Below are 69,749 nucleotides of genomic sequence, written 5' to 3'. Positions count from 1 at the left end.
CATACTTTGCCTCGAGCTTTTGGTGCTCCTAAGTTCTACTTGAATGGATTGGAGCATACAAGACATTGTTGATATATTATAGCAACAAAAGGGGTGATGCTACAGGAAAGTCTGTAGTCAGACATGAGTCACATAACCACACATGTATAGATGATGAACAGGTGATCTCTACGTACGAGTGCTGATGGCGAACGACGTGCGATGGCGAGTCTCCTACGCCACCGACCTCGTGACCGGCAAGCTCGCCTTCTCCGACGGGATTCTTCTCCTCAAACGAGAGGCTCTCTGTCTGGTGCTGGTGGATGCACGCGGCGTCACGATCGATGCGCGCTTCTTACGGGTCGGTGAGTCCGTTGACATCGGAGACATCGTATCCTTCCCTTGCTATTTTGCGAGAATTAGAGATCGATTACCGCCGGCGCCGACGAGTACACCGATCGACAAGGATCCGGTACACGGGCGGTACACGGGACGACATGCGGGCGGACCGACGCGGCCGAGTGCGGGCCCAAGCTTCCCCACCTACCCATCCATGGCGGATGTGCGCCACGTGGGGGTGCATCCTATCCTCCATTCCCATCCACGGGTTCGCAATGAGGGTATAAAACCCAAGCCGAGCCCAGTCCTTGACCTAGAAACTGCCTTCTCCCACTTTTGGACGGCGGAGAGAAACCCTAGATCGAGTTTTCCGGTCTCCTACGGGTGGTGGAAGGGCAAGGTGAGAGGAGATCCGCGCTCATTCGCTGCGGTTGCGGCTTCCCCCCTCCCCCCACCCCCTACCATGGATGCGGGGCGTGGATTCGATGGGGGTCGGCACGGAGGCGCGGGAGCGGGCCGAGGCAATGGCTGGGGAGGAGAGCGGAGCAAGTACTCCTGGAAGCGTGGTGACGGCGGCGACCGCACCATCTCGTCGTCGTCCAACGCGTCTTCGGGTTCGGGCGACACTTCAAGGTGGGAGGTGGCAGCGGCGACGGCTCCAACTCGCCGCGATTCCAAGGAGGGAGGCGTTTGGTTGGAGAAGCACCAGAGATCCTCGAGCTCAGGGGGCAATGGAGGAGGACAAAATCCTTCCCCACCACCTCGTCGTCCTCAGGGGAAAAATCCCCGCCAGGTGCCTCCTACCAAAAATTCTGACCCCTGCCCTATTTGCAAATCTCATGAACATCTGCCTGTCTGATGCCCACAAGCTTTCTGTGAGCGTTGCAATACCCTAGGCCACCTTGCTTCCGTGTGTACTACTTTTCTTCCCTGGGAATGCATTGCCCCGATGTGCGCATTTCAACCCAAAGGGCAGGGGTTCTATTACATTCATGATTCCTGCATTGCCAATTAGCTTAGGGAGAGATCTAATAGTGTGGTAGTCACCATTATTGAGGGAGAAACCTCCACTCGCCAAATGGAGATTGATCTCTTTGATTACCTGGCCATTGGATGGCGTTGCTCTGCCCATGCCATTGGCCCTAGGGTCTTTGTGGTTCGCTTTCCTAACCCTCACTCGCTTGCTCAAATCTGTTATGTGGGGCGGGTAACTCTCAAAACCATCGGGATTGTGATTCATTCTTCCCCTTGGTCGTCTGATGTTGGGTCAAAAGGGATTTGGAAGTCGCCTGGGTCAAAATTAGTAACATCCCTTTAGATAAGAGAAGTGAGAGGAATCTTGCATATGTGGCATCGCTGGTTGGGGTACCACTTGAAATTGATTCTGCTACTCTTCGTCGTCCTGCCTCTGCTCGGGTTAAGTTGGGATGCCGTAAGGTTGATGAAATTCCTGTGATTGCAGAAGCTGTCCTGGGTGGACACTTCTATGACTTTCTTTATGAAGTGGAGCAAGTTGTTGTGAGAGATCCAGAAAGAGAGAAAAATATAGTTCAGGTGTCTCCTAAGCCTGGAAATGAAAATCCTAAAGATAAGAGGGTGCATACGACTCCTGGAGCTCAGATGGGCAGCTCCTCCTCCGGGCTTGGAAAGAAATCTCTCTCCATTCCCCACGGGGAGGTGTCTGACCCCATTCAGGAGTCGCAAGAGAGTATAGAATCTGATGGTTCACTGCATAATACGCTCCTGATTGAGACCATGGCGTTCGATCAGATGACCCGTGATGGCAAAGTGCTGGGGGCAGGTGACTCACAAGATGCCGGGATCAAAGAGACCAACGATTACATTGTGGAGTCCCCGGAGATGACTGTTGGTGTTGAGGTGATTCCTACTCCTCCCCTAGTCACTGAGGAAAATCTATGCTTCAGCTCACGCTATGTGCAGAGCAAGATGGAGCGTATGGACGACAAAGCTATTGCGATGGCCAAAAAAAGGAATATGGAAGGTACAACAAAGAACCCCCAACTCTTTTGACGCGTTGTCTGATAATACTCTTATCCTTAAGGCTATCAAAATGGGGGTAAACATACCTGATGCTGATTTCACTTGCGTTGACATTATTAGAGAACTTGAGAAAACCCATAATTCTGACCCTGTCGATGAGAAGGTAGAACAACCTCAGGAAAGGGGGCCCCTTATGTTAACTAATGGAAAAGGGGACCAAATACCATTAGATATGAGATGGGAGGAAGAGAATATTAGTGAGGAGGAGCAGTTCACTGTGGTGAGCTCTAGGGAAAAAAGAGAGAGAAAAACTAATGTTGTGATCTCTAGACCTGTGACTAGGAGTCAAAAAGATAAGGCTTCCTCGGAGAGAAAAAAGGGGAATGGTAAACCTACTCTGCTTCCTAGTAGGAATACCAGGCAAGGGGGAGGAAACACTATTATTAAATGAATGGGGTTTTCTGGAATTGTCGAGGAGCGGGTAAAAAAGGAATGACTACCTGCTTCTCCGACATTATAAAAGATCATTCCCTTGATTTCATAGGATTGCAGGAAACTAGGAAGAAAGAGATTCTTCCGAAGTTCTTATGCAAAGTGGATCCCTCGGATAGATTTGCTTGGAACTGGGTACCTTCTATTGGCAAATCTGGTGGCATCCTTTGTGGCATCAAAAAAGAAACTCTGGAAGTTGTCTCCTAGACAGTGGGTAAATTTTGCTTGCAAGCTACCCTTTTTGATATTAATCTCAAATGTGTGTGGGCCCTTATAACGGTATATGGAGCGGCACAGGATGACAAGAAAGAGGAATTTTTATGCGAGCTTGCATCCATGTGTTCTCTCCTCCAAGTTCCTTACATTGTGGGAGGGGATTTTAATATCCTTAGAGAGAGTTGTGAGAAAAATAAGAATTTGAGTCGGTCCCCTTACATGGATAAGTTTAATTCCATCATTCAATCCCTGAACCTACATGAGATACATATGGGAGGGGGCAAGTACACCTGATCCAATCACCAGAGACACCCTACGTTAGAAAAGCTTGACAGAGTTCTTATGAGTTTTGAGTGGGAGGACCTTTTTCCCTTGGTCACAGTCCAGAAACTAGTGCGGGACGTATCTGACCACAATCCTCTTCTGCTGTCATCGAATTCGATAGCAGAAAAGACGTCGTGACAGCGTGAGTTCAGATTTGAACTCAGCTGGCTAAAGAATGAGGACTTCTACCCTACTGCTAAGAAGATATGGGAGCAGCCAGTTGCGTCTGACGACCCCATTGACATCCTTAATATCAATCTCAAAAGGCTAAAAAAATATTTGAAGGGTTGGGGCTCCCATATGTTTGGGCATGCTAGGAAGAGAAAAAAAGATATTCAAAAGGAACTTGAAGAGATTGAGGCCTTAGAAGAAGAGGGACCCCTTGAACCGAAGACTTATGAAAAAAGAACCACCTTGCGGATGGAACTCGATGAAATCCTAGCTAATGAGGAACTCTTCTGGCTCCAACAATCCAATGAGAGGTGGTTGTTGAAGGGAGACTAGAATACAGCCTTTTTCCATCGCGCGGCCAATGGCAAAAAACGAAAAAACATGATCCACTCCTTCACGGATGGAGAGACGGTGATTGAGGGCACAGACAACCTATTGGCACATGCCACGGCTTACTATAAGAATCTCTTTGGCCCGGCCAGGGGAAATATTTTTCATTTATCTGCGGATACCTGGTCGGAAGAAGAGAAGCTCATAGTAGAGGATAATATTCTCCTGACTAGTGAATTCACGGAGGAAGAAGTCAGGAAAGCATTATTTGGCATGGATAGTAATAGGGCCCCGGGCCCAGATAACATCCTAGCTGAGTTCTACAAACACTGCTGGGACTTTGCTAAATCAGATATCATGCGCTTGTTTCATGCTTTTCACAATAACACCTTGGATGTGGAGCACTTAAACTATGGGGTGATCACTTTGATTCCTAAGATCAATGGTGCAAAAAAGATCCAACAATATCATCCCATTTGCCTACTTAGATGCCCATACAAGTTGATCACTAAAGTGATGGATAATAGAGTGGACATTTTTGCTGATAAGCTTATTAGCAAACATCAGATTGCCTTCATTAAGCATAGAAATATCATGGATGGGATTCTCACCCTCCATGAGATCTTACATCATACGCATCATAAGAAAAAAGTTAGGGTGGTTCTGAAGTTGGACTTCGAAAAAGCTTACGACAAAATAAATTCGGACTTTCTCCTTGAATGTCATAGCAACAGAGGATTTTGTGCAACCTGGTGTGGTTGGGTGAAGAAAATTCTCAGTAATGGTACGGTCAGTATTAAACTGAACAATGTGACAGGGCCTTACTTCCAAAGCCACAAAGGGGTACATCAGGGCGACCCTCATTCCCCTTTTTATTTAACCTTGCGGTGGAGACTCTTTCTAAGATGATTCGCAATGCCCAAAAGGAAAAAAATGTTAACTAGGCTAGCTCCGGACCTCATTGAGAATGGCATTGCCGTATTACAGTACGCTGATGATACGGTTATATGTTTTGAGCATGATGAAGAAGTTGTTGTCAACCTAAAACTCCTCTTATACATTTTTGAACTCATGTCTGGTTTAAAGATTAATTTCCTTAAGAGTGAAATCATGTGTGTGGGTGGAGGTGACAACACCCTGGCAACCTATGCTGATATCTTTAATTGTCAAATTGGTCACTTTCCAATGAAATATTTGGGGGTACCTGTGAGCTATACTACTCTACGTAACCTGGATTGGAGCTTTGTCGATGACAAATTCCTCAAGTGCTGTGAAACTTGGATCGGGTATGCTGCTTCATCGGGGGGGAGACTCATTCTTCTGAACTCTTCCCTCTCCAGTATTGTTTACTACTATATGGCCATGTTTTTGCTTCCTAAGATGGTGATCTATAAACTTGACAAACATCGGAAAAAGTTCTTTTGGCAAGAAACCAACGACAGGAAATGATACCACCTTGTTAAATGGACTAGGGCTTGTAGATCGAAGAATAAAGGGGGTTTGGGGGTGAAAGACCTCCATAAACATAATATTAGTTTGCTGGCCAAATGATGGTGGAAACTCGAGACACAGCAAGGGCTTTGGCAGGATGTTATCCGGGCCAAGTACTTGAAAAGAGATTTTGTCGCCTCTGTTCGAAGTAAATTTGGTGATTCGCCGAGTTGGAAGGCCATTATGAAAGTAAAAGAACATTAACTTGCTGGGAGGGGGTGACCTTGTGTGATGGCCTGGCTTATTAGGGATGATAGACTACTCATATCAATAAGGAATTCCTTCTTTTCCGGGAGCCCATTCGGACAGAACTCCAAAGTTAAGCGTGCTCAGCTTGGAGTAGTGTCAGTATGGGTGACCGATCGGGAAGTTGCTCCCGGGTGCGCACGAGTGAGGACAAAGTGCGCAGAAAAGACTAGTATTGATCTGTGCGGCCAGTCTAGATCCCGCCAGGAGTAACGACCACCGGCGGGTGTGTCCGGGGCATTACAAGTTGGTATCAGAGCCGACCCTCGCGGTTACACGGATGTTTGCGAACAGGTGCGCGGTCATGTTGTGCTTGTGCATGACGTTTGTGACCCGTCGTGGCACACGGCATGGCACATGTGCCGGACTGGAAGCACAGACGTTTGTGCCAAGAGGGAACGTTCCTGTGGCCCGACGAGGACGTCGGTTCCTATGAGTGGGGGTGTATGTGATGGCCTGGCTTATTAGGGATGATAGACTACTCATATCAATAAGGAATTCCTTCTTTTCCGGGAGCCCATTCGGATAGAACTCCAAAGTTAAGCGTGCTCAGCTTGGAGTAGTGTCAGGATGGGTGACCGACCGGGAAGTTGCTCCCGGTGCGCACGAGTAAGGACAAAGTGCGCAGAAAAGACTAGTATTGATCTGTGGGGCCAGTCTAGATCCCGTCAGGAGTAACGACCACCGGCGGATGTGTCCGGGGCGTTACACCTTGAAAGCTGGCAACCTGGCAAGGCTGTGGATCGATCCTATTGAGGGAAATCCTCCTCTGCGGGACAAGTTTCTAGAGTTATATGGCATATGTAACGACCAAGAGGTCACAGTGGCCAGAGTTAGGGGCGAGGTGAGCCCAGATTTCTTTAGAAGACGATTACATCCTCAGCTGGTTAAGCAATGGGAAGAGGTTAAGCAGATGGTGGACTCCTGGGCGACATCTGATGAACCAGACCAGGGGGTTTGGAACCTTGGAAAGAACAAGCGCTTCACAACCAAATCTATGTATACTCACCTGGAAAGTCGCCTCGCTGGAGGTAGTTATAGCTGGGTTTGGAAAGCTAAACTTCCACTCAAAATTCAAATCTTCCTCTAGCAATTATTCCAAGATGCAGTGCTGACACGTGATGTCATGAAAAGACGTAACTGGGCTGGTAACCTGAAGTGCTACTTCTGTCCGGGTAGGGAAACCTCTCAACACCTCTTCTTCACCTGCCCAGTTGCGAGGGTAGTTTGGAGGACGGTGGGATGTGTCTTCGGCACAGATTTATGCCCTGATAACCTGAGGCAATATTTTTCCTGGTGCTATATTTTCTTACCCGATGGTGCTAAATTCTATACCTTTGGCCTTGTTGCGATTTGTTGGGCTATGTGGAATTGTCGTAATCGGGCCACTTTCGAATTCAAATAACTGGGAACCCCCTTTGATGTGATATTCTCTTCATGTGGCTATATGAACTATTGGGCAGGTCTGGTGGAGGGAGCTGATCGCGAGGCTATGGAGCGCGGCGCCAAGATGCTCAAGACCAATGCAGCTGCAATGATGAGGATCTGTGCGGCCCCAGCTGGAACGACGATGGACTGAGGATACTGCCATTGATCTGCCTTCATCTACCTTTCATGCAGCCACTGCCTGTTAGTTCTGTTTAAGTTGATCTATTCGCTCCTGCGTGGGCTATGCTTTCTGCTCAAACTGTGAGCCTTTCCTCATGGGTTGGAGATTATCCTCGGACACCTTTGTTTGCTCTGGTTAGGATAGGTGGTTTTAGATGGCACTGGGTTTTCGCCCCATGGCGAGCTGCTCGATGACGAGTGCTCACAGTGGGTTTTCCAGTGGTGTCTTGAGCTCGCTTTCCCCTTTCCAGTTTCCTTAAGACTTGGATATTGTATTTCCGTTATGTCAAAGTAATGAAAAGGGGTAATACCCGGCTAAAAAAAAGCAACAAAAGGGGTATCCATGTGCATCATACGAATAATAAAGCGGATTAGACATGTCAAACTGTCAATACAAATAATGTTATATCCAAGAATAGGTGTTGGGATATCCCTAAAAGCTCTATACTTCTTAGGAATAGATGTTGGTCAGCCTCTATGTCCACATGTCGGTTTGTTGCGTCTTCTTGTCGCCCCTACAGCCTAAGCTATGGAGAGAGGGGAGGGCATTTGGGGATGCGGTGAGGCTCTAAACTATCACCGGGGTAGGCAATCTGAGGGAGTGGTGAGCGCATCGGCTTTCACAAGGAGGCGATTTGGGGAGGTCAGCTAGTCCATGAGCTATGACTGACTGTTGTGGCTGTGTTTCGAGGAAGTGCGCCGCCGCCATGTCCGCGTCTTTGGTGTCCCATTTTTTGCCCCTTGTCGGTGGCCACTCTGCCTGGTGAGCCCGCCTTCTGCTTTGCCCTCTATGCGGGTGCGATTGTCGTGGTTTTGTTGACATTGGATGTGTGGGTGGCAATTTTGGGGGCGCTTTGTGAGGCGTCGTTTTTACATTCGGTATCTATTTTGTGGTAGATTGTTTGGGTAGCCGTTGTTGCGACGTTGCGTGGGTCGGCTTCTTGTCGATTTGTGCAGGCAGAGTTCGTTTGTAGTTCTAAACACACTAGACCTAATGGAGCCTCACTTTCACAAGACCTCAATGAAGAGATCAAGACTGCAGACCCATGTGAGGGTTGCTGTCGAGCACGCCGAAGAGAACATGGATATCGACCTCTTACGCGAAGACGGGGATGTGACGGCAGTGGCGATGACAAGGGGATGACAGCTGCTGTAGGGGTAGGTCGTGGGCAGGCAGTGTATGGAAGTGGCCGACGACAATGAGGGAATGTCAAATCTTTTTTTTAATAAAGGAATGTCAAATCCTAGTAAGATATGGATATGTGAATTATATGAACTATGGAAATTGGACAAGTGTATGCTAGTAGCAAGGCCAAATCAAAGCTGACTTAAGATGCAAGTATGAAATGTAACGAGTCTATCCATCGGTAATGAATAGGACCCCAGCCACATTCCGGCTTATTTAAGTCCCAGTTTAACTCCCGACGTTGGCGGTAAATATGAGAGACGATTGCTAACAGCAGCAGTAAAATGAACGCATCCGACGGTCACGGGGCCTTCCTTTCAGCTATTAAGGAGCGAGCTGGGCCGTTGGATCTGCTCCGATGGCGGTTTCACAGTAATTTTGCCGAGTCGCTGGGCATGCTCCGTGCTTTCACTGAAGAATTTAAAAATGTTCAATTGTACGAAATCTCTACTTCTAATGGAGCAGTTGGTAGTCTTCGCCGGTCAATTTTCGTTTCACCTTTGCTGGTTTTTTTTCGTTCTAAAAAAATCTACGAAATTTCGTAGGTTAACCAGGGACAACTATGACTAGCGAACAAAAAATCGGACGACGCCCTAGCCTCCCTCGCACGAAAAAAAAACCCTCCTCTCGATCCACCCCTGGCGCTGCCCCCATCTCTCGCTCCGCCGCTGCTGCCGCCCCTGCTTCCCTCCCGCTCAGCCACCTCCACCGCTCCCACCCTTCTCCCCATTGTCGGATCCGCTTGCTCGTCAAGGTTAGGTAGCGAAGCTCCAGGTCCGCGAAGTGCACGTGCTCGTCAAGGAAGTGGCTCCCGGATCTGAGATCGCGCGGCCATGATGGAAGGGGCTCGAGGTGGCCGCTGAAGACCAAGCCGTTCACGCAAGCCCTGGATCGATGGATTGTGCAAGGTACTTTGGGTGTCGTCATTGACGGCAATTGTCACGCCATGCTACCATCGGAGGAGTCCCTCATCGATGATTAGGGTCTCCCGAACTGCACGAGCTCCATTGAGACGGATGTTTTTAATTCTGGTTTTGCCTACATGCTACTTAGCTAATGTCTTCTTATAGATAGTAGCTGCTGAAGTGGTGATCAAAGTTGTTCACTATAAGGAAACAACCATGATAACAAAAGTGTATATTCCCCGACCTTTGACCTGAAGTACTTTTTCATTAGAAACTTGCAACAGCTAGGCATTGAAATTAGCAACAGCTTCGTACATACTGAACTAATTTGCAGCAACACGTACTAAACTACCCCACTATGGACTACATATATTTAGGAACGGAGGGATTAAAACTCTAGCAAACAGCAAACATGATCTCCTCTTCCAGTAAGCCAGTGGTAACCATCTTTGTCCCTGAATTACTGGACTGCTTAGTGCTTACAGAAGTAAGCTTGTTACTTTTTTTGTGATCTCTTGCAGATATGTACAATATGTTATGGGGAGATTGCAGGAACTTCTGAACCGGTCGTCCAACAGTAGGTTCGTACTTCATACCAGCATGATGGTGTGTTATGTTTGCTTCACTTACTACTTGTTCGATTAGAATCATATTGGTGCCGTTGTGTCCAGGATATGAGTGAATTTTTGTGCATTTGGGCTGTTAGGCATGAAATGCGGGAAGTTTAGGCACTACGGCCTGAAGATTCCTTAAGGTTAACCGGAAATGACTACAAACTTGTTTAATTCTGTAGGTGCAGGTATTGCCGGTTGATGGCGGCCTAACCATGAGTGTAACTGAAAGTGAACCAGGGCGATGTGCAGAAAAAAAAATCTTAGCACATAGGCTGAATTTGTATACTACTTCAAATTTATTAGGTAGTACTCCCTCCGTATGTATATCACTTCCGAAAACAAGTTCGGGTTATTAGGTAGTACTATTGAATTTCAGGATTGATACTTGAAGATTTTAAAAGGTTACTAAATTTTGTACCAACTCTACTGTTATGTATAGGAAGAACATGCTCTAAAATATTTATAATTCATATGAAAGTGATCATTTGATTATTAAATCATGCCTCTAATAAGATAAGTTTTTGTCACTTATTTCTTGACAAATTTCCATTGTTCAGGTTCTGATTTCATTTGTTGAGCTATTTTAATTTTTGTATGAGAGAAATGAAAAACTTTATGACTGGTATGTCGAAACTTTGATCAGTTCATTGTGGAACAATGGCGGTGATTTGGATTCTTAACTAAATTATGATAGGCTTCCATTTTGGCGGCTCTGATTTGGTTTTGTGTGTTTTTTTGTTACCAGGTAGAAAATACTTAATGCTGGTATCCCAGAGTTTTACTTACTAGATATAAATAGAAACGAGGCATATTTATTGAGAATTTTAGCTGTAGTGTGTGTCAGTGCCCTCGTACTTTTCAAGTGAAACCTTGAAGAAAAGCATAATGAAGGTTATGTTGATAGCGGTGGCGCGGAAATAATATAAAATTGAGGGTACAAAAGTAAGGATCTCCATGCCGGCAAATGTAGTGTGTTGCACTGATTGCAATTACTTCTTTGCTGTTATTTGTTGTTACTGCCATAGTTTATTTTTTGTGCTTATCATAGCTCATGAATACACGTGAGTGAAATTGGGTATAGTATATATATGCATTCTTTCGGAGTTTTAAGAAGGATAGCATAGAAACATTTCTTAGGGCTGTGGCATAGTTGTGTGGTACTTCTGCATTTGCAGCATTTACAGATCATGTAATTACAGCTTAATGCAAGCATTGGAATTGGTTATAGATTTCCTTTGATTTAAATTTCTGAATGTTAACAATAATGACAACTTGTGACATGCCTAAATTTAATTTTCATTGAGATAGAGTGGGCTCTGGATTATGAGATGGAATGCAATTAAAAGCCATCTGATCTGGCCATGGTTGGTTGTCACAGAATCTTTGATATATGTTCTACTTTGACTTGGAGTGTGCAGCTATGATATTGTAAGTGATGAGTTTTTTTCCCGAATTTGCTGCAGGAGGTCAGACAGAGATAGAAATTTTAGTGGCAAATGAAATAGGTGGTAATTATTACGCTCTTTATTTGCAAAAAATGAGACTGAAACAATGCTAATTGAGTATGTTCTGTACTTGTAGGAAGGCTATGAAGGAAGTGTTCTTCCCTTATTTTTATGAAGGTAAGGTCTTGTTATTAGATTCCTGCTACTCTACATTGCTTGACTGCTCTCTTTTATCAGTTCATGGCCTTAGGGTCCATCATTTTCTTTCAACACTTGATGCTTATTTACTTTTCTTGGGCGGCTTCTTTTTGATAGTCATCTGATTTAAAAATTTGAGCATGTGTCACTTTAGTATCTTTCAGTTTCAGCAAACATATAGAATTATCTTGACATATGTTGGCATTGAGAAGATAATATAGATTGTCACTACTAAGTTCAATGTTCAGGCTCCATCCTATTTAAATTCATGTTCGGATTAAAGTCAACACACTAAGAACTTTATGCTTGATGAATGATGTTCAGTGCATTTACTTGGTTTCCCCGGTATAGTTATGCAGGTTAAGTTATGTTGGCTCTTGCATTTACTTGTCTAGACTGATGGCTAATTGTGAACTATGTATATTTTGTAGTTTCTGCTCACCAAGATGAAACTAAGCACAATCGTATTTTCTCAAATTGTACACATGCTACTGCTATGGGTGTCATGCTCTGTGTAATAATTATGTTGAATTCCCGTAATTCTTTTTGCATGATTCCACCAAAACAACTTGTATGTTCAAAACATACTCAAACTTCATTTACTAAAACTTGAGTTATGTTGGCTCTTGCATTCACTTGTCCAGACTGATGGTTAATTGTGAACTATGTATATTTTGTAGTTTCTGCTCACCAAGATCAAACTAAGCAAAATCGTATTTTCTCAAATTGTACACATGCTACTGCTATGGGTGTCATGCTCTGTGTAGTAATTATGTTGAATTCCCGTAATTCCTTTTGCATGATTCCACCAAACAATTTGTATGTTCAAAACATACTCAAACTTCATTTACTAAAAAAATCAAATATTTCAAATAATATATTAAATATGTCACAATATTTCAGTGGCAATGTAGGTGTCATTGAATTCACTAATTCATCCACCGAAGCTGATAGGCACAATTGTTATTGGTGGACTTAGTCTGATGAATGCCTTTCTGAAGTGGTTACATGGCTACAGCCTGCAAGTTCTCCCCTCACTATCTATATTCAGGGTGGAACTTAATTCTTCACAATAGGTTGCTGGGTGGGCAAGCTAGAAGGGAATGTGGGAAGCAAAATGAGGCCCCATATACTTTAATGTTTGGGAGAAACAAAGCCTATCAAGTGCATGGTGGTTATCAGAGAGGTGAAGGCGGGAAAGGAAGAGATGGACAGTGTTGTGAAGCTATGCTAGGGACACTGTACATTTTTACTACATAATTAGGGAATAAGTTCAAAATCATGTTGATGGTTTCTTTTATTGCTATTAAGCATATTTTTCACAAAGATATACTGATATCATACTTGAGCCATATGTAGTGGGACTACCTCGATCTGGACGACGTGTCCTTTGAGCACATCATGTTCATGACCCTTATAGTCGACAAGAAAGGCACCCCCTGCTCGATTTTTAGCAATTCTTACTTGTAGTTTACTTGCTTATGATATTTCTAGGGTTTTTGACATGGTATAGGATTTTGTGCATTTTTATAAAACATTAATGTGGTGGCATAGAGATGTTTCTGTGGCCGAAAGGACATGTTTAATGGCTTCCTATGGCGTGTTCTCATGCTAAAAGAAGAGGTGTGTGTTCAATTTGATGCACTTCCATTTGCTCGCGGGGTTCTTAGCCTACTGTATGAATGTATTTTTGTAAAACCGAGCTCCCCATGCAATGTCCTCAAGATCGAAACTACAACCAAGGGCCTCACTATTTTTAGTGTAATTTTACCACAAATTCTCCTTTGTAGACTAATCTAAATTCCAAATTTTCATCAATATGTATTGCTAATGGAAACTTATATTTTTTTAATTAAATATACATATTAGATCTCTTGAACAAGATGCACACATTCAAAATCCTTTATGAAGCTCACAGGTATAGAAAGTATGTAGCCATACTTATTCCTGAATGTGCATGTCTCAGATCTTGAAAAAAAGGAGGTACTAAAGTTAGGTTATGCTCATCGTTCCAACATGCTTAGTGATAACCACCTAGCAAGCTGATCAAACATGAAAAAACTGAAGTGCTACTGCTAATCGTACTATTCTGAATGTAAAAATCTATTTAATTGGCTCTTCTCTAATTGTACACTTGCATAAATCTCAGATCTTGCAAATTACAGTAGAACCATAAAAGTCATGCTTTGACTCCTATAGAGCCTTTTGCACTTTAATATGACTAATAATTTGCCTTAATATCACAGATTGTATTTCTACCTTTCTAAGTGAATGACATTCAAGAAGGTCATTAAATAAAACCAAGAAATCCTTCCGGTATTGGAGTGTAGGAAAGTTGAGACTATAAAACCAAAAGGTTATATTTACGTTTATTAGAGAAGGTTCTTTACTTTTTATAGGAAAACACAAAATGTTGCGATGTAGAGTCTAGGTGGTGGGCCTCCTTGATCCACTTGGTGGATGAGGGCGACTCCGGTCCTGGCACCCATAGTGTCGGTGATCCAAAAATCGTAGGGCCTGGATATAGCTCTAGCAGACGTATGCGGCTTGCGCATCGAGCTTGGTTGTCTCGAGCATGGAGATAGGCGAGTTGTAGACCAAGAGCTGGTACAGAGATAGGCGAGTTGTAGACAAGAGCTGGTGGGCAGCAAGAAACACATGCACACCAAAGAACAAATCTGAGTCACATGCCTACTTCTACTGGTTTCTACAAAGAGCGGCTAGCTTAGATCTTAGACCAGTCGGTCACTGTCGAGGTCGCCAAGGTGATCTTACAGCACCACCGTGGGGATTTCTCGTGATTTTATGTAGGCAAGCCGCAAGCGGTGGTGGTGATTGGCTGGGTGGTGTCGCTGCCTTGGGAAGAGATGAAGTGATGGTAAAAGTAAGCAGGATCCGACGATTCTTCCGTGGGGATAGCCAAAGTCAATATGTCGACTATAGACTCGTCGCAGACTTGCAGTGAACCTGGATGCGGCGAGCCTGATTTGTGGATCGATGGCGAGTCTTGACTTTGTTAGGCTGGGATTGGATGGTTGCGGAGGGTGGTGTGCTTGGTTGGGTTCCCATGGAAGAATGTGGCCTCCTCGTGGATCTGGTCATGCCCATCCTAGAGAACATTGTGTCCCTATCTCCCTCGAGGAGCAAGGACAGTGCAAGCGGCAACAGGGGGTAGGGGTAGATGTGGGGAGGGATGCCGGCGGTTGTTCGAGGTCATCATGATGAAACTCTTGACGTCCCATCTTTATCAATGGAAGTGGAAGAGCACGAAGTCGAGATTGGATAGGAGTTTGAGTTCTTTTTGGCACCGATTGGTTCCCCACTTTAGAGATGTATTTTTTTTGCGTGCGAGCAAACAGTGTGTTGATTCTAAAAGGGATAGGCACTTTTCTACAGAAGTGCATGACTGACCAAAAATATGACCTCATTTTATTCGTTTGATAGATATCGTATTATTTGTTATTGTTCGTTCGGTGAAATTTCCTAATATTTGATTGTTGTGTTTCTAATTAGAGCATCCCATAATCACCCAATATGAGGGGATGATAAATGAAAGATACTGATTATAAATTTTGAAGAACCCGTAACAACGCACGAGCGTTATACTAGTAAAATGTCTAGGTCCCGGGATTTCTTACCAACAAGTTGGTCAAAAGCCTCGATTTATTGGCACGTCCCGACTCCCGAGGTGGCGGCGGCCTGTACGTAACACGTGAGGCAACTTTGGACTGTGGCTTGGCCAGCCAACCAAACAGACCTGCCACCCCCGTGATCGACCGACCGACTGAGCTGCCTCCCACTCCCCCCCGTGCCCTCTTCCCGGGCCGCCGCCCGGTTCCACCGCTCTCCCCCGCCCGCCGTGGTCGCCCGGGTCTCAGCGACGATGTCTCCCGCCTCCGCGCGCGCCCTCACCGTCGACTCTCTGAACCCAAAGGTAGCAGCAGGTCTCTGCCGCCGCCCGATCCGCACGCGTTTCTAATTAAGTCCAGTGCTGGTGGCCGGTTGGTTTTGCAGGTGCTGGCGCTCGCGGATCACCTCGGGGGCGCCGTCGCCCGCCGCGCGGAGGTACCTTCCTCAATTAGTTTCCAAGAGATTTAAGAAACGGAAGCTGGCGTTCCACGGTTTTTGTGTCTGAGGCTCTGAGAGGCCGTACATGAGACAGAACCAGTACTCAGTCCAGATGTTTGCACTTTGGACATGAATTTTTGAATTTATCCAAAAATGTTTTTTATTCCAAACGACCCCAATCTCATTTTGGGACATGAAGAAACAACAACATTGCCCCCAAGTTTACCGATTGATTGGTTTGGTAAAAGTAAAACCCTTATTGGAAGAGGAGAAGCTTGACAGACAGGTTGACATGCTGTGGTGTTACGAGAGGGTATAACAAGCCTCATTAGCTACAGCTCCATGTCTCTTTCCTTTCACTGTGTTGATTCGCTTTATCACTAGCCATGGACTTGGTGAGATCCACCAGAATGTAATCACACATTCACACTATGATTATTCATAGAGTACTTCCCTTGGTACATTTTTGCCACTTTACTATTTTGCACCTATTATTGCAAACTTGTCTACGTACTTGAAATTGCATGTGACTTGAGCTTGGCACATCATGCAAATTAAGTGATCTTCTCTTCTTTTTCTTGGTGTCCAGCGCATGCAAAAAGAGCTAGAAACAAATCCAGGTTTATACCCTTTCAATGAGGTATGTTCCTGTGAATCTCATCACATTTCTGAAAAAACAATTGAATATCATTTCCACTAAAACTTTCCCCAAATTCAGAGCCTTGCCACATCTACTTCTACTAGTGCGTTTTTTTTACTGTGGTTAATATTTCCATTTCTTCTGGTAGATAATCTATTGCAACCTTAGCAATCCACATTATCTCGGACAACAGCCAATTAAGTTCTTCCGTGAGGTGGGTGATTTGCTCCATATGAACTCTTTTATTAACAATCTCGTTTCTTCATGCTCTGATGGTTCCCTGTCTTCCAGGTTCTTGCCTTGTGTGATTACCCGCATCTTCTAAACTGCAGTGTAACTAGTTCCATATTCAGGTAATAAACACCACATAGCATATGAGCAAGATGCATTCAGATTCATAAGCGATAGCTCAACTAGATTTTTGCTGTTGCAGTTCTGATGCAATAACAAGGGCAAGGGAGATTCTAGACCTCATTCCTGGGAGAGCAATGGGAGGATACAGCCACTGTCAGGCAAGATCAGGAACCCTGAACCTCTTTTGACAAATGCAGAAATGAGATCTGACAGTTTTCACCTCTAGGGTACTGAAGGGTTGCGAAATGCAATTGCTGCTGGAATAGCCACTCGTGATGCTTTCCCATGCAATGCAGAGGACATTTTCCTGACAGATGGAGCAGCCGCGCCGGTACTATTTGATCCACCATATGCGGAGCAATTCCTTCATCCACCATCTTGTGCATAACACTCTGAATAATAGTTGGAGATATTGTGATCCTCTGCTACTGCTAGGCATCCTGACAATGTTATATGATACTCCCTCCGTCCGGGTTTATTAGGCCTAAAGACAACTTCTCTTAGACCAAGACACATAGTAATTTGCTCACATTAATTATTCCATTCCACTCCCAATGCACTCTCTCACATGCATGCAGCCAATGAAAAAGCACACATGAAGTGTATTAACTTTTCAGCCATGGCACCAACAACAATAGCTTTCAATACAACCAATGAAATGGTTGCATGCATGCACCTTTCCAATGCGGGGCCTTATAAAAGGGGACATGCTTGTGATGCTGAGAGGCCTAATAAACCCGGACGGAGGGAGTATATCTCATACGCTGTCAAACTACTTTGTGGAAGTCCCTTTTGCACTTTAGTAATTAGCACTATTTTTTACGAACCCTGTTCTTATCACTAATATATGATTGATTTAAAGCCATGATAACATGAGCAATGTCACTAAACATCCAAGATGAAAGCTGTTTTTATCTCCTCCTTTCCTTCCTTTCAGATATGATTCTTGCCAATCGAGTTGTTTGTTTGATTTACAAACAGGTTCATATGGTAATGCACCTGTTGATACGAGATGAAAAAGATGGCATCCTTTGCCCGATTCCATCACACTTCCTTTATACAAGCTCAATGGCTCTGTGTGGTGCAACTCTTGTATGTACTTCATTACTGGATCGAATTGAATCCATGTCAACTCGATTTTACTGGTTGTTAATCTGCAGTAAACAAGATGATATCTGCTTTCTCAGGTACCATATTACCTTGACGAATCAGGAGGTTGGGCCGTGAGTATTTCGAACCTGAAGAAGCAGCTGGATGGTGCCCGATCTGAAGGCATCACTGTTAGGGGACTTGTGGTTGTAAATCCAGGCAATCCTACTGGGCAGGTGTGTTTACTGATCATCGACTTGTGTAATTCATATATTCTTGCGCAGGTCTTAATGTGGTTAAATTGTACACAGGTTCTTGTGAAGGAAAACCAGTGTGAAATAGTGGAATTCTGCAGGAATGAAAACCTTGTTCTTCTAGCAGATGAGGTGAGGTTTTTGTATCTTTCTTTATAAGAATCTATATAATTTCCTTGAATTTTGTGTATGTAACCCGCTGTATCTTTTCTTGAACTTACTGGTAGGTTTACCAAGAAAATGTTTACACAGATGAAAAGAAATTTATCTCTTTCAAGAAGATAGCACGGTCCATGGGTTTTGGTGAAGAAGATATTTCTTTAATATCATTCCATTCAGTTTCTAATGGTATATGACATCTAGTTCTTCCTTTTATCCATGTTTATTCTCAGTTATACGCGGCTCTCTTGTTACTTCCTATAAAAATGAGAAGGGGAAGTATGTTGTTAGGTGCACTCATGAGAAAGATTTCTTTAAACATTGGATTTTCGACTCATCGAGTAAAGCCAACATAAGAAAGTTCTTGTAAAAGCAGATTTGCATATTGGTTATGTTAATAGAATAGAATCATACTAATGTAATGACTATTTTTTTTCTCGAACATTGGTAATGTAGTAATTTGTATATTCGAATTTGAACCCGTTACTTGGTAATGTTATTCTAATGACTTTTTTCTCCATCTAGCACACCATGTACTCTTTGTCTATTGGCTTTCTAGGCACTGTCTTTTCCTCCCTTTGCTTAATAAGGAGTGTCTTGCATACTGTATTTCTTGTATATCAAACCAAGTGTGGCGTATCATCATCTGTTCCTATTTCCAAAGTTCCAAGTAATCTGAAGTTCTGAACTACCGGGGGTGAAGTGTCATATGTACACCACAAGTTCTCCATCGAATGGATTGATATTTGTTAGAAGTATCGTCTTCTCCATCAGGATACTATGGAGAATGTGGGAGAAGAGGGGGTTACATGGAGGTCACTGGCTTCAATTCTGAAGTTCGGAAACAAGTATACAAAGTGGCATCCCTAAGCTCATGCTCCAACTTAGCCGGCCAGGTTCTCGTGAGCCTAGTCATGAACCCACCAAAGGTCAGTAAATATGCATCTCATCGTGTCTTTGCATTTCTATATACGTTTTAGTAAGCCTCCCTTTGTCAGGTTGGAGATGAGTCATACACCTCTTACCGGGAAGAAAGAGATCGCATTATGTTATCGTTATCCCGATGTGCAGAGGTTCCCTTTTGTCACATCCACTTCCATGATTATCTTCATTGCTGATTCTGTTACATGCAAAAATATCATTATATCTGAATGTCACATTCTTGGACTGGTTTTATTTAGGCCATGGTGCAGGCATTCAACAGCCTGGAAGGCCTGACTTGCAGCAAGGCTGAAGGGGCAATGTTTGTATTTCCATCTGTTCGGCTGCCTAAAAGGGCGATTGCGGCTGCTGAGGCAATGAACGCCAAGCCAGATGTGTTCTACGCTCTCCGCCTTCTTGAAAACACTGGCATCGTCGTCTTGCCTGGTTCTGTGTTTGGACAAGTGAGTGTGATGCACTTACTCACTTTGATGTACTCCATCCGTTCACTATTATATATATTTTTGGATATTTCTGTATGGACTAGATACGGACTGAAATGAAAATGAGTGAACAAACACACTAAAACATGTCTACATACATCCAATTTAGGAAAAAAAAGTTAGAACATCTTATAATAGTGAACGGAGGGAGTACTTGTGTCTGGAACTGACTGACGATAAACAAATATAGGAATTTATATTTGATCTTTTTCATTCAAGATTAGTATCTGGTCTATGGATGTGGAGTGCATGTCATGTCTTTGCAGAGAGATCTTCGTGTTGGTATTCTAATATTATGTTCGTTTCTTTGTTTATACTCTGAATGAAGGTACCTGGCACATGGCATTTCAGATGCACAATCCTGCAACAGGAGGAGAAAGTACAACTGATCATCTATCGCTTTAAGGCGTTCCACAAAGCTTTCATGGAAGAATTTCGCGATTAAAAGTCGCCAGCTTATTTTATCTGTAGCACAACTTTAGAAGTCCGGACAGAAAAAACATGAGCTTTGTAAACTGTCAGTTACATGATTTATGTCTGGAACAATTGAGTTTTTCCTTTGTATCATTCTGAAGTTAATCTAAAACTTATCCTTTGCAAAAAATAAAAAACTTATCAATTTTAAATCTGATTCTGTGTGCTGTAAAAACCGAGGTGGGGAAACTTGGTGGGAAGCAATTTGGAAGTCACTGTCATGAGTCATGACCTGAATATTTTGTCCAATAATGCTACAAGAGTTAGAAAAGGAATTTGCTTGCCAATTAATTTTAAAGGTAATCAGCTGAACTTAATCTTAACAGCACAACCAATCATCTGCTTTGCCACAGCTTGGTTGACCTAACATCCCTATTTAAAACTGCATCCACCACTACCCCACTAATGGCCATTTACATGACATGTGCTCCATGATCAGTAGTTGTGTGGTTCCACGCCTCAAAGCTCAGCCATGGCTGCCTTGAGGTGCTACTCTTCTACTGCTGCAATCATAGTCCCAAGGAGGAAGATTTGTGCAAGAGCTTCCATGGATGGCTGCTCCAGTTCCGAATCCAGGCGACAAGCTTCTAGTTCGGTCAGCTTCACCTGCAAGGTGAACAAGGTACCTGTTCTTGCCAAAAGCTATGGCATGTCAAATATAATGGTGATGATGATGTAACTATGTTAGCATGTAACACCGCTGTTTTTGGTAATCTGAAGGAAAAACCATATTTTTATTTTCCCAGGTTTATGAGGACAAAAACATGGGCATCCTCTGTTACACTGATGAGACTGGTGAATTGCTGTGCGAGGGCTTGGATGAAGGCCCGAGACTAACGAGGCAAGATATTGAGAAATTGACCCAAGAGAGGTAAGCTATATACTATGTTCATCCTTTTTCTGTTTGTTTAATTTTTGTTTTAACATCAGAGTGAGTGCTGCTATATATAAGTGACCAGTGTGTCTGCTGTGACATGTTCTGATCAGAGAATCGAAGAACACGGCAGAAGATTGGCGGGAGAGAGCGCTGCGGATCGCGGGCGGGATCGACTGGAGCGGCCTCCAGTCTGCTGCTGCCACGGGGAAGAAGTGAAAATGGAAGCTGACTTCAAGCTTAGCCCTGTAGAAACGCTGGCTGATACTGTTATGTGTAGATCGATCTCCATGGTTGCTTGCTTGCTCGATCCGTAATAAGTGTCTTATGTGTGTAGGTAGGAAGGAAGGATTGGAGAGCACTGGGGGCTGATCTAGCTGGTCAACTCCTACTCTTTGTCTCTCTCTGCTGAATAAGAAATGATTTAGCTTCACTGCAAATTCATGCTGATTCGGTTTTCAGTTTCTCCTTTTATCATGTCGCGTCGAGAAAAGAATTTGCTCCAAGGGTGTTGCCTTCAATTCGGTTTGCAATTGATCTGAATTTTAACCTTGTCATCTGGCTGTTGCGTTGTAAGCGCCCAATTCTGGTGCAGATCAAGCAACGCTTCCAGCAAATAATCTGTAGATGAAAAATGTCAAGCACGTGGATTGTGGTGATGAATGATGTTTAGAGAGAAGCTTGACTCAGTTCTGTTTAAGTTCATAGCCAAGTTCACTCATGCACACATACAAGTGTGAGAAATACTCTGCTCTGCTGTCTCTTTGCCAAATTCCCGGTGGAAAGAAAAAAAATAACACCATGTTCAGATTTGCTCGTATTCATCTGATATTCAGATATCTGCGGCGACCCAAGTTGCCACTGAGCGTTTTCATCACAACGATGGTGCCTTTTTCTAGGTGGGTTGTGGTGATGAATGATGTTTAGAGAGAAGCTTGACTCAGTTCTGTTTAAGTTCATAGCCAAGTTCACTCATGCACACATACAAGTGTGAGAAATACTCTGCTCTGCTGTCTCTTTGCCAAATTCCCGGTGGAAAGAAAAAAAATAACACCATGTTCAGATTTGCTCGTATTCATCTGATATTCAGATATCTGCGGCGACCCAAGTTGCCACTGAGCGTTTTCATCACAACGATGGTGCCTTTTTCTAGGTGGGGTGAGAGAGGCTCGAACTCTCGAGCTCAGGATAACTCACGGTTCAGCTATGAGACCTACGCGCTAGCCAACTGCGCCACCACCCCATTGTTGTGCTACAAGCGAAACAATCATCCTTGTTAGTGACAGGACCATACAAATCACTACATACAGTAAGTATACTGTAACAGACCAGCACGATGCACAAGATTTGTAATCCAAAACAATAAGGTGTGCATCAAGGGCAGAGCCTCGCGGTGTCCACGTCGGCAGGGCGTGACTGTTTGCGATGGCCAATTGAAGCGACGGTCCGCACTTCTCGTTTGCTTTATCGAGAAGAAAGGGAGAGACAGAGACAGGAAGTCGCCTCGAGCCCCCAACCTTTCCCCCTTCCTCTTCCAAAACACGCAACCTCTGGTCGTTCCCATTCCTGGCCATCGGGAGGAGGCAGCAGAGCAGCGGTCAGTGGCTAGGAAGGTAGGGCGCAAGAGAAGGAGAAGGTGGAGCGTAGGAGAAGCAGGTGGGGACACGACTGCAAGCACGCCACCAGCCATGTATCTCGACTTCTCGAGGGAAGATTGGGTGGGAGGAGAAGGCGGCGGCGACGGTTTTGATTTGTGATCTGCTACAGGTGCCGCCACAGGGATGGATGCCAGGATCTGAGGTGAGTCGGATCCCTCAACCCCTTCCCATTCCTTCCCGGTCTTGTCTCAGCACACACAGGGGAGGCGCCGCGGGACAAACAAGGCTCTTGCAGGTTGCAGCGCGTGACGGTGATGGGAGCGGCAAGAAAAGGAAGAGCAGCGGCGGCGCATCTCCGTCTCGTGGGGCCAGCCCTCCCGTCCGCGCGTGCGACAACGCCGATATGGAGTCCCAGGCTCGGATAGCCACCACGATGTTGGGTGCCCCGGCGGGGGCTATGGGGACCATGCGGCGTCCGGCCATGATTCCGGCGACGGCAGGCCGTATATATGAGCCATCGTCTCCACTTCCTTTCCTTCATGTTTTAATCTGCACCTCTACCCCACTCCCCACTGCCTACCTCCCTCTCTCACGTAAGCTCGAGCTCGGGGCGGTGAAATCCCTCTCAGGTGGCAGAAGCTGACTGTCTTGACATCTTCAGAGATTCTATGTGTCCAGTTGTGGTTGTGCACACCAATCGTTTGATGAATTGCTAAAAGAAATTGTACGTTTTTTTATGTATGTTGGAATCAGGTAAAATGTGATTTTAGCCGTCTGTTGATTGCTTTCGGCATCTTGCTGAATTTTGCGCACTGCAGGGAGCAGGAACCGACGTCGTCGTCTGGGAGGCAGCCAAGGATGGAGGTCACTCTTAGTTCATCTTCCTCTTTGGTCCGTCTCCTGATGGCTGCCATGGAGGTGATTTTGATTGCGCTAGATGTTAATTTTTGCTTAGGATGTGCTGCTGCTCCTCTTTGTGCTGACATGTGCTTTTTTTTCACAGGTTGCTATTAAGTGAGCAGGTAGTTTGTCATTGTTCGTGAATCATCTGTTTAGTCTTTCTCTTCACTTAATCGATGTTTAGCTTTATAATAAGTAAACTATGGTATGGTGAGTACCTCTCAATACTCGATGGCTTCCCTTATTTAGACTGTTGATTTATTTTCGAATAATAGGCCTCTGTTCCAGTTCAAAAGGGAATCATGTAGCAGCAGCAATTAATATGCTTTTCAGTTTTATTATAAGTAAATTTCAAAATAAATGTGTCATAACATAAGTATTGAGTCTATGATTGTATATATGTATCGAACCTTGATGAACTGGTTTGGTTGATATTATTTTAAATTTAGTTTCAGATACTATCGAATTTCTGATTTTCGGTTACATATAATTATGATATATGTTGCATCATCTTTGTGTTCAGACTTCAGATGTGTCAGCAAGCCACTTTCGAGCCTTGCTCATTTACATCAGTATTTGTTTTCACATTAGTGCACCATGGTCTTTTTGTCTTTCATTGCTACCTAAAGAGCAACAATCAGGTGACTTCCCTTTCCTCATTTTCTCTTGTTTTAAAACTCTTAATGTTCAAACCATTGCAACTTCGTATTTATCCAATCTTTCACCTTTGCAGACTTCCTATGAGAACTTCAGGTATCGGTGCGGCAAACGGGCTAACCCATATAACATGATTGCTTGGAGTTGACATAGAGGTTAATTAAATTAATCTTTAGCTCTTCTCTTGTCGTGTTTTCATTAATCAACCTTAAGGTAAATTCTCTTAAAAATCACATCTGTTTTTTTCTTGGAAATGATATGATATGATATTTGCAGAGATCAATTTTGTACCTATATCTGTTTAATACAGATTACGTTATTTGGGCTCTCTCTCCTGCAATGTTTAATAAGAATGGTATATAGTACTGTAATGCTTATCTTATCCAATGAGGATATAAGGCACTGCTTACAATCATTATTGAGTCATTTTTGCCATATCATTACATTTTTCTAACCCAAACAACATTTTTTGAAATGTTGTTTGGCTAGGGTGGCGAGATGCAGAGAAGCCCTAGGTACAGGTGAAGGGAGACGCTGGGTGGCAGGTCGAGCAACTATGGTTGGGGTGGCTGTGTGAAGAAGAGAGAGGTAGGAAAGGAAGTGTTGGGCTAACTGATGCTACCGGGATGAATCAGGGAGATTAGAGAAGTTGAGAGAGATTTCGGCGATGTTTAGGAGAAGAGGATTTCTCTAGCTATGCCAACCCAAGATGTGTGATGCTCAAGAAGGTATGTGATGCTAACGCATATACAAAGAACGAGGTGTGTTGTTAATTTGGTGGACAGTGCCCTTCTTAAAATAAATATGTGGTGCCGTAGACAACTGAAGAATTATCACTTATAGTTCCGTTAGGTTTGTTACCTCCGTTGTTCGGATACTTAAATGTTTCACTGAGGATTTTTTAATCCATCCGGCCATCAGCTTATACCTGGATGTACCTTCATGTTCTACAAATCTATTAATTTATCATAGGACAAGCAGACGATGGAAGTAGTATAGTTTCTTGAATTATTACCATGGTCCGCCAAATTTTTTAATTACTGAATCAGCATAAGTTTTATGTTTCTCTGTTGTAATTCTTCTGTAGGCTGTTTTCTGTGTCTCTGCAAGTGCCTTTTTGCTCAGATGCTTTTTTTACAGTGCATCAAGTGGAGTTTAGTTCATTCACCTCTCCACATCTCCTCATTTTCATGATTGTTCAGATTGCTAACCGATGGACTAGAAGCATGCCCACCTTTCTGTTCCTTTTAGTTCCAAATAATCTTTTTTTTCGAATGAATGCATGCTTATAGTATTGAAATATATTTTTTCTATACTTGGTAGATCATAAACCGCCAAATTACGCTGCTACTGGTGTGTTTACTGCTCCATAATTGAGTCAGTTTTGTGTGCATTATCTGAACAATGTCAACGCTGCCTTCCTTCTGACATACTATTTCGGCTGTTGATCGATGTTGCGGCTGCTGCGGCTGGTGGTGCTCTGGGCACGCAAGGGGAGCGCGGCACACAAACTCCGCCTGCTCAAGACGTTGCGCCACAACCATGCCGGCCTCGGTGTCAGGCGCAACGATTGGTTTGCACTATGGCGAACTAGAATTCCCCAGCGCACACTTGCTCCAGTTTATCCTCTACGGCAATGGTCACTACTTCTGCGATGCCTGTGAGAGAGATGTGGACTGCATCGAGGACTAATACGATGGCGAGCAAAACGAGCTCGGCCTGGAGAACCTCGATGATGGGCAGATGAGCAGTTGCTCTATAGTGGCAGGTCCTCGTGGCTGCAGTACAATGACATGAGATGTGCTAGATACAGTGCTAAGATTGCATGTTTATTTGGGCAGAAATCACATATTCGACCTGAGGTCCAAATCAAATCACAAACTGACCTCGTTCCAAAAAAAAATCACTCTGCTGACCCTTTCGTGTGGCGCCCGACAGCTGGGCGCCACACACTACTATGCAGCGCCTCTCTCTTGGGCGTCGCACCTCGTGCCAGCGTGGCAGCCCTGGTCCAGTTGCGGCCCCACAGGCAGAACTGCAGCGCCTCAGACTTAGGCGCCACACTTGTAATGTGCAGCGCCTAGCTCTTGGGCGCTGCACAGTCTGTGTTCCACTTAGGCTGGCCCCACCCTCTCTCCCATCCCACCCCCACCCCACACACCCCACCCCACACAAACCCTTAGCCTTGCGCCCCTCCTCTCTTCCCCTCTCCCCCCCTCTCAAATCCTTCTCAAATCTTGCAAATCCGAAGTATTTGACCGTGGATTTCGAAGCCAACCCCTCCCTTAAGGTAATCTCCTTCGATCCCCTCGTTTTCATCCATAGGAATTGTCACATTTGCTCAAATATTGCTACTTTGGGGAAACCCTAGTTTTGGCTTGGATTTGCAAATTTGTATTGAATCATGTTATGTTTCTTTGCTAATTTGGGTTGGTTAGGCTTTCATAGTATGCTAGGGTTAGAGTTATGTGTGTTTGATGTTGGTGTTAGGGTTATGCTATGGTTAGGGTTGTGGTTATTGTTAAGTGGGGGTTAGGGTTATTAATTCATATATATGTTATGGCATATGTATTTTGTGCAAATATTTTTTGTTAAGTACTTACTTGATATATGTGTGTTTTTTATTATTGTAGGGATGGGGAGAACATGTGTTTATGTTCATCATGTGGATAAAGAGGTCTTTTTGAAAGGCAATGTTGAGCCGGACCCGGATGAGCTTGACATGGTGTTTGAGAGTAGTCCAAGCTATGCGGAGCTCTTGGACCAAGTGAGGAAGGATTTGAATTGGATGGACCCAAGTGACGTTGTTGAGTTCGTGGGAAGGCATAATGTTGGTTTTGGAATGCACATCCGTTGGAAGACAATGCGTGTGAACTCTGAGCAACGTTGGGTTGCATACAAGGAGACGGTTGCCGAATCTCTAGACAAGGCTCTTGAGTTATTTGCCTCCAAGAAGGTTGAGTCTACTTTGAATTTGGACTTGAACCGGAACCCCTCCCCGTTGGTTGCTAGCACTCCACCACCCATGAACCAAGATCAAATGAGTGAACCTCATTTCACGCAACAAGATTGGCCAACATTGAGCCCGACTCCAAACAACCAAAATGAAGGTTTTGAAGAGGAGAATGATGAGTACGAGGAGGATGACAACGAAGTTGATCTCCATGACAACAATGTGGGTGATCTCGACCAATATCATGTTCAAGAGACAATGGACCAATCCATCCCTTTTTCCCGTGCATATGCATCAGACTCGGATGACAATGGTCCCGATGAAGAAGTTGATGAGGAGGGGTTCACACCGAAGGAGGCCCAAGCATTCAAGAAGGTATTCGGGCGGGATCACAAGACACCATTGTTTAAGGATCTTAGTCTCGCGGATGAAGCCGTTGTGGATGGTGGCAAATGCATATCTCTTGGAGCTAGGCCAAGTTCTCACCGTGATTTGGAAGACGGCAAGAACGGGATATATCCCGGTTGTGAGTTTCAATCCTTCTTGGAATTGAAGATGTGGCTCGACAACTACTCGGTTACGCATTATCATCCACATAAAGTGGCCAACTCGGACGTCAATGTGCGTTACACGGTCAAATGTGAAGTGCCAAGTTGTCCATGGATTGTGCGTGCAAGGCCATGGAAAGAAGGTCCCACTTGGCGCATAGTGAGTTGTCTACCAAATCACATGTGCCGGCACAAGAATGCGGATGGCAAGCTTGTGTACCAACAACACAGACAACTCACGTCCGAGTTCATCGCTTATAGGCTTTCCAACCAAATATCCACACTTCCAACAATGAGCATCAAGAGTGTCATTGACCTTGTGAAAGCCATCTTTCATTACAAGGTGAAGTACGACAAGGCATGGAAGGCAAAGCAAGCCGCATTCAAGATGTTGTATGGCAATTGGGAGGAAGCATACAACCGACTCCCTAGGTTGTTGTTAGCTATGGCCACCACAAACCCAGGCATGGTTCACGTGGTTGAGCCTCATGGGCACCAAACATTGATTCACAACGGGAGGACCGTCCGAGTATTTGGCCATGCATTTTGGGCCTTTGAGCAATGCATGAGGGCTTTTGAGCATTGTCGGCCCGTCATCGCCATTGATGGCACGTTCTTGACCGGACAATACAAGGGCACTTTATTGGTTGCAATAGTAAGTGATGCCAATAACCGGGTGTTGCCTTTGGCTTTCGCTTTGGTTGAGGTGGAGAACAATGATAACTGGGAGTGGTTCTTGCGTCAATTGAGAACAAGGGTATTACCGGCTGAAAGGGAAATTTGTGTCATATCGGATCGCCATCTAGGAATTCTCACTACGGTGGTGGTTGACATTCCCGGACATAGAAAGTTGCACCATCGATGGTGCATGAGGCACTTTTGTGCAAACTTCTATAGGGCATGTGGTATCAAGGAGTTGGCCGATGATCTTCAAGATTGTTGTCTCGCTTTCACCAACAAGCGGTTTGCCACATTGTTCAATGCATTGCTCAGACACAAGAAACTTGACCCCGGTGGTCATGAATTTCTCAGTAAGAACATTGTCGAAAGGAATATGTGGGCACGTGCTTTCGATGAAGATGGCCGAAGGTACGGTCAAATGACAAGCAATATGGCAGAATGCTTCAATAAGGTGCTCAAGGGTGTACGTGCATTACCCGTGACGGCAATAGTTCAATACACATTTGACAAGATGAATGGATACTTTTTGAAGTATTCAATGGAGACGGATAAGCAGATTGCTGGTGAGAACAAGGATAAGCACAAGTACTATTTCCCACCAAAGGTTGAAGAATGGTTGGACTTTCAATCACGAAAGGCAGACTCCCAAGAAGCTGTACTATATGATGACAGCGAGTGGAAGTATGAGGTGAAAGAGCCTGGAGGAACCACAAATGATGGCCACCAACACGGAGGCCGCGCTTTCAAGGTCTCCCTAACACGGTGTGATTGTAGCTGCATGAGGCCATCGTTGCTTCATCTCCCATGCTCGCACTTGTTAAATGCAGCCCGGTTAGGAATGTGGACGTCAATCACCCTCTTACCGTGAGGGAGTCCGAGTTCTCAATCATGACGGTCTTGGCCGTGGTGGTGGCAGAGGCCGTGGTGGTGGTCTAGGCCGTGGTGGCGGTAGAGGCCATGGTGGCGGTAGAGGCCATGGTGGTGGTCTAGGCCGTGGTGGTGGTAGAGACAGTGGTGGTGATCTTGGCCTTGGCAGCGGCCGTGGTGGAGGAATGTTCACTTGGCTCAATGGACCATTGCCGTATGTGACTTACTATGATCTTGTTCTTTTGGCTCAATGCTTGTGTTGTCATTTTGCATTGTGTGACTAACTATTATATTGACATTTTCATAGGTATGGAAACAATGAAGGGGGATGGAGGACACAGAGGCGAAAGGTGAGCTCCCTTGGTGGTCGGAGGAGGGAGAGGAAGAAGAAGAAGAAGAAGAAGAAGAAGAGAGGAAGAAGAAGGGACAAGGACCATGACCTTTTCTATGAACCAAAATGTGTGCTACTATGTGATATGAGATGTAAATGACTATGTCTTTTTGGCTAAATGTTTGTGTATGACTATGTGATTGGACAACTCTATTGCTATGTGTGTATGAGTATGTGATTTGGACTACTACATGTGATTTGGATATGATTATGTGCCATCTATGTGAATCACAAAACATAAAAATCACTTTGTATATGAAAACAGCAGATAGTGCAGCGCCTAAGGCCGAGGCGCTGCACATTACAGTGCAGCGCCCCTCCCTTAGGCGCTGCAGACTGACTTAGCAAATTTTTGGGTGCAAAAGCTCCTGGAACGCTTCTGTTGCTCTCTGGACTGGGATGTCCAGCAGTGCAGCGCCTAAGGGAGAGCGCCTGGAACGCTTCTGTTGCTCTCTGGACTGGGATGTCCAGCAGTGCAGCGCCTAAGGGAGAGGCGCTCTCCCTTAGGCGCTGCACTGCTGGACATCCCAGTCCAGAGAGCAACAGAAGCGTTCCAGGAGCTTTTGCACCCGAAAATTTGCTAAGTCAGTCTCCAGCGCCTAAGGGAGGGGCGCTGCACTGTAATGTGCAGCGCCTCACGCTTGGGCGCTGCACAGTACAGAGCAGCGCCTATCCCTTGGGCGTTGCACATTCACTTAGCATTTTTTTGGGCAGAAAACATACTGGAAGCTTCTGTGGCCCTATGACTTGGTAAAGTGCAGCGCCTTGCTCTGTAAAGTGCAGCGCCTTGCTCTGGGGCGCTGCACTATGACTTGGTAATTTTCGTGGATCGTCAGTGCTCAAAGCCTTCTGTGGCCCTATGGGCACCCATGGCCAGTGAAGCAGCGCCTATGGGACGGGCGCTGCACTGTGAGGTGCAGCGCCTAGGCTTTGGGCGCTGCATAGTACAGTGCAGCGCCTGACTGTCAGGCGCTGCAGTGATGTTAACTACCAAACTGCAGAAATAGATTCCATTTTGGCAAATACAAATACTGAACAATTCAACTGAACAAAGACAACATCATTTAGGACAAATACTGAACAAAGACAACTAATAATTTGAACATCACATCATTTAGAACAACACAAATACCACAATAGTAAGAGTTCACCAACATATAACATAACCCAACAAGTTCATCAACCTAACGAAACGGCTACAAGAGAGCATTTCCATAGTAACAAACACTAATGCCTTCCGCGTGTGTTCCTGGTGCCACGCCTGCAGGCAATCTTCTTCTTCCTGGATGGACGAGCCTCCTCTTCCTGCACTTCCTCCTCCGCCTCCGCCTCCGCCTCATGATCCAAGCTAGCCATCCGCGAGGTCCCTACGACCACCTTTGGGTTGCCTCTGTTGTCAAAGTCGTTGGGCGTGTACCGGCGTCTGGGCTGCCTAGGCTTGAACACATATGGGGACCGAAGTTGAGCGTTCGCCAAAGTCATGTCATCATCAAGCTCATCGCCCTATCACACAATCAAACAATATGGTGAAGACCGACGTCGTAATCAAGTGAGAATCACATCTAAAGGATTAGTCATACCTCTTGAGTGACCCCACCCTCATCATCCTGATAAGCATATGAGGAACTCACATCGTCCCTCTGATGGTGAGATGAGGGGTCTGATGGTGTACCAGACCTAGAGGCAGATGGTTCATCAATTTCGGGATCACGGCAACCGAGAAGATTTGATAACCGCCTTAACTTCCTGGCCTGACGCTGTAACATGAACAAGTGTGGAAGATATGAAACTCCGCAACATAGACTACCTCTCATAGTGAATGTGATTTGTACCTTGAGGAATGCTCGTAGTGGACCATCATCATTGCCTTTTCCAACCGGTGTTTCCTCCAGAATAGACTGGCTCTCATTAGCTGCTTTCTTGATCTCGGTGCGCTGCGGATGAGAAAGAATGAACACGTTAGCCATTCAAACATGTGTAATACGGCCAACGGGAAAGTAAAGAAGAAACACTTTACCACATAGTTAATCACTGGAACAGCAGGGACTCCGTGCCCTACCCTGACATCTCTGTTGTACTTCCCCTTTGATAGATCCTCAAAGTTTACGGGTTCTTCAAGAATATCCTCATTATATGCCGGCGGGCATATCTCAACTCGAGTATTTTCAAGAAGCCATCGTATGTAGTTATCAAAAGCAAGTGGACTATGCTCACGAAGCTTGGCGCGTGCACTGCTACGAGCTTCCTCCACACAAAGCTGGAAGCAGGTAACATACGAAGCATGATGCTTGTCCCAGTCCTTTATCTTCCGCTGCCTTCTCCTGTCCAACCTACATGGTAGAAAACCAAACATTAGCAAAATCAAGGAGTGATGATGCTTAGTCAATACGGTTCATGCTGTCTTACCTATGAAGTGCTTTGTCCGTATCCACCCATTCCGGCGGGTGAGGCTGGAACAGACCAAACTGACGACACACGCGATGTGGCAAATGAAACTCAACAGCCCAGTTGCATATCAGTGGGCACCGCATACGCCAGAGATCCCTATCCCGCAAGCACATCGGGTTGATGGTAAACTCCAGGGTGTACCCAAGTCTGTCATCGGCGCCATATGGCTGCCATTCCACCTATGAAATAGGGCAACAATGCAAAATTGGTGAATTTTTTCAGGCAAACATGAGAAATGACTGAAGTAATGACCTCGTTACCTGCTCAGGCGTAATCGTGTCCAACTCGGCAACGTACTTCTGGTACATGAGATTGCCATCGTTCGTCATCTCGGAAACCACATCCCACTTGTAAGCCCAAGTGGGCGCCGTAATTCGTCATCTTCATCTTCATACCAAGGATTAAACCTGACGCTCTTCGGGCGTCCAACAGGCAGACGCTCCCAGCTCCATACAGAAAGTAGAAGCATATTACCACCAATGCCTGCACTATCTGTGATCCTGCAACACGCATCGTCCAGCTGCATATGAAAGAAAAACAATGTTAACTTGACAGCAAGCTTGCATTGCTAATGAAGAAATGAGTTGATCACAAAACAGACCAACTACCTGTCGGTACAAGTAGGCAAGAGTCGCTGAACCCCAGCTCCATTTGCTATCGAAGACGGTCAACGCCTTCAGCCACATCCATGGAGCGTTCTTGCCAGTGGAGTCAGGAAACAAAGTCCTCGACACAACATACCACATGTAGACACGAGCATGTGTCTGGATCACGTCATCAGTGGCATCCGGAGGGCACGTCGCAAAGTGAGTTTGAATCCACGTGAAAGCAGCTCCGGCTGCTTTCCTTTCCTTCTTCTTCTTCTTCTCTTCTCCCTCCTCTACATCAGCCTCAGCCTCGGTAGGAGCCATACCGATAAGAGCAATCATCTGCTCACGCCACCCATCAGAATCAGTGCTCATACAGAGAGGCATCCCATCGATAGCAAGACCGGTGATCAATGAGACATCCTCGAGCGTCACGGTCATCTCCCCAGTCCGAAGATGGAAACTATGCGTCTCCGGCCTCCACCGATCAGCAAGAGCGGACACCAGTGGAGCATTCAGATTCGGCGTGGACCGGCTGACCAACTGAATCCATGGGAGTAGTCCTGCCTGCTTGATGTACGGTGTGTACCGCTCATCGTAAGGCATGGCAGGACCAGAGACCCCGTGATACCGAATCTTCAAAGGTTCAAGCTTCTGCAAAAAACAAGTAATGATAAATCTTAGGGCATGTAAATTTCAACTTAAGGCAAAATATTTAGATTACTCGTTATTACCATCTCCTTCTCGCGCATCATGTAGGCCCGGTGTTTCGTGTCGTAGACATCGTCGAGAAGCCAAACCATCCTTACAAAGTTCAAACAATAAACATATATGAGTTCATCTTCATCTCAAATATCGGTATACACTAAACATCTAATATGTGTTCAATTACAAGAATCTCAACATCTCCTTCTCACACAATGAATATGTCATATGTGTTCAAATAAACTCAACATCTAATATTTCAAATAAAATCAACATCTAATATATATCTAAAAAACAGATCATATATCTCTACAAAACTCAACATTTCATTGTTATCTATATAAATAGGCATCTCATATATATATATATATAAACAAAACAATCTAGGGTTTCACTAACAAGAACTATATATTGTGAACTAAGCAACAACACTACGGTACTACCACTATGACTACACATCCTAAATCAAGCAAATCAAGGGTTCCATCAAATCTTGGTCAAATCTCTAAAATGGCAACAAATTTACGGAGGAAAAGAAAGGGAACGGAGGAGTTTACCTAGTAGGATGGATTGGAGATCGAATCCACGGATCAAATCTTCAGATCTGAGAGGGATGTGGGGGGGGTTCGATGGGGGAGCCGCCGCTGCTCTCTGTCCAGAGAGCGGAGAGGGGGAAGTACTGCCTGGCCGGGCTGGGCCGATGCGCTTTAACTCACTATGTAGCGCCCAAGAGCTAGGCGCTGCACATTACAAGTGTGGCGCCTAAGTCTGAGGCGCTGCAGTGCTGTCTGTGGGGCCGCAACTGGACCAGGGCTGCCACGCTGGCACGAGGTGCGACGCCCAAGAGAGAGGCGCTGCATAGTAGTGTGTGGCGCCCAGCTGTCGGACGCCACACGAAAGGGTCAACAGAGTGAAAAAATTTCGGAACGAGGTCAGTTTGTGATTTGATTTGGACCTCAGGTCAAATATGTGATTTCTGCCGTTTATTTGTCGATCTTGATACACTTTTGGACAAGCCACAGTATGTGGAATGCATCTTGTAAGCAGCACTACTACTTCCCTTGGTTTATACTTTCAGCTCTAAGACTTGGTTGTCATTCATTCAAAAAATTCTAAGTTATATATGCATGTGTGCTATCAATTAGAACACAACCAGCTGAAAGGGTGCTCATCTACCTAGCACCGCACCAGCTGCCACTTAGGCGGCGTGCCATGGGCGCGCCCCAACAACTAGTCACAGGAGAGGCTCACACCACACGCTCTAGTATTACTCGTCGAGTGGGGGAGAATTCAGTACGGCCTCAAGAACAAGCACAAGATTCAGAGAGGAGGAAGATAGGGTTTTTCTCTTTTCAGAGAGGAGATTCAGATAGGTAGTCCGCCCTTGCGAGGGTCCTCCAATTTCAGTTCGTGATCTGTTCCCAGATACCCAGTCCCCTCTCTCACTTACGCACGTACAAACGGGTCCCACGTTAAAAACATCTCCAACAGCCGCGCGCGCTAAAAAAGCGTTTGCAGCAATGCTGATCATGAGTTTTTGCGCGGCGAGGAGCGCTTGCTCCAGCGGCCGCTGCAAATTATAGCGCGCCCAAGCCGCTCCAACAGACGCGCTAAAACTGCAGCGCGCACGAGTAGCCGACGCTTGTCATATGTTGCATTTTGAAGATGATGATGATATTTCAAACATCAAAACAAAGACATGGCATAGTTTAAAATCACCCAAACAAGTTCATGACATAAAAGTTTAAATTCATGCCCACGACATCATTCAACCAAGTTTAAAATCCGTACCAAGTTCATGACATAAAAGTTCACACAAACGAATGGCCCATCAACAATCATGCCTCATCCTCGTCTTCATCCTCCTCTTCCTCCGATTCATCATCCTCACTCGAAGACGATTCTTCCTGCTCCTCTTAATCGTCGCGCGCCGCACCATCATGTGGAGCTCGGAAGGTGTTGGTGGAAGGTGTGTGATGAGGCACACCGGAAGACATTCCGCCCATGCCGCCCGGAGGTGCTCCCATGCCTCCCATGAGAGACGCAAAACCCATACCTCCCATGGTAGCTCCAAAGCCATCCATGCCTCCCATGGCCTCCATGGTAGCTCCGATGCCACCCATGCCGCCCATGGTAGCTCTAAAGCCACTGATGCCTCCCATGCCACCCATGCCCTCGCCGCCCATGCCACCGCCTCCCATGCCGCCTATGCCACCGCCAACCATGGCTCTTTTTTGGACCAAGACTTCTTCACGGGAAAGATTGACGTACTCCTTTTGCTTCTCGTCGAGGGTAGATGTGTCCATGAAGAACAAGTACTTCTCCCATTCCAACAACCTAGTTCGCTCCTCCATGGCCACCTTTCTCTCCTCCAATGCTACCTTCCTTTCCTCGGCCGCCACCCTCCTATCCTTGGCCGCCAACCTCCTCTCCTCGGCCGCCACCCTCCTCTCCTTGGCCGCCAACCTCCTCTCCTCGGTCGCGGCATCTTGGTTCCTTGCCATCTTCCTCACCTCATTCGCTTCCTTTCTTGCCTTCCCAATAGCTTCCATAGCATTTTTTAGCTCGTCACCCCCTTTTCTCTTCCTATTTTTGTGTGTGTCTTTCTTGCATCCATCCGGTCTTTTTGGCTTGGAGTACAAAACCGAGTTTGGTGTAGAGCTTCTCTTGCCGTCATCACTTGATGCCTCCTCCTCATCATCATCCAAATCAATAGTTTGCTTGTGCTTGTTGCTCTCATCATCATCGATAGCATCACGGGGCTTCCATTTTTCATCACCCTTCAACTGTTCATAGCAATGAGGCAAGGTAAATGGTCTCTCTTTCTTGATCTTTCCTTTCTTGGTCTTCTTCTCCTCTCCTTGGAACAAGTTTTGTGCAATATTGAGCTACAAACAAAAAAACAAGTTAGCACTAGAAACACCAAGAAGACGCATGATGAACATGGAAGGATCACGAAAGAAATGTGTAACGCCCCGAGACCGATATGCCAGGTGTCGTTCAGTTATTCGCTGGTGTTGCCTTGTCATTCCTTGCGTGTCATGCATTGCATATCATGTCATCATGCGCATTTCATTTGCATACGTGTTCGTCTCACGCATCCGAGCATTTTCCCCGTTGTCCGCTTTGCAATCCGGCGTTCCGTTTTTCTCCGGTGGTCATTTCTACCTTTCTTTCATGTGTGGGGATTAAACATTTCCGGATTGGACCGAGTCCTGCCAAGCGGCCTTGGTTTACTACCGGTAGACCGCCTGTCAAGTTTCGTACCATTTGGACTCCGTTTGATACTCCAACGGTTAACCGAGGGACCGAAAAGGCCTCGTGTGTGTTGCAGCCCAACACCCTTCCAATTTGGCCCAAAACCCACCTAACTCTACTCCATCATCTCGGTCATTCGATCACGATCGCGTGGCCGAAAACCACACCTCATTTGGACTCTCCTAGCTCCCTCTACCTATAAAAGAGCACCCCTCCCCGAAATTTCGGATCATTTCGCAGTCTAAACCCTAGATCCACTCCTCCCCGCGCCACCGGACGCGTCCGCGCTACACCGGACATGTCCGCCCCCGCGCGCCACCTCACTCCAGCCAATCAGAAGGCGCCACGTCAGCCCCGCCGCCCCTATCCTCCAATCAGAAGCCGCCACCTCACCTCCCCTGCGCCCACTTCGCCGCCGGCCCGCGGGGCCCAGATCTGACCCGCGCGAGCCCGACCGCGCCGCCACCCAGCCCGAGCGTCGCCCGTCGCCAGCGCCTCGCGCCTCGCTGTCCTTGCTCCACCGCCGTTGAGCTCGCCGGCCGGAGCCGCCGTCTGCCGCACGTCGCCGGACCTCCGCCGCCTCGCCCTGGCTGGATCCGGCGCCATCCTCCTCGGATCCGCAGCGCCCCGAGCCCCTCCAGGCCATTCCCGTCCGTCCCTACCTTCCCCGCTCCTGACGCCGGCCGCCGTCGCCGGATCGAGCCGCCACCGCCGCCACCATGGCCTCGCTCTTTCTCCTGTCGAGGAGGACGACGAGTGCGTCCGCCGTTGACCGCGACCTGGTCCGGCCCAGCCTCCGCACCAGGCCCAGCTCCCCTTCGTCCGGCCCTTCATCGCCGGCCTGCTTCCCCGACCAGCCTAGCGCAGCGCAGCGCCAGGCCAGTCGGGCCAGATCCGCACCGCGCCGGCCCAGTCGTCCTCCCCGCGGTCCAGCCTCGCTCGCCTCCGGCCCAGCACGCCTCCTCTTCGTCAGATCCGGCCTGTCGTGGCCTCTCCAGCGAACCGGGCCAAGGCCCACTGGGTGAGCCGACCCCAGCGCCCCCTCCTCTATTTTTTTCCTCACTGTTGGGCTTACCTCAGATTTGGCCCGTGATGTGTTTTTTTCAGCGCCTGGGATTTTTCCTATTATTCCTGAGACAGCAGTTTTGCAGTATAGTCCCCCTAGTTCATGCATTTAATAACTCACAAATGGTGCATCGGATTAAAATGATTTATATATAAAACTTGCTCAGAATTTTGTGTAGATTAATAATATCCAACTTTCATCTATGTTTGAAATATTTAAAATGTTGTTTGCATTAATTTGCTCCTATGCCATGCTAAAATGATTTAATTCATAACTAAATAACCGTAGCTCCGTTTTTAATAATCTTTATATGTAAATGGGGTAGAAAAATGCCTAGTTTAACGTGGTGGCATCATCTTGCATGTTTAACAACTCTAAAATATTGTTTAGGGCAGAACAGTACCAAACCTAATTTATGCTCATGAGGAGTTTCCGGAATTGTTGTTCGTTGCTTCCGGCCTCATTTAAATTTGCCTAGATAGGTAGTTTTGTTGTGCTTCACCTCTTGCCATGTTAATCAACATTTAATATTGTTGGGGTACATAAACGAGAGAGAACTAAATAATTGATGTGGTGTTTCGTCAATATGCAACCCGTTGCATATTGAGCTCCACTAATTTGTAGGATTGTTTGGGCCCTTTGCCATGCCATGCTTCATTAAACCGGACATGCATCATACTCGTTTGTGCATCATGCCATGTTGATGTGTTGGTTGTTTACTATGTTGTGTGCTTCTTTTCCGGTGATTGCTTCTTCGGGTTGGTTCCGATAACGTCGTGTTTGTGAGGACCCGTTTGTCTACGTTCGTTTGTCTTCTTCATGGACTCGTTCTTCTTCCTTGCGGGATCTCAGGCAAGATGACCACACCCTTGAAATCACTACTATCTTTGCTATGCTAGATGCTCGCTCTTTTGCTATGCCAATGCTACGATGCCTACCTTTTGCTTGTCAGCCTCCCAAATTGCCATGTTGAACCTCTAACCCACCATGTCCTAGCAAACCGTTGATTGGCTATGTTACCGCTTTGCTCAGCCCCTCTTATAGCGTTGTTAGTTGCAGGTGAAGATTGAAGTTTGTTCCATGTTGGAACATGGAGATGTTGTTCCTTGTCGGGACTTTTATTTACTTGTTGGGATATCACAATATATCTTATTTAATTAATGCATCTATATACTTGGTAAAGGGTGGAAGGCTCGGCCTTATGCCTGGTGTTTTGTTCCACTCTTGCCGCCCTAGTTTCTGTCATATCGGGGTAATGTTCCCGAATTTTGCGTTCCTTACGCGGTTGGGTTATAATGGGAACCCCTTGACAGTTCGCTTTGAATAAAACTCCTCCGGCAAGGCCCAACCTTGGTTTTACCATTTGCCACCCAGCCTTTTCTTTTCCCTTGGGGGTCGCGCGCCCAAGGGTCATCTTTATTTTAACCCCCCCGGGCCAGTGCTTGTCTAAGTGTTGGTCCAACCCAGAGCACCGTGCGGGGCCGTCCCTTGGCAACTTGGGTTACGTTGGCTCCCGTACGCTTAGCTTATCCGGTGTGCCCTGAGAACGAGATATGTGCAGCTCCTATCGGGATGTCGGCGCATCGGGTGGTCTTGCTGGACTTGTTTTACCATTGTCGAGGATGTCTTGGAGTACCGGGATACCGAGTCTGATCGGAACGTCTCGGGTGGAGGTCTATTCCTTCGTTGACCGTGAGAGCTTGTGATGGGCTAAGTTGGGACACCCCTGCAGGGATTTGAACTTTCGAAAGCCATGCCCGCGGTTATGGGCAGATGGGAATTTGTTAACGTCCGGCTGTAGAAAACCTGAACTTGACCTTAATTAAAATGAATCAATAGCGTGTGTAACCGTGATGGTCTCTTTCCGGCGGTGTCCGGGAAGTGAACACGGTTGTTGGAGTTATGCTTGACGTAGGTTGCTATAGGATCACTTCTTGATCATACTTTTATCGACCGTGCTTGCCTTCTCTTCTCGCTCTCATTTGCGTATGTTAGCCACCATATATGCTAGTCGCTTGCTGCAGCTCCACCTCATACCTTTTACCTTACCCATAAGCTTATATAGTCTTGATCGCGAGGGTGCGAGATTGCTGAGTCCCTGTGGCTCACAGATACTTCCAAAACCAGCTTGCAGGTGCCGATGAGTCCGTGCAGATGATGCAACCAAGCTCAGGAGGAGCTCGATGAAGATCTTGTCATTGTGTTGTTTCGTTTTAGTTGATCAGTAGTGGAGCCCAGTTGGGGTCGGTCGGGGGCCTTTGTCGCATTTGGGGTTCTTCTTTTATTTTGGTTCCATAGTCGGACCCTGTTTGTATTTGGTTGATGTAATGCTTTATTCATGTATTTGTGTGAAGTGGCGATTGTAAGCCAACTATGTATCTCTTTCCCTTATGTATTACATGGGTTGTGTGAAGATTACCTCACTTGCGACATATGCCTTCAATGCGATTATGCCTCTAAGTCGTGCCTCGACACGTGGGAGATATAGTCGCATCGAGGGTGTTACAAGTTGGTATCAGAGCCTTCCCCGACCTTAGGAGCTCCATTGCTTGATCGTTTTAGCGGCCGAGTTGTGTCTAGAAAAAATGTTTTGAGTCAGTTAGGAATTATATATCGGAGAGTTTAGGAATTCTTTTTACTTACCAGTCTTCTCATCGCTCTGGTAAGGCATCCTGACGTAGAGTTTTGACTATTCTCTTCTCAAATTTCACTAAAAAAATTTTAGGATCACGCGGGTATCTTGGAATCGTTCCGATGGTTTTATGATGAGAACATTGTCTTGGTGCCTCCTGTCAGGGGTTTAGTGGAAGTGTCCCGGGGAGTTGAGCTCTGAGGTGTTGTCGTCATAATTTTATCGTTGCAGTTATGGAATACCTGAGTTTAGTACGCCGACATCGAAAATCTCTTTTATGCAGTTCGTTGGTGAGATAACCTCGACGCCACCCAGTACTGGGGCGGGAGTTCGGGAGTATCGCCATAACTTGTATAACGGATGCTTTTCGAAGGTTGAGGTAGATGATTTCCGAAGGTTTCTTGGTTATGTGTTGAAGGATGGATACAGCTGGATGTAGGATTTGCTAGATTTGGGTGAGATATTATGCTTCCCCTGTATCCCCAACACCTGATTGCATAACCGGAAAGGTTCGGGAGTTTCATAGGTGGGAATTCAAGTAGCTCTTAGGATATCTTTCCGACAGATGTATGATATGAAATTGGGGTTCGACGTCTAGTGGTCCGCCTATTCACGGTCGGTTTTACAGTGGTCTCATTGTGTCTTAAAGAGTCCTTGGCTATGCCGACTCGGGGACGCTTCGTATGTCATGTGCACTACCTTGTACATGATGGTGCTGTACGATCGAGCCCGTGTAGGCCCCACCACAAAAACTTCGGGCGAAATCTCTATCATATGTTTGTTCTGGCTTATTCCGCAAGCCAACCCTTTGTTTTTGTTTTGAGTTGTGGTATTCGAGTTGCTTCAATGTCAAGTGTTGATTCCATACCTTTTTGAAACGGTGTTCTCATACTTCGATGTGAATACTAATCCTTCTTGATCATCGAGATTGTGCTGTCAATCCTTTTTAACCGGTGTGCTCCTCCTCAAGTGGATCCAATCATTTCAACATCCGCAAGATCAAGTATCAGTTCCTCTCAACGGTGTTCGTTTCATCCATTCCAAATTGTCTTTGTTTTTCCCACCCTCCCTCCCTTTGTTTTTCTCCAAGGATTCAGATTTCTTATCCAAGTATCCTTTATTGATGGAAAGCATCTCCATTCCTTTTCGTCAATTTTCTTATCCGGTGATGCTCATGAAGATGCTAACGAAGTTTCTAGTTCATCATTCTTCATTCTTTTTCTTCTCCGGTGGAACCAATTCAAGCTTTCGGTGTTGATCATATTCTTTTCCGTATTTCAATGTTTTTCTCATACCGTTGCACCTCATAGTCATCCACCTCTTGCTATTCAATTGTTCCGGAGTGCTCAAGAAATCCCGAAGATTCGTGCTTACACTCTGCTTTCGTTCAAGCTCTTTCAAGGATGTTATCTCATTCAAGCCATTTAAATTCAACCGGTGCAATCTCTCTTTGAAATCGTTCTACGGTGTATCTTTTCAGTGGGCCCTAACCCATAGGTCTTTTCCTAGGATCTTACCTGACTCTTCTAATTCTCCCGGAGCTATCCTCAAAAATTCTTTTCGAAGTTTCGACGTAAGAATGAATTGCCATCAGTCAAATGTCCTCCTCTAAAACCTTTCAAATTCTTTTCATCGTTGGCTAAACCTTTCCATTATTCATTCCGGAGTGCCTCAACAATTCACGGTGGTGTTTCTCGTTGTCATTTGAAGACCGAAGAAGAGTTTCTCCTTAATGTTGCTCTTTTCTCTTCAAGATTCGTGGTTCTAGTTCGAGGCCATCCTCTCATAATTGTTCTGATTGTGGGAATTCTTTTCACCCATCTGGAGTAATTCAAGAGTCTTCTCAGTTTGATTATCCGGAGTTCGTCAAATAAGATTTATTCATTCTCAGCTTTCAGCTCTCGTTCTCCAATTTTACCGGTGCTTTGTTCAAGTGATCTTTAATCAGCTCGTGATCTCTTCGTTCTCATGGATCTAAATTCTCTCAAGCATCTTCGTTTATTTTCTAATTCTTCCCGATATTTCTTTATCTTTACTTCGTTCATTTAAATTCTTACGGTGGTTCATTCAAGAGCTCTCGTCATTCGTTATCATATCAATGCATTCTTTTGTTCTTTCAAATCCTACCGGTGGTCCATTGAGTTTATGCTATATCTATCTTAATCCTTTTCAAAGAGAATAAGTAATATGTGGAAGCCGTTGTTTGTCATCAATTTAATTGGTGAAGGATACGCATAATGTAATTCTTATTCTTGTTTCATCCTAATGATTAATTCCCTATTCCGGAGGCTCATCAAAATTCTTGATCTCAATTGTTCATCTTATCTTTTCCCGGAGTTCCTACCTCTCGCAATTATATCACCATGGAGGTTCATCTAAATCATTACAAGGTTTCACCTTGTGTTTTCAACTTCTCTTTCCTTTTGTTTGATCATCCTTTTGTTACCGGAGTTCTTCTTGAAGGCTCTACATGTCGGTTCATCAAAGATTTAATTCCTTCTCGAAGTGTTCTTTGAGATTCTTTTCAGAGGAGTTCAAGTATTCTTCATCTTGTAATCCGGAGTGCAATTTCTTTCTATCGTATCGTTTGAGGTGGTATTATGTCATTCTTGATAATTTGAGTTCATGTTTCATGATTCACACGTTGTTAAGAATGAGGTATTTTAAATTCATCAATCTTGCCATTGGATTTATCTTGGGTTATACTTCACCTAAAGCCTTCCCTATGGCTTGTTGCTATCTATGTTGTTTATAAAGGACCCAAGTTCTTCTTTATCCTCTCGGTGAGATAGTTTCTCGTCTTCTTGTTCTTGTCAATCCAATCTTGTTTGGCAGGTTGTCACCTCATAATTTGAGTTGTATTCCATAAGACCATATCAAGCTTATTATTTCCGTTGTGGGTTTTCACAACAACTCCGTTCACCCTTCTCCTAAGGATGCCTTCTCAAGCTCTTTTATGGCAGAAGTTGGCATTTTCTTCTCCATTCCCCTGTCTCAACTATCTATCTTCTATTCTTTTGTTCCGGAGGCATTGTGATGTTGCTCTCTTCTACCCATCTTCTTGTTTTGTCATGATAGTATTCTTTTCTTTGCTTATCCATTCAACCGGAGTGTCGTGTTTTCTTTCGGGCTCTCTCATCTTATCAAATTTTGCATCCCTTCTCAACCGGAGTGCTGTCCAAATTATATCAGTCTTATTCCTTCTCTATCTTGTCTTAACCGGAGTGTTTTTTCTATATATATATCTTCCCTTCAACCTCAAGGTTTTCGCAATGCTCTTTGTCCCTCGCTTCTAATGGAGTGTTTTCGACCTAGTTCACCTTCGTTGTATTCTTTTCTCGAATTTGTTCAACCTTGCAAGGTTCTTGGTTTCACTCGTTTGTCAAAGAAGCAACTTAGTTTCCCTCTTCTCTTTCTCCTCCGTTTTCCCTCCGGTGCCATTCTAGATCTCGGGACGAGATCCTCTCGTAGTGGTGGAGTGTTGTAACGCCCCGAGACCGATATGCCAGGTGTCGTTCAGTTATTCGCTGGTGTTGCCTTGTCATTCCTTGCGTGTCATGCATTGCATATCATGTCATCATGCGCATTTCATTTGCATACGTGTTCGTCTCACGCATCCGAACATTTTCCCCGTTGTCCGTTTTGCAATCCGGCGTTCCGTTTTTCTCCGGTGGTCATTTCTACCTTTCTTTCATGTGTGGGGATTAAACATTTCCGGATTGGACCGAGTATTGCCAAGCGGCCTTGGTTTACTACCGGTAGACCGCCTGTCAAGTTTCGTACCATTTGGACTTCGTTTGATACTCCAACGGTTAACCGAGGGACCGAAAAGGCCTCGTGTGTGTTGCAGCCCAACACCCTTCCAATTTGGCCCAAAACCCACCTAACTCTGCTCCATCATCTCGGTCGTTCGATCATGATCGCGTGGCCGAAAACCGCACCTCATTTGGACTCTCCTAGCTCCCTCTACCTATAAAAGAGCACCCCTCCCCGAAATTTCGGATCATTTCGCAGTCTAAACCCTAGATCCACTCCTCCCCGCGCCACCGGACGCGTCCGCGCTGCACCGGACATGTCCGCCCCCGCGCGCCACCTCACTCCAGCCAATCAGAAGGCGCCACGTCAGCCCCGCCGCCCCTATCCTCCAATCAGAAGCTGCCACCTCACCTCCCCTGCGCCCACTTCGCCGCCGGCCCGCGGGGCCCAGATCTGGCCCGCGCGAGCCCGACCGTGCCGCCACCCAGCCCGAGCGTTGCCCGTCGCCAGCGCCTCGCGCCTCGCTGTCCTTGCTCCATCGCCGTTGAGCTCGCCGGCCGGAGCCGCCGTCTGCCGCACGTCGCCGGACCTCCGCAGCCTCGCCCTGGCTGGATCCGGCGCCATCCTCCTCGGATCCGCAGCGCCCCGAGCCCCTCCAGGCCATTCCCGTCCGTCCCTACCTTCCCCGCTCCTGACGCCGGCCGCCGTCGCCGGATCGAGCCGCCACCGCCGCCACCATGGCCTCACTCTTTCTCCTGTCGAGGAGGACGACGAGCGCGTCCGCCGTTGACCGCGACCTGGTCCGGCCCAGCCTCCGCACCAGGCCCAGCTCCCCTTCGTCCGGCCCTTCATCGTCGGCCTGCTTCCCCGACCAGCCCAGCGCAGCGCAACGCCAGGCCAGCCGGGCCAGATCCGCACCGCGCCGGCCCAGTCGTCCTCCCCGCGGTCCAGCCTCGCTCGCCTCCGGCCCAGCGCGCCTCCTCTTCGTCAGATCCGACCTGCCGTGGCCTCTCCAGCGAACCGGGCCAAGGCCCACTGGGTGAGCCGACCCCAGCGCCCCCTCCTCTATTTTTTTTCCTCACTGTTGGGCTTACCTCAGATTCGGCCCGTGATGTGTTTTTTTCAGCGCCTGGGATTTTTCCTATTATTCCTGAGACAGCAGTTTTGCAGTATAGTCCCCCTAGTTCATGCATTTAATAACTCACAAATGGTGCATCGGATTAAAATGATTTATATATGAAACTTGCTCAGAATTTTGTGTAGATTAATAATATCCAACTTTCATCTATGTTTGAAATATTTAAAATGTTGTTTGCATTAATTTGCTCCTATGCCATGCTAAAATGATTTAATTCATAACTAAATAACCGTAGCTCCGTTTTTAATAATCTTTATATGTAAATGGGGTAGAAAATGCCTAGTTTAACGTGGTGGCATCATCTTGCATGTTTAACAACTCTAAAATATTGTTTAGGGCAGAACAGTACCAAACCTAATTTATGCTCATGAGGAGTTTCCGGAATTGTTGTTCGTTGCTTCCGGCCTCATTTAAATTTGCCTAGATAGGTAGTTTTGTTGTGCTTCACCTCTTGCCATGTTAATCAACATTTAATATTGTTGGGGTACATAAACGAGAGAGAACTAAATAATTGATGTGGTGTTTCGTCAATATGCAACCCGTTGCATATTGAGCTCCACTAATTTGTAGGATTGTTTGGGCCCTTTGCCATGCCATGCTTCATTAAACCGGACATGCATCATACTCGTTTGTGCATCATGCCATGTTGATGTGTTGGTTATTTACTATGTTGTGTGCTTCTTTTCCGGTGATTGCTTCTTCGGGTTGGTTCCGATAACGTCATGTTTGTGAGGACCCGTTCGTCTACGTTCGTTTGTCTTCTTCATGGACTCGTTCTTCTTCCTTGCGGGATCTCAGGCAAGATGACCACACCCTTGAAATCACTACTATCTTTGCTATGCTAGATGCTCGCTCTTTTGCTATGCCAATGCTACGATGCCTACCTTTTGTTTGTCAGCCTCCCAAATTGCCATGTTGAACCTCTAACCCACCATGTCCTAGCAAACCGTTGATTGGCTATGTTACCGCTTTGCTCAGCCCCTCTTATAGCGTTGTTAGTTGCAGGTGAAGATTGAAGTTTGTTCCATGTTGGAACATGGAGATGTTGTTCCTTGTCGGGACTTTTATTTACTTGTTGGGATATCACAATATATCTTATTTAATTAATGCATCTATATACTTGGCAAAGGGTGGAAGGCTTGGCCTTATGCCTGGTGTTTTGTTCCACTCTTGCCGCCCTAGTTTCCGTCATATCGGTGTTATGTTTCCGGATTTTGCGTTCCTTACGCGGTTGGGTTATAATGGGAACCCCTTGACAGTTCGCTTTGAATAAAACTCCTCCAGCAAGGCCCAACCTTGGTTTTACCATTTGCCACCCAGCCTTTTCTTTTCCCTTGGGGGTCGCGCGCCCAAGGGTCATCTTTATTTTAACCCCCCCGGGCCAGTGCTTGTCTAAGTGTTGGTCCAACCCAGAGCACCGTGCGGGGCCGTCCCTTGGCAACTTGGGTTACGTTGGCTCCCGTACGCTTAGCTTATCCGGTGTGCCCTGAGAACGAGATATGTGCAGCTCCTATCGGGATGTCGGCGCATCGGGTGGTCTTGCTGGACTTGTTTTACCATTGTCGAGGATGTCTTGGAGTACCGGGATACCGAGTCTGATCGGAACGTCTCAGGTGGAGGTCTATTCCTTCGTTGACCGTGAGAGCTTGTGATGGGCTAAGTTGGGACACCCCTGTAGGGATTTGAACTTTCGAAAGCCGTGCCCGCGGTTATGGGCAGATGGGAATTTGTTAACGTCCGGTTGTAGAAAACCTGAACTTGACCTTAATTAAAATGAATCAATAGCGTGTGTAACCGTGATGGTCTCTTTCCGGCGGTGTCCGGGAAGTGAACACGGTTGTTGGAGTTATGCTTGACGTAGGTTGCTATAGGATCACTTCTTGATCATACTTTTATCGACCGTGCTTGCCTTCTCTTCTCGCTCTCATTTGCGTATGTTAGCCACCATATATGCTAGTCGCTTGCTGCAGCTCCACCTCATACCTTTTACCTTACCCATAAGCTTATATAGTCTTGATCGCGAGGGTGCGAGATTGCTGAGTCCCTGTGGCTCACAGATACTTCCAAAACCAGCTTGCAGGTGCCGATGAGTCCGTGCAGATGACGCAACCAAGCTCAGGAGGAGCTCGATGAAGATCTTGTCATTGTGTTGTTTCGTTTTAGTTGATCAGTAGTGGAGCCCAGTTGGGGTCGATCGGGGGCCTTTGTCGCATTTGGGGTTCTTCTTTTATTTTGGTTCCGTAGTCGGACCATGTTTGTATTTGGTTGATGTAATGCTTTATTCATGTATTTGTGTGAAGTGGCGATTGTAAGCCAACTATGTATCTCTTTCCCTTATGTATTACATGGGTTGTGTGAAGATTACCTCACTTGCGACATATGCCTTCAATGCGATTATGCCTCTAAGTCGTGCCTCGACACGTGGGAGATATAGTCGCATCGAGGGTGTTACAAAATGGCACTTACCCTATCTATATCATTAGTGCCACTTGGGTCAACTTGTCAACCGCCTTAAGTGCGTCCGCCCACCTTTGACAATCTCGGTTGATTGTCGACCACCGAGAGCGAAGAGATCTTTCGGGGCGGTCAATTCCACTTTTGTTGTGTACATCAAAGTGTTCCTTCATCCGGAGCCAATATGTATCTCTACTTTGATCCCCTCCAATGGAGGGATCCCTCGACACTTGCAACCAAGTATTGCATAGCAAGATGTCTTTATCCATGATGTAGTTGCCCCCTCTTCCTTTCGGTGCATCGACGATGCCCTCACCATCTTCGTCCATCTCAAACTCATGATCATCAAAATGCATCTCATTGGTTTGAGACCAATGAGAATTGTTGAAGCCAACACCCATCTTGACATATATGCCTCATCATTAAAATTACAAAGTATATACAATGAAGCAAATAAGCTATCCATATGTATGCATTCAAACAACAACAACAACAAAAAGTTGGCGAAATTTTACCTTGTGGGCATTTCATCGAACACCTTGTGCGTGTCGGCCGCCAGCTCAACAAGTGAGCTCGCCGACGCTTCTGTCGCCGCCGCATCCGACGCACGCCCTGCAAGCTTCTTCCTCTACGGCCTAGAGGAGCCGTCCGCCGCCTTGTTCTTCTTCGCGGATACCTTGCCCTTCTTCGATCGCGCCGCATTTGGGAGCTTCAAGAGGGGGGCACGTGGCTTCACGGCAGGCGCCGACACGACACCACCCGCCGCCGTGGTCGTCCGTGGCGGCATGAAAAGGCCGCGCTCGACGCCGGTGCTTGGAGGAGCACCGGCGGAGGCGGAGGCGAAGCCAAAGCTCCCCGCGCTAGGGTTTGCGACGGCGGCGGCGGGGGGGGGGGGGGGGGGGGGGTCGCGGGTGTAGGAAGGGGTGAGGGGGGTGGCGGCGCCTCCGTCCATCGGGCCAATTCGCCGGCGGCGGCGCGAGCGCTCGAGTGTGCGGCGCGTGGAAGCGGGCGTAGCGAATAAACGGCGCGCGATGGCGTTTTGGACCGCGCGTTGAACTCTTTATACCGCGCGCGCGGTTATTGCGCCTCCGCTGGAGCTCGCTAAGCGATTGCGCGCGCGCTAAAAACCAAAAATATCCGACGCGGCGTTTATATAGCGCGGCTGTTGGAGATGCTCTAACCCCGTCATTGACGTAGTCAGCTAGCGATCCAGCCGTTGTCCGCATATCGTGCGGCTCGGATTTGTGTGGGCGACTTGATATACCCCCTCAGCTTTGCTCTGTTCTTCTTGGTCCTTCAGCGACGCCCCTTTCTTTGCTCTGTTTGTTCGTTCTGCATTTGTATAATGACTGCTTACAAAAGGCCGGGTTTCATAGTTTTGACTACATAGGGGAACGCCGGAACGACACAAAGCGTCCATCCAGTGCAGAACAAATGAAACAAGCCTGAGAGGTACTACTCGGCATCTGCGCATGCAATGCAGGCAGCTCGACATCCTCTTCAGCGGTAGATGGAGCCTCGCTGCCGCCATCAAGTTTCTTGTCCGTGCAACGCATCAGGATTCAGGACTAGCTTCGTCGTCAGAGACGTCGGCGGCCCGCACTTAAGTTGCCGTCGGCTGACACTGTACGTGTAGTACTATCACACAAACAATTTATATTGCCTGGATGGATCATCAGCAGGGGACCATGGACGCCATGCTAGCTAGTTTGACACTCCACATATATGTTGCGTCCGTGCGCATATCTGGGGTTGTTCTCATCTGTCTTCTACTTCTACAAGCTTGCACGCGATACTTCTTGACTTGCTTGGCCATCTGGACGCCGGCGGCACGTCTTGAGTCTTGACTCAAGTCCAAAGCAAAGCGCAAAACCCTACCATGGACTACATAGTAGTACATATGTATTGTTTCTTTTTCCTTGTATATATATCGTAGTGCGAGGACCATAGTACATCCTGGTTGCACTTACTTGCACGACAGACTAAGGATGGCTGTTGTCGACCGTTTGCCAGGTTCACGGGAAATGGAGGAACAACAGTTGCACCTCAAACGGATAGTAGGACCTGAATACCAAGCAAACGTTAGTTTTTTAGGCATGACAAATCAAATGTTTTTCATGACCAATTATGTTTTGTTGAGGATGGCAAGTTTAGTGGGCGAGCATGGCAAATTCTCAGTTCATTCTCTTTTTGTCAGAAAATTGCCGTGCTCGCTAACTGAATTTGCTATCCTTGCGACAATATAAATGGGCATGAAAAATGTCCAATTTTTCATGCCTCAAAAACCTGACATCAGATTATTAGCATTTCCGTGCATATATTATTAGCAAAGCTTTTTCTTTCTGCGGGAAAAATTGGCAGCAAAGTTGTCGACCCTCATTTTTCATTTTTGTTAAGTGCGTGTTGTCGACCACGGGAGGTGCATTCGGTACCAACCATTTTCGTCATTTTGCATGCTTAGCTTAGCTTAGCTTAGCTGATGAGGTTATTGTATTCCAACAAAAAGTGCAGGCATGCATGCATGTAGGTGTCAAAAAAAGGCTTTATGTCAAACATCGAATTTAGCTGGGCTGTTCGAGGATCAACAGAGGCTCTGACAGCAACGATAGACACAGTAATAGTGAAGATTCCTGGACTATATCCAATTTGTATTGGTTTTTATCTGATTTTTCGTCAATTAATTGAGCAATTCTTTTTTATTTAATAATTAATCGATGAGGCAAATCTTTTGCCTTCGTTTCAAAAAGATTTCAGGACTATATATGACCCAAGCCCCATATCCCCCATATACATATCCTTGCTTGCAAGTCAGAATATGCAGGCTGGCTAAGCCCTTGCTTGAAGCTAAATCTTCCCCTTGACCTCCACACACACAGAAAGTAGCAGTACTATGTTTGCCTAATCCCATGCTTGAAGAAATGCTTGTTTCCCTTGACCAAATGAAATGCTCCTACATTTTTCTCCTAGCAAAAAGAAAAAGAAAAACAAGAAAAAAGATACTAGCTAGCTAGATCTTCTCCCTTAATTAAGGGTGTCTGTACTCATGGATAGTTGTTTGTAGACCATCTCAGTGTAGTTGACCATGCAATAAACCACCGGTTGGTGAGCCATTTTTGTCCATCTCAGCACCCACCTCAATAATACAGTGCGTACTAGCTAGGTGCTGCTTTGCTAGATCCTTTGCCCCACACGGCCACCAGATACTGCTAATACCTAGCCTTCCATGATTGCTTCAGGCAGCAAGACCCCATCTTCAGTAAGCAAGCATCATGTGGCGTGTTCAATTGTCAACCTCTCGTTTGGATTTGGGAGCACTGATAAAACATTATTGTAAATAGTTGATGGCATAGTTCATCTTGAATTTTCCTAAGCAAATGCGCTTACATTTTTATAACAGAAACAATTTTCTTGGGGAAGAACTGACTCCTAGTACATGTTATGCAAATGTACTTAGAATTTTAATAACTAGAGAGAGAGCTCTTATGAACCCCATCCATGATGGTACAACTTATGTCAAAGTCACTACTGCTAGCATGGAAAGCTTCACACTGAAGTTGAAGCATGACTGAGAGATCACAGCAACTTCCTATTACACCTGTTGAGAAAACACATGGTCCTCCTAATGTGTCAGTTTGTCAACACCACCACCACCTTTCAATCCTGGAACAATTCTTCTGCCAAAAGAGAAAACAAATCCCATCTTTCGATAAAGCAAAAGCAACACACAGAGACAGAGGCGAGTCATCGCAAGTAAACTTGTGCACGCTAAAAGCCAACCCTGCCAATCCTTTTCCAAGCTTTACACAGAGCTCCTTGCTCGCCTCCTTTCTTCAAATCTCCCTTTCAACTCTTTCAAACACACTCCCTCCCTCCATGTTGAGGGAGACCCCACCTGTCACTATCTACCAGCATATGCATGTTCTTCCTTCCATGTCATCTCTCAGTTTGATTTGATGTGTCATAAGTCACAACTCAGAGCAGAGGAGAAGAACAGCTTGGGGCATGCCCCCACTCAGGACGCCGAAACCCTAACAGCATGTAGCTGGGGGAAGGAAGGGCCACTAGGCAGCTCATTAGATTCCCAGATGGATGATGGCCTCAATGTTGTTTGTTGCTCCTACTTTTGAGATCCGCGAGACCTAGCTTCACTTTCACACGAACAGTTCGACCGTATCTTCAAACAAAGGCCCGGGCCTGGCGTTCATGGATCGAAAGGGGCGGCGAGGCGATCGGACGGTTGTCTTCTAGGTCTGGGCAGACTGTGTTGGCAGCCGGTTATGGCTGTGCTCGCCTTCGTATGTCACGATGAGCATCGCCGGCTCGTCCACGCACCGCTCAACGTGCTTCCTTGCCGGGCAGCCCCTGACGGTGCTGCATTTATAGTAGCCCCTGCATTTGGTACAAGTGGCCGGACACAGTTAGTCTTCTGTGGAGACAAGAAATATTTGGAAAGAGGAACAGTCAGCAGTCCACATTGAGCAGCATGTGCTTGCTTTCATGGTATAGCTACATTTTCCAACCATTAAGGGCAGGCATTAAAGATTAAGATGTGAGGTGGGCAAACAGGAGCAATCAACATTAGAATGTGGATAGATAAGCATGTCAATGAAATGCTAGTTCCATTAACAAGTTAACTACTTTAGGTCCCTGTGACTGATCCCTTTTTCACAGACAGTAGTGAGAGACCAACATGATCCACTATATAATTAATTGTTCTAGCAACTAAGGTGTCAACACGTCTTAGCTGTAGAAGAAACTTGGTGCTAGGAAAAGGGTGATTTGAGTGGGGTATCCACAAATAATTATTCCACAGGTAAAGCAACACAATGAATGCCTGATGGATGCAGATATGCCATCTTTCATGGTACAGCATGGGGAATAATAACATCATGACTGAAAATGATTCGATATATATATTCAAGTGTTATTTTGACCAATGTCCTTTTTTAAGTGATAATCCACATATTTTAAGCAGATAATTGGTATTTTTTTCCTTTCATACCTCGGATGAGGGGAACCCTTAATCGGCTTCTGCCCGTACTTCCGCCATGAGTATTCATCCGGAGGTATATCAGATATTTTGTTGCTAATGGCGGGCACTTTAATCGACCTCTTAATCCGTAATTTCCTGCAGAAAAGTAAATCATCAATCAGGTCAAGACCATAATTCCCAACCCTTATAAAAGAATCACAGCAACATAGTTATACCTTCTTTTTGAGCAATGACATTTGCCACCTGTGGTGCACTTGCCGCTGCCATCCTCACCCCTGCCCGTACACCGCCGCTTAGGCGCGCATTGGCGCACATTCAGTGGGTCGCTCGCAGCCGGGCCGCCGAGCAAACGCATCGGCAGCTTTCCATCCAAGCTAGCTACACTGCCATCCATGCTCAGGGAGGACATGAAAGACCTCGGCGATGAGATTGTCCCAGCGCCGCCACTGGGGGTATCAAACTTCAGGCTGATCCCACTGTTGCTCCTCTTGAACATTTGGGCCTGTAAATTCTGCTGCTGCTGCTGGAATGGGTATCTATGTGCAGTGGCACCAAACTGGAACTGCACAGACAATGGCTGGACCATCTTCGGAGGGCCAAACTGGTGGGCGCTCTTGCTGCTTGAGCTGACCAAATCAAGGCTGCGTGGCGGCGGCGCGCCGACCTGGGGCCGCAGTTGCCCTGCCGAACCAGCAGATGGGGATGGAGTGGCTGCACTCCCGGACATGAGCACCCCCAATGGGGTGTTGCTGCTGCTCTCCAAGAAGCCTTTCTGGCTCAGGAACCCCACGGGCTTCCTTCTCCTGGAGAACCTGCCTCTAGCATGCCCTCCCCTGCCGCCACCGCCATTGCTGAGGAGGGAGACCACCTTCCTGAACTTGGCACAGGCCTCACCCGTCTCTGAAGCTATGCTCCTGAGCAGGGCTGGGTCCTGCTGCTGGGAGAGCAAGGCCAGCAACTTGTGGCAGCTCTCCACCGCCGCGCTGTTGGCCACCTCCACCTCCTCCATAGCCCAAGAAAAATCAATTGAGAAGTAAATATAATCCTATCTTCTCGTTCTTGCAGAACTCTTCCTTCTACAGTCTTGGCAAGCAGCTCAGATTCTTGCAGCCCTCACTGACCTGAGAGAAGGAAGGTACAAATCAGTACAGAGATAGATCTCCGTGAAATGCTCGGACGGTTTGGAATTTTCGTCGCAAAACACCAAATTTTGGGGACTCGGGAAGCCATCCGGGAGCCGGATCGACCGCATGAGCAACGGGCCTCGGCTGGCGGGGCCAAGAACGGATTCATGGCGCGGGTGTGCACCGAGAACTCGGGGAGGAACCCACGTGGCGCCGCCGGACAGATGTCCCGGGAAAGCACCGGCCAAACCGCGACAAATCGGCACCGAAAAAGGGCGCGGGAGTGAGCTCACCTGCGCCGCGAGGCTCTACGCGGGGGCGTGCCCCATCCTCCCGTCGCCGCGTTCCCGGAGTGGAGCGGAGAGGGGATGAGGAAGAAGAAGAGGAGGAGGAGGGAGAGGAGAAGGGAGGAGAGAGGAGAGGCGAGTCTTGTAGCGAGAGCGCAGGGCGGAGGGCACGATGTGTAAATTCGTGGGAGCTCGAGGGTGGAATCGAAAATGTTGGGTACGGGTCGTGGATCTGGGACGTTGATGGTGAAGCGGACGGCTAAGATCGTTGCTTTGGGTTGGGCGAGTCGCTGTTGCCGGGGTCAGCGAGGTCAACGACAGGGGTCGGTGAGAGCATCTTTTCACTGTGCGGTTCGTATCAGACGCGGACATCGAAGATAATAAATAAATGCCACTTTTTTTTGCATGGAATAAATAAATGTCACTGCTTGCGCAAACTACCGTGGTTCGATGAGATTTACTAGTAGCTTCATTTTTGAAGTGCAAGACGTAGTTTTTTTTTGTTGAATACAAAGACGTAGTTTGACGGTTTTAATTTATGTTTACCACGTGACATATGTGATAAGCAATTCAAATAATTAAAAAAGTTTAATTTATGCTTTGAAACAACTCAAAAGAAAAGAAAATCATGCTTTGAATAAAGATGCAAGCTAATAACTTTGTCCGGCCACGGAAAATCATCAAAAATACCCTTTCAATTGCAATATAAAACATAAGTATAAGACAATTAGTACTCCCTTTCTTCCAAAATATAAGAGCATTTCTGACACTACACTAATTACTTTATTTGACTATGAAAATAAGGGGCCTCTCTCTCTTCTCTCTAAAGGCAAGGCGCGTGGTCATTTGGGCCAATTAGGAGAGTTTGAACACTTACGTGATTGGTTTGTCTTTGGTGTGCGTGAAACAATATGCAAACTCTTTTTCTGGTCCGGAAAAGTCCATTTTCCGTAACACGTACAAGTGTGTGCACCCCTATTTTTTAGCTGCTTTGGTTTGTAAGAATTTTATGTGAATTTTAAAGGATAGGAGTTTGATAAAAAAATTACTTTGACTATTTTGATTTATGGGAATGGATTCCTATTTTTATATAGGATAAGAATCAATCTTACACATTTAAAGGAAAAATTATTTGCTCAGACTCCATCTTTTTTTCTTATTCTATGAATCAAGCGAGGTCTAAAGATTCTAATGAAGTCGCCTGGGACATTTCATTATCATCTACTACATGGTATATAATTTTGTTCCGGCGAGAGGTAAGATAAAAGGTACACGCAAGTACAAGCGTATGGTTCAATCTCTTGTTAAAAGATCTACTAAGACCACCTCTAATGCTGATCCTCAAATCGGACATCGTATCCATCCATGGATCAATGGAGATCAGTCCGCAAACAGTGATACAGAAGCCGGCCATCCAACCATGTCTGCATACATTTCAAACCACATTTCAACAAATCGGACGGATTTTATCAAACACGACGGAATTGAAGCAAAGTTCAGACATAATTTACATAATACAGACGGTGTTTTGTCTATTTTACTAAACCAAGCCCGAACACTCAAAGTAGTTATAGAAAATAGCACAATTCATCCAGGCAAATATCTCCAGTACAACAGCAATTCAAATTCAATGAGATAACCGGATATTCAACAAGTTTTTTGAAATCATCTATTTCAAATTCAACGATACTAGAGTCAGAACCGGCACATGTCATCCCACACAAACTGCCCCTTGAGCTTCATCCAACAATGTATGTGTGTGTATGGTCTGCCCTTGGTCCTGTAGTACGTCATGGCAGTGCGTGCATGCTATACAATGTGTATACGAAAGTGCTCCATGCACGACACAAATGCCCGATATGTGCACGACACATACATCCAGCGGCCGGCGTCCTTTACAATCAACGAATGTTCGGCCAGATTTAATCCATCGTGCATGCATCGTCTGACTTTGTTGTGTGCATAGCAAGACTCATGTGTATATCAACATTGAGTGAATGAATGAATTAATCAACATGTAGAGTAGCAGGAAGCAATACTTACGATCTTGATGGTTGACGAGCCAGTCTCCACTTGGTGAATCGCACTGTAAAACTTCATGACGGAGTTATAGATGGTGCACCATTTGTGTGTGCATGACAAGCATGTTGTAAGGTGGGAAGTTCTTTCGCTCACAAAACAAAGCATGCAAGCTTTGCCAAAAGGTCGCGCCCTTGTTCATGCCTACAAAGTCCTCTGAAACGACCAACCACGCATTGCACAACAACTCATCCTCGTACACCGAGTACCCTGCCATCGTGCTTCTCTAGAAAACAACAAGAAGTTCAAGAAAAAGCTCAATGGCATGTGACCAAACACCTGCCGAGCACAGTGTTCGCCATGGACAGCGGTGGTAGGGATGTGGTGGGTACCTAGCTGTGGAGGGATTCCTCAGTAGACAATGATGTAATCCAAGGTCGGCACTCTCGTGGGTGGGGTCTGTGAAAGGCTGAGGACGCATAGGCGGCGGCCGGAGAGTACATCACTGGCAACGGACAACGTGGGTGCCGATGAAAGGAAGGGGGCAGGGGTGGACTAGAAGAAAAGGGGACCAGGAGAGGGATTTCAGTAGGCCTGGGGTGTCGGAGTCCTGCATGGCTGGCATACAGACTCCCGCAACCCCCCTCCCCCCGAGTTTGCCTCCAGTTTGCGAAAAGAATGATGGCCAGACTGGCCCGCGAACAAATACAGGGCCACACTGAATGGCAAAAGACGTCTGGGTTGTGTGGTATGGACGGATGCGAGCGTTTTGAGGGTCCGCGTTGAAGATGCCCTGACTCCATTTTAAAATATATGGACATCATTGGACTATTTAAACTAATACATGTAAGATATATTTGTTGTGTTTCACTTTATGAACTGAACGTAACACAAGCATTAGTTGACTTGGTTTTGGTGCTAAGAGCTATACCTACATTATGATACCATAAAACTCGCTTTCCTACTAAATAGGGTGTCACATCATTTTTGAGGGAAGACCATCATAGCTAGCTTTATTGATTTAACATAGGCATTACATCGTCCACAAGCAAAGAGACCAGACAACCCAATGGCTCATCTCTCTAGTTTAAAGAGGTCTTATTACGATAGGAAAAGTTAGTTAGCACATGCGCCGCTTGATTGGAAGAACGAAAACAATGCTTAAAGACAACCTTCCCTATTAAAGAAGAAACATCCACACATTCCGTGAAAATTGCTACTGCAGTATCCCACCATCTAGATTGGCCATCACAAAAGTTTATGACGTTTAAGGAATCTGATTATGCCTCCACACAAGGAAACTCTAGGGAGTTTGCAAACAGTAGATCATCTCGCATCGCCGTTGCTTTAGCCATCATTGCATCTGCAACATAAGGTATATATTTGCATTGTGCTACTAAAAATTTCCCTTTTATCATCTCTAATTACAGCTGTTGAAGCTCCTGCACTTTCATCTGCAAAATAGGCCGCATCAACATTTACCTTTATGAACCTGAGGTTTGGTTTCGTCCACTTCATCTCTATGTTAGCATTTTGTTTGCGATTAGCTTCATGATAATTACTAGCAATTGCCAGGATAGACATATGCCACCGCGTGGGATGTGGTGGTCTACCATCATGAGTGAGCTCACGTCTTATCCACCATAAGTACCAACTGCCCACCATAAGAGCTTGTTTAACAATAATATTCGGTTTCAGTGACAAGGGTAAATCTGGTGCAAGGAGTAGATGTTCCAATATAACTGACGCTGAGCGATCAATCAACTTTGCTTCCTCAGTCATTCTCGCAATGCCTAGGCGTTCCGAGAGGTGCTTGGCATGGCAGCAACCAAACAGTAGGTGGCAGACATCTTCCGTATCTTGATGACATATAGGACATGCGCCAATAGTTCCAATATGACGGTTCATGAGTATGGACTTTAGCGGAATAATACCATGTAGAGCACGCCAACAAAAAAATTGAATTTTACGTGGGACCTTTTGTTTCCATAGTGTACTCCACACTGCCGGTGTTCTTGAGCCTCCAGGTCGTGCCATCACCGTTGCATGTGCCTAGAAAGATCGTATCCATTGTACTTTGTATGCTGATTTCACAGAGAAAACCCTTTGTGATCCGGGTGCCATGCGATAAAGTCCTCGAAAGCCCCATAGTTGAGGGGAATTTGCAAGATCCTGTCTGCATCAACCGATATGAATATAGACCTGATCAGTTCCTCGTCCCAAAATCCAGTCATAGGGTCAATTAGATCATGAACTCGTGATATCAGAGTTTGCCCCCGGTTTGATAAAACTCTCATGTCTGGACTAGACTGTATCCAGGGGTTGCTCCAGATGTTGATGTTCTCACCGGAACCAACCCTCCATATATACCCCAACTTAAATGTTTCAAGACCTTTCATAATGCTCTGCCATGTAAATGAAGCACCACTCTTCAGGGTAGCTTGTAATAAACTTTCATTGGGGAAGTATTTAGCTTTCAATACTCTTGCACAAAGAGAATCCGGGTTAGTGATCAACTGCCAAACTTGCTTTGAGAGCATGACAAGATTAAAAGAATAGAGATCTTTGAACCCCATACCCCCCCCCTCACTTTTTGGGTAGCAAAGCTTCCACCATGTATACCGGTGCATTCTTTTGTGTTCCTCATCACCCCCACCAAAATTGAGCTATCAAATTAGTTATCTCCTTGCATAGGCCTTTGGGTAGGCTGAAAACAGACATCGCAAATACTGGGATAGCCTGGGCTACAGATTTAAGTAATATCTCTTTCCCCCCAGTAGACAACTATTTTTCCATCCATCCCTTCACTTTTCCTTTTATTCTTTCATAAAAATACCTGAAGCGGTCACTCCTATCTGCACCCACCACAGCTGGTAGCCCAAGATACTTATCTCATAATGCCTCAGTATCAATGTGTAACTCCTGGCATATTTCAGTCCTAGAAGTTGCAGGTGTGTTAGGACTGAAAAATATACTATATTTAGCCAAACTCACCAATTGTCCCGAGCTTTCACAGTAGGCATCTAGAACATGCTGTAAGGAAGCTACATTTAAAACGTCTGCTTTCACGAGAATCAAAGAATCATCAGCGAATAAAAGGTGTGATACTGATGGTGCATTTCTGCACACTCTAATCCCCTCTATGCCACCAACTAATTCTTCTTCAAACTGCAATAAACTAGAAAGACCTTCTGCGCAAAGGAGAAAAAGGTAAGAGGAGAGTAGACCCCCTGCCTAATACCCCTAGTCGGGATGAAAAACTCCATCTCCTGAGAGTTAAACCTTATTTTGTATCTAACAGAGCCAACACAAGCCATTATCATTTGAATCAATTGTTCATGAAAACCCAGTTTCACCATCATATCATGCAAAAAGGACCATTCCACCCTGTCGTATGCCTTGTGCGTGTCCAATTTAACCGCACATAGTCCAGTCTGACCAGCCCTCTTGTTCTTTATTTTATGCACACATTCATAAGCTATAAGGATATTATCTGTGATCATCCTTCCAGGCACAAATGCACTTTGGGTAGGGGAGATAATCTCAAGCAATATTTTTTTCAACCGAAGTGCAAGCATTTTAGAGATGATTTTATAAAGGACATTACATAAGCTTATGGGACGGAATTGAGTTACCAGTTCTGGACTGTCAATCTTGGGTATCATGGTAATAGTTGTGTCATTCCATTCATTCGGGATCTGTCTTGAATTAATAGCAAATAGCACCTCATGAGTGATCTCATCTCCTAGGATATGCCAATATTTCTTAAAAAATACTGCATGTAGTCCATCAGGCCCTGGAGCCTTTAAATCTCCAATGCTAAACACTGCTTTTTTAACATCATCCACTGAGAATGGTGCCATCAAGAAATCATTCATCTGCTCAGTTACTTTGCGTTGAACCTTTTGTAAAAGATTTGGATTTGTATGTTGCACCTCTGAAGTAAACAAATGAGTAAAATAATTTTGAACGTTGGTGTCACATCATATTTTTGCCTAGGTGGCATGCTTTAGATAGAGTACACCGTAGAGCACTAGGAGTGCCCTAAATGTGCAACTAAATGATGAGTGTTATTTTTGCGCTTATCACACTGTTGTTTAAAGTTATCCCGGAATTTTTGAGAAAATCACTCATGTATTGTCACTAATAACTAATGAATGCGAGAGATCGCAAAATCTTTTGTTTAATGTGTTTCCACAAAAAGGGGACCAAACATGAAAAAATCATCACATACAAGGAAACATGAGGTTTGGTGGAAGAGAGAAGGCAATTGGAGGTGGAGCACAGCGAACAAAGTGCAAGATGGAACATGCTCATACCCGCGCTCGTACCGTCTGCCACCGTCTCCAAGAGGTCCACCTGACCAACATTTATTAAGGGATCAACGCCAAATTCTCAATAGGGAAAGCATCATTCACAAAAACGGAGAACCATAACCATCTTCCAACCCTTGCTGCCACCATTTCCAATCTCATCTCCACAGCCGCCACAACCATCATCACCGCAGCCATCCATCCCCAAGTTAGTCTACTTTTAATCGGTGTATCGCATTCGAAAACTATTGTAAGACATATATCAATCAATCATTCATCTTTATGTTATCTTCAATGAGATCTGATCGCCATGCGTGAGTAATTTGGTAAGGCAATGAGTTGAGGAACTGCCTTGCAACCCGATGTATTTGTGGAAGGGATCGCTGGAGTGACTATGTATATTTGACGTTATTTGTATGTGTCTGATTGCAACAAAATTTTCTCTTGTCTTGTTGTTGATCTAAGCCCTGCAAGAACCCAGGATCTTATAGATCGATCAAGGAGAAGGTAAAGAGAAAGGAGGACGTGGAACGCTGTCCCGAACAGAAGCGAGAGAGGGGGTTAGTACAGTAGTGGAAAGCTATTCCTTGGGGATGAATGAGATGTAGTCATTAAACGCCCAATGCTTTTGTCTGAATAATCGAGGTAACCCCAAGCGACGGTAAGGGATATCGGTTGGACAATTGACTCTTGATGTGTTGGGCAACGTAGTAGAAAACAAAAAAATCGGCCTACGGATCAAAATCCTAGGATCATTATGAAGATGCATACAAGCTTAGAGCTTATCGTTGCCAACTTCAAGTTGCTGTCGAAGAAGAGTTCGTGTAGATCATTCTTGAAGTCCCGCAAACCATCCCACGAACAGTCTCTTGAACGAAGATCGAAAGCACGATATCTCTAAGGATTGCACGCATACAAGATCGGAGATTCGATAACGCTTCGCCATCCAGAGTTAGGCGTCGCCACAGAACTAGAGGAGGGAGGAAGAGCATTGCGGCATCTCTACTTTTCTAAATAACTAGAGAATTTGAGAGAGAGGGGCGCCTGGAACTTGAGAGAGAACTTGTGTCTCATGGGGACCCTGAGCTCCTCTTGCTTACTGGGATTGAACTGCGTCTCTCTTCGTCGCTTCAGGCAGTGATTTTGTGAAAGAAGAAGAGGTCTGATGCGTTGAATGGTCGCGGGGTTGGTATTTTTTATCCAAAGACGAGTGAGGTGAGCGATCGGCTACTTGGGTCATGCATTCATGGCGACAGGGCGGGCTAAGGTGCTACGGACAATGGGGGTAGCTACCTAGTAGGTATGTGGGGGCAATCCCCGGTGAAATGGCCCTTGAAATCGTTTGGATGGTTTGGCTCGTAAGCTCCCTGTGTAATCACTCTAGATGGTGTGAATTGTTCAAGCTTCTCTTCATTGAAAAGAACTGAAAATGAGGCTAATTGAACCATACCCATAACCGTGTCTACCCAAGCCTGGGCAAAACCAAGTTTCTAAGTAATAGCTTGTAGATATGACCACTAAAGTCTATCATATGTTTTCATCATGTCCAACTTTAGAGCACAAAAAATTGCTTGACTTGGCATTGCTTCTCTTCATAAAATGCAAACACTCATAGGCACAAATTATGCTATCTGTGATAAGTCTGCCTGGGACAAAAGTTGATTGTTCACCAAAGATAAAATCAGGGAGAATGAGCTTGAGGCTGTTTGCAACAATCTTGGAGGCAATTTCATAAATGAAATTGCATAAGCTAATTGGACGAAACTAATTGAGTTGAGTTGGATTGAAAACCTTGGGAATAATGACAAGAACCGTATCATTGATTAAATGTACATGAAGTGTCTTGGGCAGGAGTAAGGGTGTGAATGGATTGGATTAAAGCCATAGTTTCAGTTTTTTTTCTATTGGGCTGCTTTTAAATTGGATGTAATGGGCTAAGTCGCTAAATTAACTTTGTTTCTTTAGGCTTTACCTATTGTTCTTTTACATGAGAAACATTTTTTCTATACACATTTAATATTTTAGATACTTTACAAACATTTGAAATTTTTTTGTGTAAAGTGTTTTTTGTGATATATATATTTAGAATATTTGGAAATATTTTAGAAGTAAAAAAATAAAGCAAAAAGGTGAAAACATAAAATAAATACGTGCAAAATCACTAATTAAGGAGTACTCGTTGCAAAGAGCACTCCACTTTCCCAGGTCACGACAAGTAGCGCACATGCAGCGCGCCACTTGTTGCAACCTGGGAGTTTTCCTTTTTTTCGTAGATCCGTTTATTCAAAACGTTTTATCTCTTAAACCGTGCGTCCAAATCTTGAACCGTTTTCACCGTTGGATTCCTCGCGTCGAGATCTTTAAAATTAGATCCCATGTTGATAGGTTTTGACGAACTTTTTTTTCACGAAAAAAACCAGGCGAAAAAACCGGACCGGGAGCATAGTTTTTTTCGCTTTCCGAAAGAGGCACGTCCGTGCCTCTCGTGGAAGCAAAACAGTGACTCTCGTGGAAGGAAAAAAAATAGAAAACGCGTTTTTTCCATTTCCGAGAGGCACGGCCGTGGCTCTCGCGAAAGCACAACCGTGCCTCTCGCGAAAGCAAAACCGTGACTCTCGCGAAAGAAAAAAAAAAGAAAACGCGTATTTTTTTTCCTTTCCGAGAGGCACGGCCGTGACTTTCGCGAAAGCACAACCATGTCTCTCGCGGAATGTAGCGACCCCAACCGAATGGATCAAATCTCTGTGCTTAAGTGTCATCCCTGGAACGGTATGCTGACACACACAGTACTCGAGGATTTATAATAGAGGTAAATCACATGTAAAAAGTAATGTAAATACTATTACCTCAATCCAAAATAGCGAAAGTAACAAGGTTGTGGATTCCCATCAACACCAACGGCAAAGTTGAGTGTAGAAATCGTAACCCTAACGTATCACTTACTCGTCATAAGATTCCCTGCAACATGAGACGTTGCAGCCACAGAGGGTCAGTACATTGAATGTACTGGCAAATTCACACCATAGAGAATGATGAATAAAGGCTATCACTACATGCATATTTGGCTGGTGGAAAAGCTCTATGGTTATAAGGTTTTTGCGAAAAGCCAAATTTTCCCTACTGCAAAGGAATAAATTTACTTAACTATCATGGTGGTTGTTAAACATTGAGAATGGTTGACAGCATTCTCAATCCCAATTAAGTAATATCATTAAACCCAACAATATTCATTTAAAGTAACGTGATGAGATCAACAGGATAATCCAAGAACTAGATACTCAAGATGTCCATAACCGGGGACACGGCTAACCATGATTAGTTTATACACTCTGCAGAGGTTTGCGCACTTTTCCCCACAAGACTCGATCGCCTCCGTTTGGTTTCTCGCACTACATGGTGTTTGAGAAGACGGATGACCGAGACATAGTCTTTCAGAAGCGCTAGCACCTTACGATGGGTAGACTGTACCACCTACATCCCCTACATCTGCTAGTCTACCACTGTAAGAGTTCGCACGACTTAGTCAACTATGCTAGAGCCCATAATAGCTTGTGGCTGCACACGGAAGTTTCTAGCATGAATAATCTTATGATCCCTTTGAGCCTGGGTGGCGGACCGTAGTATGATCACACGGTATATCCCCGGGATCTCCTAGGACAACACTGGTATATCCCGAGGTGTCCGGGCAAGTCCACTGGTATATCCCTAGGGTGCCCCTAGCAATCCATCCAGATGTGTATTAAAGTTGCCACCTTAAGTTGAACCATTAAATAACAATCTCACATCTGTCATGGATTTCACTCATACCCAAACCACGTCTACGAGCATAGCATAGCAATATAAGCAACACGTAGAAGTAACTCCCAAGGGTTTGATAGTAACAGGGCAATAGGTTCCTACCTCATCAACTACTTCCCAATCCCACAATTTAATTAGATCTTAATCATGCAATATTTGAGGTTTGATCTAATGCAATAAAAACTGGGTATGAAGGGGATATGACCAAAGTGTGAACTTGCCTTGCTGATGATCCGCGAAACCTAACGATTCAAAGTAACAGGCGGCGCACTCCGGGTATTCTATCACAGACAAACAAACAAGCATACAATAAGTACTCATCTAATGCACAGGTAAAACTCAAATAAGAGATCTAACCAGAAGGTTCGACTTAAGAACTCCGGTTGGCAAAAAGAATCAAATCGAACAAAGCAACGAAAGTCAAACTGCGAAAGAAAACAACTTCGTTCTAGTAATCTGGATCTAGGGCAAATTTTATAGTAGCAAAATCTTGTTTAAGTTGGTTAAACGGATAAAGGGTTTCGAGACAAATCCCTAGGCGCTTGAATCGCCTGATTCCGATAAACGAGCGAAAAATTAAACTAAAACGAAAATTGAATCAGGAATCACAATCAGAAAAATCGCGGATTTAATCCGAGAAAAAGAAAAATGACGAACGCCGATTTTTTTTTCTCTTTCTTTTTTTTTCTTTTCTTTTTTTTGCACGGAAAACGAGGCGCGACGAACCTCGGGCGGCGGGATCGGCGGCGGCGGCTCCGGCGGCGTGCGCGGATCGAGGCGGGGTTAATGGGCTGGGGCGACTCGGGGCGGCGCTATTTTAAGGCTGCCCCCGGGCGGTGTCCCGCTCGGGTACGGCCCGAAGTCGGTTTTTTTAATTATTCCGCTCGGAAGAAAAATAAAAAGAAATACTAAACGGACTCCCAAAATTCCGAAATAAATTTTCACGGGCTTCTAAAATCAAGCCGCACAAGGTGAACATTTATTTGGGCCCTAAATGCAATTTTGAAAAACGCACATTTTTCCTAAATTCACATAAAACACTGAAAAACTTCGAAATAAAATCTTATTTGATTTTTTATTAAATCCTCAATATTTCTTTATTTTGGCAAAGTCATTTTATTCCCTCTCTCATATTTTTGTAATAGAAATAATTGATGATAAAATAAATAAAATCAAATGATCCTATTCTCAACATTTGAGAAAACTCAAATATGAAAATAACGAAATCCCCAACTCTCTCCGTGGGTCATTGAGTTGCGTAAAGTTTCAGAATTGGAAATATTTTCCAAATGAAATTCAAATATTTTCAACACCCCATGTCATTTAAATAAATGGAAGAAGTCATGTCATCTTCTCTCCAGGGTTTTATGATGAAAATAATTTGAATTCTCGGGGATCAAAAGAAAAAGGTGAAAGTTTGGGAAAGTCCTTTTATTCCCTCTCATTTAACTTTCAAAAAGTTTCGAACTTCACTCACTTTCAGACAATCAATCAACCAATCAATCAAATCTATCTATTTGTTTATAACATTCCAAAATTTAGAATTTTGGGATGTTACAAACCTACCACCCTTAAAATGAATCTCATCCTCGAGATTCAGAGAGGCTAGCAAGAAATAGGTTATGGTTTGGGGGTCTCCTCAAAATCTATCGATCATCACACGGGGTCTGGAGTGCTACCACCCTTAGAAGCATGGTTACTGTTCCATCAAAACTCATATACTCCATCCTTATTCTTGACAGTGTCGGTCTTCTCAGATCCTCAAGAAATTCCTTCTCTAAGCTCTTCCGGTAGTGGCATAACCTTTACCACAATTTTTCTGTCCTTTCATTTGGTAAGGTTATTCCGAGACTGGGTCTTCTTAGCTGACGGGTCTGGCGCCAAAACTAAACAACTATCGATATCTCATGGTGGTCAACAATTTATGGTTTCTCCTGCAGGAAATGGGTCTGGGTTGATCCTCACCGTATAACCTACGGTTGGCAAAGCTGCCTTGTACAAGGAAAAAAATACCTATACCATTCTAAGGCTTCAACCAAGGTTTAATACCGTCGTCTCTCTCTACTATAGGCAAGTCACTCAGATTTACCATCCCGTATAGCAAGGTGAATAATAAGAGTAAGTCGGTATGGTGATCAGTCCATCCCGCACCCAAATCATTACCATGTATACAGTTTAGCGAATCTCGCATACTAACACTTGATCATCCTCACAAGCATTGCAGAATTTCTCTTGTCGACGAACGAAGTTCGGATATATCCATGTATTCTGCAAGCCAAACAAACATCTATCGTTCCTTCACAACTCTCAGGTTTTGCGTTACTCCTATAAGATTGTCTATCGATAAAATCGAACTTCTTCCAGGGTTTTTCCTTCACCAAGAATGTGCTTGCTTCTTGGCAGGTCCTGGGGCCTGTGGGTTATGGCCCATCTCATCACTTGTAGTCCTTGAACTTGTCATCGGGCAACTGATCATTATTCCAACTTCCAACTTCCTAGTATTCTTAAATCCATCCAATTGTATTGACTTCCTTCCTTCTATTTGCACCAAAATCGGACATGAGTACTCAGACTCATCATGGAATTTCCCTTGATCCATATTTCCAACATCATACCTCCTTTATATCCAATAGTAATTCATCTCTTCATCCTCGTGGAATATCCCACATACCGAGTTAAAAACTTATACTTATGAAGTCCATACTCCACTTCATGAAACATCATTATCCTTTCCAGGGTCAAGCGTCCTTACAGGGGAATATTGGCCATCTCTTCATGACACTTCTTCAACTGGGAAAACGTGAAAACACATCATGAACTCGTGACAGTCCTTCGGGTGACTCCAACTTGTTGGCCACTTCTCCCTATGCTCCAAAACTCGGTATGTCCTAAAAATCTCGGGGCTAATTTTCCCTTAACTCCAATTCATTTAACTCCTCGCAGAGGGGATGCACAAAGACATGCTCTATCTCCAATTTCATAGGCTACCTCCTTGCATTTTTCTTTTTGAGTCTGCATAACTCTTCTGCCTGGACTGAGCTACCTTCAGTCTATCTTGAATAAACTTACATTCTCTTCTGACTCCTTGTTCACATTTGGTCCAAACAACTGACGGTCTCCAACTTCATCCCACATACTCTTGGGGTATCACACATATCGAGACAAAATTCATATTCATTTTGTCTGAAATCCACTCAGTGGAGTAGCCTTATCTTTCCCAGGGGTCAAGGGTTCTTACAAGGTACTACCACCCTTAAAATGCACAAATCTTCCATAGACCATATTTCTCATATCCTCAAAATGGTCAAAATTCTTCTTCATAGGGTAACAACTCATAAAATCCATATCAGTACCAACGATGCTACTTTATTCATTCTCAAATGATTACAATCTCTCGCTTCTCCATTACATGTCTCAACTCAACACCTCAATATAAAAGAAAAATGTTCTCACTTGTACTACTCCATTTCTTTTGTTGCAAACTCAACTATCTAGCACAAGTTTCCTTCTCCTTGGGGCATTCTCTGGGAAAGTGCCCTGCTCCATTACAACTAAAACATATTACTTCTGACAAGTATCGAGGTTTCCTTTTTGGGCAATTGTTGAGGTAGTGCCCTGACTCCTTGCACCTGTAACAGGTGATATGACTCGGGTCCTTCCTGGAATCCAATCTGCTTCTCTTCCTGGACCTTTCCATGCCAATCATGACTTCTATTTCTTGTGGGTCATATTCTACTTCCTCTGTCAAGAATTCTACTAGATCCATGTTCAAACAATTCTGGGAGATGTGTCCTTCTTCTCCACATGAATAGCAAGACTTAGTGCAGGGTCTACTCGGGTCCTCTTTAGGTGTGTCCTCCACATCTTCCTTCATCACAGCTTCTTCTAAAATTTCCATGAGGGCTCCTTTCATTACTTTTTTCTTCTTCTGGATGGTTCTTTGTACCATGGGGTAAATGTGACACTGAGCAGGGTAGTGGGTAGTCCCTTCACACAAGAAACAAGTAATCTGCCTAGTTGGGCATTCTTCAACTGGGTGACTTCCTTCACAATTTGGGCATTCATCCTTGTGTTCTTTATGGGTGTGTCCTACTTCTCCATGAATCTTGCATGCACCAGGTTTCTTCATATCCTTTCCATAAGGCTTCAACTTCTGGGACACAAACCGAGACTTTGGCAAAGTCAACTTAAATTCTTTCCAAGTGGTTACTCCTTGCCATCCATTGATGGTTTGGTACATTCTCCACCAAGTAGCAGCACCTCTTTCAAAGCACTGAAGAGCATGCTGGGTCATATCATGTCCAACTATAGGGTTATTCTTCATATGATCCTCCATGTTCTGAATCCATCGGTCCGTCTCCAATTGACTTATCGGTCCAGAAAATATAAGCTCATCTTCGTTCATCCTCTACTGGGTCCATGGGTTTGGTGTGAGATAAGAGAGATAGAGAGGGATACACACAATACAAACAAAAGTTTTGAAAAGACAGATTTTATTGTGGCTGTCGAAAAACATCAAACAAATGACAGCTCACAATCATCGCAGCTAACGTAGGTATATAACAAGGGTTTGGTCTTCTAAAGGTCAATAAATCATCAACTCTTCAAACTCTTCAAGCCTTGTTCATGCCTCCAATGGCTTCTTTCGATCATGCTTGTCTTTCTCAAGTTCTTTTGCCAGATCAACTCTGTTGATGCGAAGTCTCTCGTGACGTCCTTTAATATTCTGGAGTTGCATTCCAAACTTCTGGGTTTCATCAAACTCGACCTGAACCATGATCCTGCTGTCCTTCAGTTCTTAACGAATCTCCGGTATCTCGAGGTTGTAGCTCCTCCAGCTTGGCTACTTTCAGCCTTTGGTTCCTGAGTTCTTCACGAAATGCTTCCTTGTCTAATACGGCTTCATGGAGCTCCACCTTAAACTTCTTGATGTAACACTCCAGATCCTGGTGATACACTAGCTAAGGTTAAAACTTCACCTCTTGCTGATAGATGCTCCATCAACCTTTTACTATCCAATCCTTCCATGCATATGCATGCTTAACTCAGCACGGTGACAATAGCATAAGCGGGCGATAACATCATGGATAGCTGTGTTTCTGCTCTTGTCATTTCCATGAGCTATCTCTCCATAGTTGATATCTCCTGCCTTAGGGTTTTCCTTGACAGAACTTTAAGTTTTTAACTCTCCATGCTCCGGTCTTTCTCCGATACACCCTGATCTCGGGCATTGACAACTTCCATAATCTATCAAGTTTCATAAGGGTAGCCTTCCTAGGTCATACAAATCTAGGGATTCTTCAGAGCCTTCAAATTCTACTTGTCTTCAGAGTCTTCAACCGTTGTAGTTTCCATTGTTCAGATGCACGGAAAATACTCTTCATTCCAAAGCGGTCTTAGTTGTCCAATATCTTGTACTTCTTAGAGTGGTCTCATCAGTCAAATCCTCGTCTGGTCAAAAGGGGAAAGGGGTATGGTCTAACTAAAAGGGAATATTTGAATAAGCTCAGAAGAGAAGAGAGGTAAAATATCATTTTGAAAGGGAAAGTTGTAGAGAAAAATCTTTGCTATGGGCTTGCCAGTTTCTAGGGTCACGTCCTACAGTCAACATGTGCTCTGATACCATCTTGTAGCGACCCGACCCGAATGGATCAAGTCTCTGTGCTTAAGTGTCATCCCTGGATCGGTATGCTGA

The 69,749-nt window shown here is 45.3% G+C and overlaps 5 protein-coding genes, 1 long non-coding RNA gene and 1 pseudogene across 10 annotated transcripts in view; 5 read left to right on the top strand and 2 right to left on the bottom strand.

Annotated features, from left to right (window-relative positions):
• The window catches only part of LOC147968096 (uncharacterized), a 3,460-nt gene extending 2,158 nt beyond the window's left edge, over nucleotides 1-1,302 (top strand). Inside the window, exon 1 of the mRNA XM_087525539.1 lies at nucleotides 1-1,302. This exon is cut by the window's left edge and continues 2,158 nt beyond it. Coding sequence (XP_087381665.1) covers nucleotides 185-1,177 — 993 coding nt within the window. The 5' untranslated portion in view covers nucleotides 1-184 and the 3' untranslated portion in view covers nucleotides 1,178-1,302.
• On the top strand, nucleotides 1,253-3,699 carry LOC147968095 (uncharacterized; annotated as a pseudogene).
• Nucleotides 3,700-15,273: 11,574 nt separating this feature from the next.
• On the top strand, nucleotides 15,274-20,100 carry LOC125528046 (alanine aminotransferase 2-like). The gene is made up of 15 exons (XM_048692563.2): nucleotides 15,274-15,479; nucleotides 15,560-15,610; nucleotides 16,203-16,253; nucleotides 16,402-16,467; nucleotides 16,545-16,606; nucleotides 16,687-16,765; nucleotides 16,834-16,938; nucleotides 17,589-17,699; nucleotides 17,795-17,932; nucleotides 18,008-18,082; nucleotides 18,178-18,298; nucleotides 18,884-19,038; nucleotides 19,108-19,182; nucleotides 19,291-19,494; nucleotides 19,862-20,100. The coding sequence occupies exons 1-15, from the start codon at nucleotides 15,429-15,431 to the stop codon at nucleotides 19,976-19,978; spliced, it is 1,461 nt and encodes a 486-aa protein (XP_048548520.2). The 5' UTR covers nucleotides 15,274-15,428; the 3' UTR covers nucleotides 19,979-20,100.
• A 198-nt stretch (nucleotides 20,101-20,298) lies between these two features.
• LOC125528047 (uncharacterized) lies at nucleotides 20,299-21,314 on the top strand. Of its 3 annotated transcripts, none has more exons than XM_048692565.2 (4): nucleotides 20,299-20,629; nucleotides 20,754-20,878; nucleotides 20,967-21,129; nucleotides 21,219-21,314. In XM_048692565.2, exons 1-4 carry the CDS (start codon nucleotides 20,480-20,482, stop codon nucleotides 21,291-21,293), a joined length of 513 nt encoding a protein of 170 aa, XP_048548522.1. In that variant the 5' UTR covers nucleotides 20,299-20,479; the 3' UTR covers nucleotides 21,294-21,314. The 3 variants fall into 3 exon arrangements, with proteins under 3 accessions (XP_048548522.1, XP_048548524.1, XP_048548523.1); XM_048692567.2 differs by having other exon boundaries at nucleotides 20,373-20,629; nucleotides 20,995-21,129; XM_048692566.2 differs by having other exon boundaries at nucleotides 20,379-20,629; nucleotides 20,995-21,314.
• Nucleotides 21,315-21,786: 472 nt separating this feature from the next.
• Nucleotides 21,787-25,904, top strand: LOC125528049 (uncharacterized). Of its 3 annotated transcripts, none has more exons than XR_015604004.1 (4): nucleotides 21,787-23,397; nucleotides 23,483-24,191; nucleotides 24,526-24,764; nucleotides 25,360-25,904. It is a non-coding gene; the product is annotated as an uncharacterized LOC125528049 (long non-coding RNA). The 3 variants fall into 3 exon arrangements; XR_007292318.2 differs by lacking the exon at nucleotides 25,360-25,904 and having other exon boundaries at nucleotides 23,483-24,020; nucleotides 24,113-24,191; nucleotides 24,526-24,866; XR_015604003.1 differs by lacking the exon at nucleotides 25,360-25,904 and having other exon boundaries at nucleotides 24,526-24,866.
• A 4,790-nt stretch (nucleotides 25,905-30,694) lies between these two features.
• Nucleotides 30,695-31,443, bottom strand: LOC147968094 (uncharacterized). Its single transcript, XM_087522623.1, has 3 exons — nucleotides 31,309-31,443; nucleotides 31,057-31,233; nucleotides 30,695-30,979 (listed from the first exon to the last, which is right to left on the bottom strand). Exons 1-3 carry the CDS (start codon nucleotides 31,441-31,443, stop codon nucleotides 30,704-30,706), a joined length of 588 nt encoding a protein of 195 aa, XP_087378749.1. The 3' UTR covers nucleotides 30,695-30,703.
• A 19,511-nt stretch (nucleotides 31,444-50,954) lies between these two features.
• LOC125529589 (protein WRKY1-like) lies at nucleotides 50,955-54,084 on the bottom strand. Its single transcript, XM_048693996.2, has 4 exons — nucleotides 53,931-54,084; nucleotides 52,729-53,634; nucleotides 52,523-52,648; nucleotides 50,955-51,909 (listed from the first exon to the last, which is right to left on the bottom strand). The coding sequence occupies exons 2-4, from the start codon at nucleotides 53,520-53,522 to the stop codon at nucleotides 51,765-51,767; spliced, it is 1,065 nt and encodes a 354-aa protein (XP_048549953.1). The 5' UTR covers nucleotides 53,523-53,634; nucleotides 53,931-54,084; the 3' UTR covers nucleotides 50,955-51,764.
• Between the last annotated feature and the right edge of the window lie 15,665 nt (nucleotides 54,085-69,749).

Source organism: Triticum urartu, chromosome 5A (assembly GCF_056163025.1).
Source record: "Triticum urartu cultivar PI428250 chromosome 5A, HENAU_Tu73, whole genome shotgun sequence".
NCBI classification, from domain to species: domain Eukaryota; kingdom Viridiplantae; phylum Streptophyta; class Magnoliopsida; order Poales; family Poaceae; genus Triticum; species Triticum urartu.
This window is presented reverse-complemented; position numbering and strand designations above follow the sequence as displayed.

What these genes read in the sequence shown, in the direction of transcription:
- LOC125528046 (XM_048692563.2), top strand. Translation starts at nt 15,429, where the DNA reads ATGTCTCCCGCCTCCGCGCGCGCCCTCACCGTCGACTCTCTGAACCCA. An exon ending in CCGTCGCCCGCCGCGCGGAG is followed by an intron (nt 15,611 to 16,202) that starts GTACCTTCCTCA and finishes CTTGGTGTCCAG; the next exon opens with CGCATGCAAAAAGAGCTAGA. An exon ending in CTGGTTCTGTGTTTGGACAA is followed by an intron (nt 19,495 to 19,861) that starts GTGAGTGTGATG and finishes CTCTGAATGAAG; the next exon opens with GTACCTGGCACATGGCATTT.
- LOC125529589 (XM_048693996.2), bottom strand. Translation starts at nt 53,522, where the DNA reads ATGGAGGAGGTGGAGGTGGCCAACAGCGCGGCGGTGGAGAGCTGCCAC. An exon ending in TGTCATTGCTCAAAAAGAAG is followed by an intron (nt 52,649 to 52,728) that starts GTATAACTATGT and finishes ACTTTTCTGCAG; the next exon opens with GAAATTACGGATTAAGAGGT. An exon ending in AAGGGTTCCCCTCATCCGAG is followed by an intron (nt 51,910 to 52,522) that starts GTATGAAAGGAA and finishes TACCAAATGCAG; the next exon opens with GGGCTACTATAAATGCAGCA.
- LOC147968094 (XM_087522623.1), bottom strand. Translation starts at nt 31,443, where the DNA reads ATGGCTAACGTGTTCATTCTTTCTCATCCGCAGCGCACCGAGATCAAG. An exon ending in CACTACGAGCATTCCTCAAG is followed by an intron (nt 31,234 to 31,308) that starts GTACAAATCACA and finishes TTCATGTTACAG; the next exon opens with CGTCAGGCCAGGAAGTTAAG. An exon ending in AGGGTGGGGTCACTCAAGAG is followed by an intron (nt 30,980 to 31,056) that starts GTATGACTAATC and finishes ATTGTGTGATAG; the next exon opens with GGCGATGAGCTTGATGATGA.
- LOC125528047 (XM_048692565.2), top strand. Translation starts at nt 20,480, where the DNA reads ATGGCTGCCTTGAGGTGCTACTCTTCTACTGCTGCAATCATAGTCCCA. An exon ending in GAGAAATTGACCCAAGAGAG is followed by an intron (nt 20,879 to 20,966) that starts GTAAGCTATATA and finishes ATAAGTGACCAG; the next exon opens with TGTGTCTGCTGTGACATGTT. An exon ending in CTGACTTCAAGCTTAGCCCT is followed by an intron (nt 21,130 to 21,218) that starts GTAGAAACGCTG and finishes TTATGTGTGTAG; the next exon opens with GTAGGAAGGAAGGATTGGAG.